General features: G+C 40.5%; 3 protein-coding genes and 1 pseudogene across 8 annotated transcripts; 2 read left to right on the top strand and 2 right to left on the bottom strand.

Annotated features, from left to right (window-relative positions):
- Window positions 1–665, bottom strand: part of LOC104608260 (G-type lectin S-receptor-like serine/threonine-protein kinase At2g19130 pseudogene) — a 2,741-nt pseudogene extending 2,076 nt beyond the window's left edge.
- Window positions 666–21,732: 21,067 nt separating this feature from the next.
- LOC104608209 (non-classical arabinogalactan protein 31-like) lies at window positions 21,733–22,880 on the top strand. The gene is made up of 2 exons (XM_010274127.2): window positions 21,733–22,240; window positions 22,360–22,880. Exons 1-2 carry the CDS (start codon window positions 21,841–21,843, stop codon window positions 22,647–22,649), a joined length of 690 nt encoding a protein of 229 aa, XP_010272429.1. The 5' UTR covers window positions 21,733–21,840; the 3' UTR covers window positions 22,650–22,880.
- Window positions 22,881–31,079: 8,199 nt separating this feature from the next.
- On the bottom strand, window positions 31,080–44,614 carry LOC104608207 (dihydroorotase, mitochondrial-like). Of its 5 annotated transcripts, XM_088894295.1 has the most exons (9): window positions 44,479–44,558; window positions 43,219–43,338; window positions 39,934–40,076; window positions 39,585–39,766; window positions 37,163–37,299; window positions 34,861–35,026; window positions 34,660–34,776; window positions 33,395–33,555; window positions 31,080–31,563 (listed from the first exon to the last, which is right to left on the bottom strand). In XM_088894295.1, the coding sequence occupies exons 2-9, from the start codon at window positions 43,246–43,248 to the stop codon at window positions 31,366–31,368; spliced, it is 1,134 nt and encodes a 377-aa protein (XP_088750421.1). In that variant the 5' UTR covers window positions 43,249–43,338; window positions 44,479–44,558; the 3' UTR covers window positions 31,080–31,365. The 5 variants fall into 5 exon arrangements, with proteins under 5 accessions (XP_088750421.1, XP_010272426.1, XP_010272427.1 ...); XM_010274124.3 differs by lacking the exon at window positions 43,219–43,338 and having other exon boundaries at window positions 44,479–44,614; XM_010274125.3 differs by lacking the exon at window positions 43,219–43,338 and having other exon boundaries at window positions 44,455–44,578.
- Window positions 44,615–44,746: 132 nt separating this feature from the next.
- Window positions 44,747–63,710, top strand: LOC104608208 (RNA-binding S4 domain-containing protein). Of its 2 annotated transcripts, XM_010274126.2 has the most exons (10): window positions 44,747–44,894; window positions 45,009–45,121; window positions 53,334–53,465; window positions 53,556–53,629; window positions 53,711–53,816; window positions 54,506–54,574; window positions 56,890–56,954; window positions 57,077–57,175; window positions 62,806–62,905; window positions 63,275–63,710. In XM_010274126.2, exons 1-10 carry the CDS (start codon window positions 44,747–44,749, stop codon window positions 63,335–63,337), a joined length of 969 nt encoding a protein of 322 aa, XP_010272428.1. In that variant the 3' UTR covers window positions 63,338–63,710. The 2 variants fall into 2 exon arrangements, with proteins under 2 accessions (XP_010272428.1, XP_088750424.1); XM_088894298.1 differs by lacking the exon at window positions 54,506–54,574.
- Window positions 63,711–71,595: the final 7,885 nt, after the last annotated feature.

Raw genomic sequence — 71,595 nt, 5'->3', positions numbered from 1 at the left:
TGTATGGTTGAATTTGTGGGCCAAATTTGATTTTTGGAGTGGTCGAGAAGGACTAGATTACCATCTTCGGAGATTTTCAATTGAGAGGACAATGGGTAGGAGAGGGGTTGATCTCTGTTTGCAACCCAAACAACGGTTCGATATGTAATAGAAATATTTTTATACCAGATGCCTATGTAGTAGTTGTTAGACTTACCGCGTGTAAAGAAACCAAGCTCGAAGATACCATCACGAGAGACTATGGTTTGGGTTCCCGAGCCGAGAGAGACTGGCCTGCAGAGATGGTATCAACTCCATTGGACAGATGCATTTCAAAAGTGAATAAGAAGAGAGCAAGAGCGTGAAGAAAGAAAAGTGCCTTTTCTCTAGCACCCATCTCCGTAGAAGCTTTCACCGTAATTCTGATTTGTTCAATAAGAAACTGAAGAGTGTATTGCAGTGTTGTAGTAGGGCAGTTCTCCGACTCTGAGAATCCAATTCTGAGTTCTGACCTAAAAAAGTGAACTTACTAGAGAATCAGACTTCATTATCGAGTCAACCCAGGAGTCGTTATCTTGACCGGAACAAATCGGGTTAGTCGGATCAAACTGAGACAAACCAGATTTGCCGTATAAAACCAGTCAGTCCAAGTCCAAATGTGTTATTTATGCTCTCATTCTCACTCTCAGCCTCTCAGGTGGACGTTGCAAAATCCAAATCTAAGATACGATCGAATATGCAAAATGAGTAACCTAGTCAGCTGGTGATCTAGCGGATCCCATATCCACAATCGTCTTAGGCACTACAACAAAAATACAGATATGGTGGAATCAATATCAGATCCATATTTTGCTCGGTTGGGCGGGTCTATTCATTTTAAACCACGGATCCTCGTGTTAATTCAGACCCGAAAATACGGGTATGGAGTGGGGCAACTCTCGAATCAGACAACCTCTGCTTTATATACCTCTTAGACCCCGTTTGTTTTTGGTAAGTTATTTATCCGGGTAAATGCAATTATTTGAGTAAGTTTCTCTTGAAAAACACTTATCCGGTTTAGCTCTTTTATCTCCTAGGTAAATAAGGTGATAATGACCATTTTAACTATAAAAATCCATTATTAAAGAGGCATTTATGTCTCATTCAAGTGTTAGCAACTTTTCCCCTAAGTGGAAAAGTTATTTAATCACCTAGGATATGGGTATCACTTACCCCCTGGTCCCCACATAAATCTGAAAAATGAACATGGGATTCTTGATCAATAGGAACCAAAATCCCATTAACCAACTTTCCCCCCTCTCAAAATCCAAAAAAAGAACACCCCCTTAGGGGCTCTGGATCTCCTACCCACAAAAACTCTTGTTTAATAGTTTATTACTTTAACCCTACATATATGATGTCATATTACAGTAACTTTGCTGATGTGGCAATTGTTTTTTCAAACAAAATCACATATATTCGATGAATTCCCCTCAAAAAATTTCTAAAATTTAAACAACTCCGCAAATCAACCCCGTGACAAAATTTGCAAACTATGGAGAATCTGAATCCGCTATGACATAGCATTAACATTAGGCTTTAGCTCAGTTTGTTTGCAGTTGGAACTTCATTTGGACTGTATAAATGTATGGGAGTGCAAGTAGGTTGATTGTAAATTTCATTTGCTTTTGCTTTGTTGAGAAGTAGTCTCATATTCTATCCTCCCTCATTAAGTCACATATTTAAAGATATAACTCCCACTCTCACTCATTGAATTCTCTAATTAAGGTATTTTTGCTTTCCATGATTGAGTTCTCCTAATTAAAAAAATCCATGTTTTAAAACTAATCTAGAAACAAGGGCGATCATCTTTTTTCCAGTGGCTGGCAAGCAGTTGAATCATTTGGTTCAAATTGGTAAACTCATGATGCCATAATTAAATAATAGTTATACAAAATTATAGGAAAAATTGAGCGCACCACTCTCTCTAATTAAATTCTCTATTTAAAGTATGAAAACTCATATTTTTAAAACATAACCTAAAAAGTATGAAAACTAACCTAAAAATTTAAAACTAACCTAAAAATAAAACTGCTTTTTTTTTTCCGGTCCAAGTGGCAGGTAAACAGATCAATCATTTGGGTTAAATGGGTGAACCCATGATGCTATAATAAAATAGTAAAATTCATAAATATTTAAAATATAAATGAAAATATCATTCTTGCCCCTAGTAAAACAAGGGCAAGAACTCTTTTCAATCAATTTTCTTCTTTATTTGAAGAAGGAACACATGTTTTTACAAACTAATAACCTGGGGATTCATTGTTATCTCTTATTTTTCATTTTGTTGAAACCATGCATTGTTTCATTTTAAAAGTTCGATATGAAGTGCTAGGGATAATTTATGTATAAAAAAACAAAAGTCCATGCCTTTTGGACATTTTATACTAAGTTTATGTGGTCAAGTTACCATTTCTAGGCAGCAGTATATATAAATGACTCTTGACATAAAGTCGATTAGGTAAATCAGTTGCAAATTAACTATAGGGAGTGCTTTAAAGAAACCTAAATCACAGGGTAGGTTTTACTAAAAGTAAAACAACGAAACTATATGTGGTGTTTTTATAAATAACCCATAAGTAAATACAATAAAAAAGTAGAGTAGATTCAAAAGGTTCCAAATTCAAGGGTATTTAATGCAGGATAATTGATTAGGGTTTTGAATGGGGTAGATTCTGATTAGATCTGTTCATGGGCCGGGTGGCCCGACGGGCCGGGCCCGACCCCCGGACGGGCTTGAACAGGATTTTTGGCCCGTGGGCTTAACCTCGGGCCAAAAAGCCCGGCCCGCATAAAATTCGAGCCGGGCTCGGGCTTTGCCAAAATAGCCCAACCCGAGCCCGGCCCGGCCCGACCTATAGTTAAACTTAAGTAAACCTAGCCCGACCTATAGTTAAACCTAAGTAAAAACCCTATGTGATGTCTATTTGAATAAATTTTTTGATTTGAGGTCATTGATTCACTTGTAGATCTATTGTTCATTTAAATAGGGGAAAAAAACATTTAAATTAAAATAGAAAAATGTCAGAAAATTTTGAATTTCTTTTATTAGGTCGGGCTTCGGGCTTTTTATCAGGGCCGGGCTTGGGCCTAAGTTGTAGGCCCATTGGTCGGGCCGGGCTCGGGCTCGGGCTCGGGCTCGGGCTCGGGCTCGGGCCTAACAGTTTTCTGTTAATAAAGAGTCAAAGCCCGGCCCGGCCCATGAACAGATCTAATTCTGATTGAGAGATACCCGGTTTTGATTATGATACGAGAAACATGGTTTTAAAAAAACGATTAGGAAACGGAATCATTCTGACCACCAGTTTTTGAGTTGACAGTTCAACCGTTTGGTTCGAACAAATGGCCCATTATAACAACAAAAATTAAAAAAAATAATTAAAAATAAAAAACAGCCAAAAACCATTGAATGAGTTGATGATTCGACCACTCAGATAAACGGGTCATTGACTGATTCAATGGTTTTTAGCCACAAACCGGGTTTAGGGTAAAACGGAACCGGTTGCCTAAATGGTTCCCGGGCCAAATAATCCAACCATCTGGGTCAATGGCGGTTTGAAAACTATGACGAGAAATGTTAGATTCCAAAACGAAAAAAATCCCAAATTTTGGCATTCCAATTCTCTAACTGAATGAAAAGTGCAGAAGCAGTGTTAGATCCATAGTTGAATATGTTTCAATAATTGATTATTAACTCATCTCTAGTTCCATATTTATCCCAAAACAAATTGATATATGCGTATAACTATGGCCAAATCTCTTTCAGTTATCAGAACTGAACCACTAAAATCCTAATATAGATTTTACCTGTAAGGAATTTCAAGCGAAACGAACCACCCCAATTGACACTGCAACTTCTGAGATTTATTCTAAAATGAAGCGTATAATTCACCTCGATAGACTTCTGCAAACTAGCTTGCCTTCATTAAGGAATTGGTGCTCCTAGATTTGGAAACAGCTGAATTTTTTCTATGTGCCTGTGACTGAGAGGTTCCAGTAATATGATAAAAGTTTTTCTGCACAGATTCACCAATGATAGTGAAAAACCTAGGGATGGGAGGTGTACCCATCAACTGACCCCTCCAGAACTTGAACAATTTTCCCCATTGATGGCCTCTCCTCATCATCTTGAATTCACCAACAAGCCACTTTGCAAACTCTAGTTAGCTCTTCTTTGTCAGCACGACCCTCCAATTAGGGGTGTCAATTGGATTGGGTTTTGATCCGATTCGATCTAGTTTAATGTGAGTTCATTATAAATGGATTAGGTCCAATTCAAAGAATATTTTGGACCATTTTAGACCAGTCCAATTCAATGTTTAGACTGTCCAATCTGTTCTAATTCGTTTTGATTTAAATTGGTTTCAATTTTCAACTCAAACTTGGTCCATTGACAGTTATATTCTTATCTTATATTAATGGATCAGATTGGCTTAATCCAATCCAATCTAATATAAATTTATTACGGACGGACCAAGTCCAATCCAATCTACTAAATATTTTGGACCGAATTGATCCAAATTAATGTCTTGTTGGTCCATCCAATCCGTCCAAATTGATTTTGGATTGGATGGCGTCCAATCCAAAACCAATCCATTGACACCCTTACCACCAACCTGTTATCCAATAAGTCTATTGCATCTTTTCAGTTGAGAGGACGAGATGGGTTGGTTGATCTCTATTTGCAACTCAAACAACAGTTTGATTTTGAACAGAAATATTTTTATACCAGATAGCTATGTAGTAGTTGTTAGACTTAAACCAAGGAGATGAGTCAACGAAGGAATTCTTATATATCTTGACCAGAATTGTTGAATTGCGCCATCAAAAAAAAAGAAAAAGAAAACTATAATATTTAAGCAACTTCTCAAATCAACTCCATGATTATTCAACAACACACCGCCTCTTTACAAAGCCAAGTCAATAGCAGCTACATTCGACTTCTAGGCTCAGTTTGTTTGCAGTGCGAATTTCACTTGCACTGGTATATATGCAAATGGGTTGATTTATAAATTTTGGTATTATTATATGGGTATGCAAATTTCATTTGTGTTATTTGTTTGTGAGAGGTAAAATGTAGTAGTTTCCACTTTCCACTTTATATGAAAAAGAATAGTTGGAGGAGGGTTATTTGTTTTTTCTTTTTTTTTATATATTTTTTTTGGTAAAAAAGCTGGACAGCAGAAAGCAGAAGCAAAAAAATACCACCAGCTAGCCAAACCAGGGGGGAGGGGAACAGTCCTGTGATAATGCAGAATGCAGCCAGGAAGGAAAGCTGGTCCAGAACCGAAAAGCCCTGATGCGTAAGATGAGCAAGAACATTAACCTGTCTGTGCACAAAAACGAACTTGGTAGAACTAAAAGACAGTGATACTGCAATTGGCTCTGACTGTTTCCTTTTCCCCAATTAGCAGAAATGGTAATGGGCTGGCCCATACCTTTGCAGTATCGGTTTATTTTTGTTTGGTTGCCCGGAGTGGCTCTTAATTGCGTAGTCTTTCCTGTTTTCTCTTCTCAGTTGTTTGTTTTTTTCTGATGTATGTTTGTTATAGACTGTTAGCTTTTCCTACCAAAAAAAAAGTTCAAATCTGAGGACAGTCAAAAGATCTGCTTGAAATAGCTTTAACTTGAGATAGAGAGTCACTTTCAACAATTAAATTAACCACACCAAGCTCTTTCGCATCACCCCCATGAACTTTTATTTGCAACAAAGACCCCCTAAACTTTCACTTTATGACAAATAACCCCCTAGTTAGAGTTATGCAAGAAGAGTCTCACTTAGTTGTTTAATATTTTTAAATCCTCAAACTATCCTTTCTTATTTATTTGAGTGAGTTATGATTTGATTAATTTTTTAAATATAACATTGAAGTTGATGTTGTTCAAATTGATGTGGACGAGCAATAGATAAGGTCTTGCCAACTTGGATGAGCCGAGGTGGAAGGACAAAGTGGTGCACCGAGCAGAACCTACAACCAAACACAGTTAGAGGTCCATAGGAAGAGGTTCCCGAGGAAGGCACTCCGACACTCAAGTTAGTAAGAGGTGAAGAGATTGGCTAGGTTGAGCTGGTCTTAGTTGACCAAGGTTGAGGAAACAAGAAAGCAAAGGAAGGTAAGAGAATCAATGTGCTATATAGACTATGCCTTTAAATAATTGAGTGTCATGGTGCCCTTAGTCATGTCTCTTGTGGTGCTTGAGAGAGGAGGCCACCCACCGAGGTCTTTGGATGATCTCGTGCTCCTTGGAGGGGATGCTTATCGGCGAGGTAGAGACACTCTGTACCCTGCTCTTGTCCGAGGTTTTCACCTGTAGGTACATCTGTTGACTCTAGTGCATGACAGGTTGGGCTGCTGATGTGGCCAAAGACATCGGGGGACCCCAAGAAACGGTAGTAGCCACGTGGTAGCTCGATCAACCAAGGTATGACCCTAACAAAAGTCCTCATGGTTACTCCAATAAATCCTTACAGATATCTGGCTGGATTCAATATTCAAATGAAATGATAGAAGATTCTTTCTAATTAATAAATATAAATTTATTGTTTTCATTTGGTTTTTCTTAAATTATTGGAGAAAGGAGTGAATAATTCTTTTATTTAAGATGAAGAGAGTCATTCATGTGTGGGTGAAGTGAATAAAAAATTAAAAAAAAAAACTTTATTTTCTATGCTAGTGAAATGATTCTTGTTATTCTAGATGGTTTCATTTGGAGAAAATGGAGGTATTTTTTATGCTTTCCTTTGTAATATTAAAAATGGATGTATTTCTTTTTATCATTGATGAAAATGGAACAAAAATTAGGAAAACAGAAAAATAATATTTGACACATGACCCCGCTGGTTAGGTAAAATGGTTTAATGGTTCAATTAGCAAGCTAGTGCAACAATATAGTGATCAAGTAGTCAATTATTTTTGGGAAAATTCCCATAAGTACCCTGTATTTTAGGTCGAGGGCCAATTTATATCTGAACTTTAAAATGCTACAATCTTCATGGATTTAAGACTTTTAAAAATGTCAAAATTACCCTTAAAAATAAAATATACTGTTCATCATCTTCTTTCTCAAGAAAATGAAACAAATTCCAAAGAACTTGTCGCTGGCCACCACCATGGCCAGAACCACTGTTTTTTTTTTTTTTTAATATAAAAGCAAGATGAGACCGTGGATTTAGTATTTCAAGCTCACAAATGTATTACCATGAAAAAAAATGGAACTCGCCAAAATTTTCTTCTCATACATTATCTTCTTCTGAACTGTGCTTATAAGAAAAAACAAAATCTCCTGAACTACATAATATATAAGACCATCTTTCTGTGGGGCTACTAAAACCCCAAATTACTCTTCTGATTCTCCCCGTGCTAAACTAAGCCCAGCACTGCAATTTCCCCCCTGCTTCTACACTCCCAGAATTACATTATCAATCTCGTGAAAACATTGGATGAATCGTCACTGGATTCCCCTGATTCTGGACCATTTACCATCTTCTGAATTGAATCAACATCCCCATCATCGGAGAAAGTATGTATTCGAAGAGTGTCAAGATCTTCATCTGTAACACCAAATATTTCCTTGACAATTAAGGAGCTATCCCTCGAACAAAACTCTGGAAGCTCAGATAGATAAAATATCTTCCCAAAAAGGGCCTGAACAACAAGCTTTCGTTTTAAACCCTTTTCCGAGTATCCTGACATATCCATTACTACTGGACCTTTTTCTCGCACAATCCGTCTTGAGATCTCATTTAAAATTTCAGCAACCTGGGCATCATCCAACATAGGAGCTTTTCTGAGTTGAATTAGGTCAGCAACCAATTCTTCTCCTGAATCCACCAGGTCCATCGCCTTCTCCTGAATCCACGGCAAGTCTTCCTCTACTTCCTCCTCTTCTTCTACTGGCTTCTCTGTTCTAGAGTTTGCTTGTTGCTGAACTGAAGCTTCTTCGCTCCTCTTCTTTGCCATTGTTGAAACTTGGAGAGAGGTTCTGCATCTATGCTCATGATTAGGCACATATAAGGATGAAGGTTTAGGGAAGATGAATAAACCACTCTTTGGAGGCGCACGGAAGCGCAGGTTAGTAGTAGTACTGGCAGACGAAGCTCCGAGCAGCTGTGAACAACAAGCCATTGCTGCTAAGTTTCTGCGTTCTTCCTCTCTAATCTCTCCACCTCCTCCCTTTTCTTGTTAATTTCTCGTACAAAAGCAAACAACCTAGTTTCTTGTCGTTTTAATGGTGGATTGGTGACTAAATTTCGTCATTTTCAAGTCTTTGCTTTTCAAAATAAATCCAAACCGCTTCTTTATTCTTCAGAAACAAAACCAGCTTCCTCAAATCTTTCACCCTAGGCAAAACCACTTCCACTTGGAAGTTGGAACCCATAAAAAATCATCCACCGACCACTCTACACCATGGACCATGGTGGTCGCAAAACCGCTATAAAAGCACCACCCATCTCACGCCTAAAACCGACCACTCTGGAGATTGAGAAGACCCTGAAACCCCATTACAAGCCGTCTGTATCTACAACCCTCTCACGCCTCCGAAATCCTGGACAAAGATGACGTCCTTCAGCGCATCCGCCACCACAAGCGCGTAAACAGGGTCCAAAACGCTCCCCACGCGCTCCTGAGTTCGCCTTTCTCAGGAGGGGCAGATAATGCCCTCATCCGCGAGCAGAGGTGGCTGGGCGACGCTTTCTCCGCTCCGTAGTAGTTGGTTAGTTCCCTGCAGTCCTTCGCGAGGGAAGAGAAGATAACAACTGTAATCGCCGGGGCAACTTCTTTAGTTGCAGTAAGTGGTGGCGGTGATGGAATGTTGGAGTTGAAAAAGGTTATCTTTAAAGTTTGAATTCATTTGATAAAGAAAATTAGATGAAAATTAAAGGCCATTTATGTCTTTTTACATGACACCTAACGGTGAGTTAATGGCAAGCACTATTGTGCGACAAAATGGAAATTGAATACTAAATTATTGTCGCATTTTAAAGTAGTTTTCTCTAACCTACATGATTTTTTTTTTCTTTTTCTTTTTGAAAATCTAACCTACATGATTAAACATAAAAGAAAGAAACAAATTGATGATGCACAATCTGGCCGGTCTTAGCTGTCGATGATCTTGCCTCTGAACTGAGTAACAGGGACCTGAAACGGAAGGAGAAGAGAAGCTCCGGGGAGAACCCGGCGTAAGGGCTCCGAAGCTCAAGTTAGAATCCTTCAAAGGCAAGATAAACCAGATAGCGCGAAAGTTAGCATACCTCGTTCCTAGGGGGTAGAAGCCTTTTATAACCACCTCGCGCACTCACTTCCAGGCTTCCGTCAGGTCGGGCATGATTACTTCTGAACTCCTACCAGTTCGGATGTCATTTCCTCTGGCCGGACAGAACCGCCACTATTCCTTTTGTCGGAGCCGTCTCTGTGGCTAGTGACGACGGTTGTAGGTGGCGGTAGCAGGAAGCCGTTTGAAATGCGGCTGTCAGGCGTCAGATCCCAAATCAGTCAGGTACGTCGCCCTTGGATACGGACGTCTTTGGTGTCGGGTACGTTTGGTTGGCCTGGTGTTTCGGAAGTGAAGTGTTGGAGTGGCGAGCGAGGTGTCTTGAGTTTGGCTTGGAGTGTTCTGAGCTGCCATGGGCCAGCTCGGATCAGCTTTGTGAGGCTTGGGGCCCAGTATAGTTCGTGCTCCTTGCAGGGGGCTCGGGTTCTCAGTAGGGAGCTCTCTCTTAATAGGGAGCTCGGACTCCCAGTAGGGAGCTCGCTCTTAATAGGGAGCTCGGACTCCCAGTAGGGAGCTTGCTCTTAACAGGGAGCTCGGACTTAGGGAGCTCGGGTTCTTACTTAGGGAGCTCGCTCTTAACAAGGAGCTCGGACTAAGTGCGGCGGTCTGGAGTTCGGGCTCGGTAGTGAGCTTGGACTTGCTTCCGATGTTCGCTTTGGGCGCTCTACAGTCCCGAGCTGCTTGCCTTTGCCGCATGTCGGGCGATCGCGAGGTCGGGCCAAACTTCCCTTCATCAATTGCCCCCCACTCCCTGCGACAATGGTCCCGTCTTGGCGCGGGGAGTTTGCAAGGTAGCAGGAGGGTTTTGGTCCGTGCCGAGCGCGCTTGCTCTAATTTGATTTTCAAAAAAGGGCGCGCGTTTGGGAGTCGTGAGGGCAGTTGTTTGGGAGTTACGCTGCAGACGCTTTTATTGCAAGGAGACGTGCGCCGACACCCAGTCAGTTTCGGGAAGACGCGTGCCGACACCTGTCCTCTGACAAGACGTGCGCGACGCTCCGTCAGTTTCGGAAAGACGTGCGCTGATTGGTCTTGGAAGACGTGTAGCTTAGCGCGGCTGTGGGCCGTTGGATTGGCTTCGATCTGGGCCGTCGCTTTCCGGCCGCTGTGGATATAAATAGTGTGCGGGGGGGGGGGCGTCCTTGCTACTATTGTACATCTTGAGCTCGCGCCTAAGTTTCAGCTCGCGTCCCAGGTTTCCTTGCTTGTTCGAGCTCTCGTGGTCTGCTTCAGTCTTCTTCCCGGGTGGGTGCTTTTGGAATCCCGTTCCATTTCCCGATGTCTGGTTTGGAGGGTTCAGACTGTTCAAGCGGGTCTGATGTAGGTTCTACGAACCAGTTTGCATCTCCCGGTAGTTCAAGTGAGCCCGATGTAGGTCCTGAGGAAGGGGTCGGGCCTACAGCCAGAGGTGCTTCGGGTAGGTCGGCGTCCACCTCCCGTCGTGGCCGGGTTGTAGATCAGTTCGGCCCTTCGACTATGACGCCTGAGGAACTTCAAACCCTCGTAGACTACTACGACTTGCCCAGTAAGTACGGTTACTTTATCCCTACGGGCAGCTTCCCTTGGGAACACGGTCCTGATGAGATCGTGATTTTCCGGGAACAGCTCGCCGTGGGCTGCGACTGCCCTTCCACCCTCTTCTTGTCGAGGTCCTAAACCACTTCGGTGTGACGGTCGGCCAGCTTCACCCGAACTCTATTAGGAACTTAGTGGGAACGATCTCTTTATTTTGCGACGAGAACTTTCCTCTGGATCTGGAGATTTTCTCTTCCATTTTAATGCTGAAAAAGCAAGTGGGTCCCCTTCCTGGGCGTAGGCGGGCATACTACCTGTCCCCTCGCCCGGGCTTCAAGCTCTTACACGGACTCCCCAATAAGGTCCCGGCGTGGAAGCGGGACTATTTCGGGGTGCGAAGTGCGCTGGGGTGGCCGTTTCAGACCGGCTGGGGGATGGCCGCTCCTGATTCCGGCATCACACTTGATGAGGAGACGGCGAAGGGCCTCCGACAATGGGCGCGGCTTGGGCTGGATTGTCAATGGTATCTGACGGAGGCCAAGCTTATTGCTGCGGGCCTGAGTTCGGGTAGGTCCTTTCCCTAGTGATCCTGTCTTGCTCTTCTTTTACGTGTCTTACTGATGCCGAACTCCTTTTCGCAGGTACAATGGACTCTCAAGGGACCCGAGGTGGGCACTTGTTCGAGGGCATGAAGAGGAGAAAGCGGGTGGCTAAGCGAGCTCGCGCCGAGCCATCCCGGGGTACGGAGCCCGAGGTGCCGGATTATCCGGTAGAGGAGCCCGAGATGGTTCCTCCTATGCAGGAGCCGGCGGGGGCTCCTTATGCCGAAACCACACACACGGGGGCTCCCACCTATTCCGAGTCTTCTCATATGCGAGTTGGGCCGTCGGGCTCGGAGGCCCCGGGGGACTTCAGGAGCGTGCTGTCGCCTGTTCATGCTCTTCAACGGAGTAAGGAGGCGATGTTTCCCGAGGAAGTTGCAGCGTGGACCAAGCTCCCTCTGCACCAAGTGGCCTGCCGTGCCATTACTCATGCCATGGTGGTAAGTGATCCCTTCTTTAGAGCTCGGCTTTTATTCTTTTATTCGTTTCTTTGATCCCGTTTTCCTTTGATAGGTGAACTCTTCCATTCACGCCTTGGCGAACCAGGTGGAGAAATGCTCGAGGCAGGCGCGAGCTGCCGAGGAGGCTGCTCGGACTGCCGAGGAGAATGCTCGTGCTGCTGATGCTGCTGCTCGCCTTGCGCGGTCTAGGCAGGTGAGGTCTCAAAGGGATGCCGAGGCCATGGGAGTGGTGGTGAAGCGTATGGCGGAAATGAAGCTGGACCTGGAGCACCAGGTCGAGTATCTTCAGGAGGATATTAGGGAGAGGACTCAGATCTTCTCTCAAGGCATCGATGACGCGAAGAAGAAGGCTGTCAGTGATTACATTGCTTCGCCGGATTTCGATGATCTGATGGTAGACTCCTACAGGAGGGGTTTCAAGCTAAGTCGGTGGATGATCCGGAATACGTACCCCGACCTCGATACCAGCGCCATATCCACTTCGCGCATCACTCAAGAGATGGCTAATGCTGCGGATGCCGAACCGGACTCCGAGGGGGAGGCAGGTCCTTCGGGCGTTGTCGAAGTGGCTTCTGATAATGATGAAGTGGCCCCTGGCTTGTGAAATGAAATGTACACTTTTTTTTTGAATGTACACATCTATTCTGAAATGAAATGGCTTTTTGTTCATGTACTGGTTGTCCTGTCATCGAGCTATATTTTTTGCCGAACTGACCATTTCGGTCCTTCATTTCGTTTTCTGACATGAAATGTCTTCGGGGTACTTGGTGGCCTATAGGTAGTACCTTTTCAAGTTGACAACGTTCCATGCTCGGGGTAATTGTTTTCCTTCTAGGGTTCCGAGCTCGTATGCTCCCCCACTGAGTGCTTTCTTTACTCTGTAGGGACCTTCCCAGTTTGGTCCAAGTTTCCCTACACCGGGTTTGGGCACCATGACCTTACGGAGAACCAGGTCGCCGACGCGGAAGTTCCTCTTTTTTACTCGCGCGTTATAATACCGAGCTACCTTTTGTTGGTAGGCCGTAGTTCGGATGTGTGCGAGGTCTCTCACTTCGTCCAGTAGGTCGAGGTTGGTGCGTAACTCACCCTCGTTTGTTTGTTGGTCGTACGCTTCTAGTCGCAACGTAGGTACTTCGATTTCCGCCGGGATTACTGCCTCGGTGCCGTATGTGAGGTTAAAGGGGGTCTCACCTGTGGCGGTTTTTTCCGTGGTTTGGTGTGCCCATAGAACACTTGGTTGTTCGTCTGCCCACAAACCTTTGGCTCGGTCCAATCGCGCTTTCAGTCCGCGGAGGATGGCTCTATTCATTACTTCTGTTTGGCCATTTACCTGTGGGTGTGCGACCGATGTGAAGTTCTGACTAATTCCCATACTTCGGCACCATTCTTGGAACTTGATATCTTCGAACTGTTTGCCGTTGTCGGAGATCAGTACCCGAGGTAGCCCGAAGCGACATACAATGTTCTTCCAAAAGAAGTTTTGTATGTTTCGGGTTGTAACTATTGCCAGGGGTTCGGCTTCTATCCACTTTGTGAAATAATCTACTGCCACCACTAGGAATTTTCTTCCGCCTGTCGCTGGTGGGAATGGCCCCAGGAGGTCGATCCCCCATTGGGCGAAGGGCCATGGGCTGGTGAGGTATTTGAGGTCGGCGGCGGGCTGATGGTGGATGCTGGCGTGCTTCTGACACTTATCGCATTTTCTGACGAGCTCGATTGCCTTTGTCTTCATCGTTGGCTAGTAGTATCCTTGTCGAAGTGCCTTTTGGGCGAGGGCTCTGCCCCCAGGTGTCCGCCGCACAAGCCTTCATGGATGTCGCGGAGTACCAGCTCGGCTTCGGCTGGGCGCAAGCATCGTAGATAGGGGAGCGTGTAGGATCGTCGGTACAACCGTTCGTCTATCATGACGTATTTGGCTGCCTAGCGCTGCACCTTCTTGGCTGCGTTGTGGTCCGCGGGGAGGGTTCCGTCTAACAGGAAGCTCGCGAGTGGGTCGATCCAGCTCGGCTCTACTTCGGTGACGGGAGCGACCTCTTCTGCCCCACCGAGAATGCTAGGCCGAGGTAAGTCCTCTACGTACACGGTTCTCCTGGCGTTGTGGCTCGTGCTAGCCAGTCGGGACAAGGCGTCGGCCTCAGCGTTCTCTGACCTCGGGATTTGCTTGATGAAGTGTGACTGGAAGTTGAGCGGAGCTTCCTTTACTTTTGCCAAGTACGCAATCATAGTGAGCTCGCGTGCTTCGTACTCGCCTGTAACTTGGTTGACCACGAGCTGGGAATCACTGCAGATAACCATGTGCTTTGCTCCGACCTCGTGCGCTAGGTTTAGCCCGGCAATCAGTGCCTCGTACTCCGCCTCGTTGTTGGATGCCGCAAACTCAAAGCGTAGTGCGTATTCCAGTTTTGTTCCGCTCGGGCCGCGTAGCACTATTCCAGCCCCGCTGCCTTGTTGGTTCGAGGAGCCATCTACGTGAAGGATCCAGGGCTCCTCATCCCAGTTCGCGCTTGGTCTAACCAGGAGGGATGCCACACTGGCTACTACTTCACGGGGTTCGGACTCGTTTGGCTTGGGAGCTCCGAGTTCGCCCGAACTGGGGATCTCGGGCTCGACCGGCTCAGGGGCTTCGAGGCTAAACGTGTATTCTGCGATAAAATCTGCCAAGGCTTGGGCCTTGATGGCAATTCTTGGCTTGTACTGGAGATCATACTCGCTGAGTTCGATGGCCCACTTCGTCAGCCGGCCGGAAACCTCGGGTTTGAGTAAAACTTGTCTCAGAGGTTTGTCGGTCAGGACGATGACGGTGTGGGCCTGGAAGTACGGGCAGAGTTTCCGTGTTGCTACCACCAGGGCATATGCTAGCTTTTCTATCTGCGGGTACCTTGTCTCTGCTCCCTGCAAGATTTTACTAACATAATATATGGGTTGTTGGACCCGGTCTGCCTCCTTTACTAGTACCGAACTGACCATCTCGTCGCTAGCCAAGAGGTACAGTTCTAAGTCTTCGCCTTCCTCGGGCCGAGCTAAGGTTGGCACACTGGCGAGGTAGCCTTTTAGCTCGTCAAACGCGAGCTGACAGTCTTGGGTCCATTCGAACCCTTTGCCTTTGATTGCTTTGAAGAAGGGTAGGCAGCGATCTGCCGACTTGGACATGAAGCGGCTTAGAGCGGCTATGCGGCCGTTTAGCCTTTGGACTTCTTTTATTTTCCGAGGTGGTCTCATATCTAGGATGACTTATATTTTGTCTGGGTTGGCCTCGATGCCGCGTCGATTGACAACGTAGCCCAGGAACTTGCCCGAGGTGACGCCAAAGACACATTTGTTGGGGTTCAATTTCATGTTATACTGACACAGGATTTGGAAGACAGAATCTAAGTCTTGTATTAATTCTTGTGAAAATTGTGTTTTGACGACCATGTCGTCTACATAGCACTCTATCTTTGTGCCGATCAGGGGCCGAAACAGCCTATTTACAAGTCTTTGGAAGGTCGCCCCGGCGTTTTTTAACCAGAAGGGCATGACCTTGTAACAGTATAGACCGAACTCGGTTATGAAGCTGGTTTTTTCCTCGTCGGATTGGTCCATCCGGATTTGGTTATAGCCTGAGTAGGCATCCAGGAAGCTTAGCAATTCATGTCCCGAGGTCGCGTCCACTAGGCGGTCGATCCTAGGAAGGGGGAAGCAGTCTTTCGGGCAAGCTCGGTTCAGGCCGGTGTAGTCGACGCACATGCGCCACTTGCCGTTCGCCTTTTTCACCAGCACAGGGTTGGCCACCCAGCTCGGGTAATGGACTTCCCTTATGAAGTCTGCCGCGAGGAGCTTTTCGACTTCCTCGTCGACCGCTTTCCAGCGCTCCGGGGCTAAGTTCTGTTTCTTCTGTCTAACGGGTCTAACTAAAGGGTCAGTGTTAAGTTTGTGAGTTATAAGACTAGGGTCAATACCGGGCATATCGGCCGCGGACCATGCAAAAATATCTAAATTTTGGAGTAAAAAACTTACCAGTTCGGTCCGTAGGGGTTCTTTGACAGAAGCACCAATCTGGAGTGCGCGAGCTGGGTCCGTAGGTGAGGTCGGGATCGCGACTGTTTCTTCTGTTGGCGAGGCTCGTTCTTCACCTTGCTCCGTAGGACGCTCTAGATCAAGGTCGCCGGCCGACTTGGACTTGCCCTTTAGGGCAGCAACGTAGCACTTGCGGGACTCAAGCTGGTCGCCCCGCACTACCCCCACACCGAAGTCCGTAGGGAACTTCATGGCCAAATAGTAGGTGGAGACCACCGCCCGCAGGATATGCGTGATTGGCCGTCCTATTATGGCATTGTATGGGGAGGGGGTCGCGACCACCAGGAAATCGTGGTTAAGTATGACCGCACAAGGCCACGTGCCGACTTCCACGGGCACCGTTATTTTTCCAAGGGGCCTGACTTCCTCCCCGCTGAAGCCCACCAGGGGAGTGCTTGCAGGTTTTAGTTCGCTCCTTGGCAGCTGTAGCCGATCAAACGCCGACTTGAATAGGATGTCTGCCGAGCTGCCTAAATCTACGAGCACGCGCCTAACCTCAAAGTCGCTGATCCTGAGTTTAATGACGAGTGCGTCGTCGTGAGGGTAGCGAACTCCCCGCGCGTCGTCTTCTGTGAAGAGGATCGGCTCCTCGGTCTTCGACCTTTTCGGGGGGTTCCGCTCCTCGAGGACCGCTTCGCGAACTGAGGTCCGGGCTGCCGCTGATGTGCATCCCGCCACCACTGAACCTCCCACAATTACATGGATGGTTCCCCGAACTGGCCTTTCTGCCGGAGGCTGTCGCTGCATCGGTTCGGCAGGCCTGCTGCTAGTCTCCGGGGTGTCTTTTAAGTGTTCGCTCCGCTGATCCGCTTTATTGCTATTATTGTTGTGCTGTACAAAGTTTCTTAAGTATCCGCGACGGATGAACCCCTCTATCTCGTCTCGGAGGTTATTGCACTGCTCGGTACTGTGACCGTGGTCCCTATGGAAACTACAATACAAATTCTTGTTTCTTTCGTTCGGATTTCACTTTAGGCGAGGTGGCCATTTCACGTATGGGGCGTCCTTGATCGTCATTAGGATCTCGGTCCGCCTCGTGTTCAAGGGCGTGTAATCCGTCCGAACTGGCAGGGGAGCTCGGAACGACTGGTTCGGTTTTGGGTCCCGGGCTGGGTTTCTTCGGTTGGCCGAGCTAGAGGGCTCGCCGTCCCTCTTTCTTTTCTCGTTTCCGCCCACGGTTCGCTGGTTGATTTCCTCCTCCGTTCTCATGAACTTGTCTGCGAGCTTGAGGAACTCGGCCACGGTCGCGGGCTGGTTGGCTACCATGTGCCATTTGAACTCCTTGTGCGTCACCCCTCTTTTTGCTGCGGCGAGCTGCACCGCGGGGTCTAACCGCGGTATCTGTAAGCATGCCTCATTGAATCACTTGATGTAGCCCCGTATGGGTTCTCCTTCCCTTTGGACTACCGCGAAGATGCTTTCCTTTGCTCTGGGGCACCGTTTGCTAGTGACAAAGTGTGCAGTGAAGACCTGCACGAACTGAGCCCAACACTTTATCGATCTGGGGGCCAGGTTCCTGTACCAAGTGCGGGCTACCCCCTTGAGGGTGGTGGTGAAGGCCACGCACATGCATGATTCGCTGGCTCTGGCGAGGTGCATTTGGGACTGGAAAGCGTCCACGTGGTCGTTGGGGTTGAAGGACCCGTCATACTTGTCTAGGGGCGGGAGCTTGAAATCTCTGGGCAGGGGGACTGCCAGGAGTTCTGAGGCGAGGGGGGAAGGAACTGAGAGAATTGGGGCGACTCCTACCTCGTCCGAGCTCGTCTCGCCTTTGCCTCTGAGCTCGGATAAGACGCGGGTGGCGGTTCGTCGACTTCGACGGCGCCTTCGCTCTTGAGTGTGCCTTGTACTGGCGCTGCTGGCCTCCGTGTTGCCGAGCTCGATGGGCTCGGAGTGCTGGTAGTCCGCTGCTGCCAGTGCGCCAAATCTGTTTTCCACCAGTGGGGACTCCGGTTTGGAGACCCGAGGTGCCGACCTTGCGGGCGAGGTTCCTGATCCGCCTGCGAGCCGCGAGGCGGGGATGACTTTTCTTTATCTCCGGCCTGGGGACGAGGCCTGGCTGTTTGGGGGATTCTGGGGCCTAGAGGCCTTTCCTTGGTGGAGGCGCCCATCCTGCGGAGAGGCCTTGACTGGCTCCGTGGCAGGGTGGCGAGGTGGAAGTAGTGGTTGGTTCGGTGTCAGTTGGGGGAACTGCTGTTGATAGTGGTATTGGGAGAGGTTGTGCAACACTTGGTGCTGGTGAAGCTGGTGTTGTTGGAACTGCTGCATCTGGGCTTGCATTGCCCGCATGAACTGCATTAAGTCGTCCAACCGATTTTGGCTAGCTGCCAGGGGGACGGCGGTTGGTTCAGTGAAGGTAGTCTCGATGGGAAGAGGGAAGGGGATGTTTGCGGAAGGTAGGCTTACAGGCGCCACTGCTTGTGAAGTAGTCAGATTGGGGATTCCATCCACCGAGAGGGGGATGGTGAACTGCCCAACACACACCACGGGAACTTGGGGCTGTTCCCCGGTGGTGTTTGTCTCTGTGCCGCGTCCGGCGTTGCTGGATGAGGCCATGAGTATTGAGTTTCTCAGAGAAGAAGAAAAGGGTATGAAAGTTTTGAAGGGAGGCCTTTTGAAGCGTTCCCATAGACGGCGCCAATTGATGATGCACAATCTGGCCGGTCTTAGCTGTCGATGATCTTGCCTCTGAACTGAGTAACAGGGAACTGAAACGGAAGGAGAAGAGAAGCTCCGGGGAGAACCCGGCGTAAGGGCTCCGAAGCTCAAGTTAGAATCCTTCAAAGGCAAGATAAACCAGATAGCGCGAAAGTTAGCATACCTCGTTCCTGGGGGGTAGAAGCCTTTTATAACCACCTCGCGCACTCACTTCCAGGCTTCCGTCAGGTCGGGCATGATTACTTCTGAACTCCTGCCAGTTCGGATGTCATTTCCTCTGGCTGGACAGAACTGCCACTGTTCCTTTTGTCGAAGCCGTCTCTACGGCTAGTGACGACGGTTGCAGGTGGCGGTAGCAGGAAGCCGTTTGAAATGCGGCTGTCAGGCGTCAGATCCCAAATCAGTCAGGTACATCGCCCTTGGATACGGACGTCTTTGGTGTCGGGTACGTTTGGTTGGCCTGGTGTTTCGGAAGTGAAGTGTTGGAGTGGCGAGCGAGGTGTCTTGAGTTCGGCTTGGAGTGTTCCGAGCTGCCATGGGCCAGCTTGGGTCAGTTTTGTGAGGCTTGGGGCCCAGTATAGTTCGTGCTCCTTGCAGGGGGCTCGGGTTCTCAGTAGGGAGCTCGCTCTTAATAGGGAGCTCGGAGGGAGCTCGCTCTTAATAGGGAGCTCGGACTCCCTGTAGGGAGCTTGCTCTTAACAGGGAGCTCGGACTTAGGGAGCTCGGGTTCTTAGGGAGCTCGGACTTAGGGAGCTCGGGTTCTTACTTAGGGAGCTCGGACCCTTAACAGGGAGCTCGGACTAAGTGCGGCAGTCTGGAGTTCGGGCTCGGTAGTGAGCTTGGACTTGCTTCCGATGTTCGCTTTGGACGCTCTACAGTCCCGAGCTGCTTGCCTTTGCCACGTATTAGGCGATCGCGAGGTCGAGCCAAACTTCCCTTCATCACAAACCAAATCTATTTATCAAGCCCATCCAAGACTCTAACCTAGCAGAATATCCATAACAACCTAAGAGTCAAGAGTCAAACATCAATCCAAACTCCACCCTGATATATCACGATTAATTGCATATACCGGCCATTACCTAGACAATTTTACCACAAGGAGGAAGACATTACATAATGTGCTCCTGCCCCCCGTTCTTGTTTAATTAATTAGTGGATCCCCAGCTTCACGCCCCTCAAAATGTTTATAAAATCGGAGAAATCAAATCATTTATTTATGGTTTATGGGTAAATGGTGGTGGGATCCACATCCCACATCCAAGATCCAATGACTCCAATCGAAGCAACAACGTAGGAGATCTACTTGATCGTGAAGTACTGCGCAAGTTAATACTCATATGCATGCCATGCCTGCAATTCCTACTAATTAAAACCCATCAAAATCAAAATATAGGTTATCAATCCAAGGTAGCTAGCTAGAATTAGAAAGAATACTCACCTACCAAATTAGTCATCAAATCAAACCGGAATCAAGGAATAAGTACTGAATTTGAGTCTAATAATTTAAATTGTAAGCTTAGAAGAGGAGCCAACCTGTGTTTTACTTGTACATTAATGGTAATGGAGAGAAGTTTATTATATATATATATATATATATATTGATAATTGGGGTATCTGCCACAACCTAGGAAATAGGTAATGAAGTATAAAATAGACTCATCTATCAATAAGTCAGCCCTTCATAAATTATTTTTATTATTTAATAACAGTACTTGCATCATATATCTATGCTTATAACACATATGTTAAGTAAATATTATAATGTGAATACTTTACACGCTTTCTCGTGAGGCTTAACCATAGCATAGTTGGCCAATGGCCATAGGATAATTAGTCAAAAAAAGCAGTGCACAATGTAAACAGGCTTTGAGGTATAGAAAGAAGAGCTTTGCTAATTTACTAGTAGTGTGAGAGATGAAAACATGAAAAAGAAGAATAATATCTATATCTCCTCGCGTCTCTCCTTAATTTCTCCTCTTTCTTTCTTTCTATTCAGATGCCAGGCTGAAGGTGGGCTGTTGTTATTATTCACTTGGTATTTATCGATTGCACCTCTCTCTGCCATGTCCGTCAGGTTACGTAGCCAATTATAAGTGAACGTGCTAGTAGGGATTCTAACATATTCCATGCTATTTATTATAGACCCCATTCGATCGGATCTGAATTCGAATTTGATTGAGAAGTCAGATTTTCGGATCTGATTTTTTTTTCTTTAAATCTTAATAAATTATTAAAATAAATAAATATATCAATTTTAATAAAAAACAAAAAATATAAGTATTTTTAAATTATTTTCATCATATATATACCTGCTTTTTATAAATAAAAAAATAATAAATAATATAACAAATTTATAAAAATATAATATAAATAAATATATATAACATGCATATCGGATTGAATGGGATGATTCGAATTCGATCAAATGAGATTAGATATCGGATCGGATCGGATCCATTTGCACCCTACATGTCAGTGTTTCATATACATACGGTCCACATGCTGTGTTATTGGTGTGATCACAAGATCCGAAATCCGGCCTCGTAATTAATTGATAATATGAATTTGAATCAGCTTAATTGTAAAATTTAAGAATAGGATCCAAACAGAGAAGATTGGTTATTTTCATAGAAATCGATCTCTAACTACTCCGGGGTGTTTTTTTTTTTAAAAAATCAATTGACTTTTTCTTTTTAATTTCTACTCCTTCCTTTTGCAGTTTGTATAGATTTTCTAAAATTTCTCTGATTACTCCATGGTTATGTTCGATATTTTGGGTTTCATAGCAAGTTAAGAGCATCTTGATGTTAATAATCAATAAAATCTAATACTGCAATAGACAAGTTTTTTTTTTTAACTTTATAAAAAAATTAAAATCGGTAATTATTTTAGAACCTATTACCTAGCTAGTGCATTGTGACTTGTGAGCCATGCACTACTTTCCATCTCTACGGCCTACGGGTGAATAAGCAATTAGCCCTTAAAAAAAAAAAACCCTAATCCCAAAGCTTCTTCAATGCATCAATCTCCGGGCTTCTTATCAATACCCAGATTTGCACTGCCCAACCAAAGATCGCCATTTTAATTAATACCACTTGGATCAATGAAAACCGCCGACAATCCCGTCTTTAAGCCACTATAAATCCATACTTCATTGACGACCCACTTCAACGTCTTTCATTTTGTGTTCCTTCTTCTTATCTGAAGCTACCTTACTAGTAGCTAGCTAGCTCTGATAAGAAACCAAGGAAAACGAAATGGGTTTTCTTGGGGTCAAGCTTTCCCTAGCTTTTCAGCTTTCACTGCTTTTGTTGGGTTCTCTGACTGTTTCGGGTGAAGAAGCTGCAGAGTCTAAGAGGTCACCTGTTTATTACATTCACGCTCCGGCTCCAGCTCCGGCTCACCATCATCATCAAGCTCATGCTCCAGCTCCCCTTAAGCCATACCCACACCCACCTCCTGCTCCGAAAGCGTACGTTCCGGCACCAGCTCCGGCCCCAAAGAGTCGGATTCCTCCTCCCAAACCAGCTCCAGCTCCACCAAAAGTTCTCCCTCCCTTGCCCGCAAGAACACTGGTGGCTGTACAAGGAGTCGTTTACTGCAAGTCATGCAAGTACCCAGGAGTTGATACTCTTTTGGGTGCTACGCCAATTTCTGGTTCGTCATCTGTTCCATGACGACATATATATAGTTTGTTTCTGTTTGTCTGTGCTGATGAAATGCATGTTAACATAACATAGCAAGTTAATTTGCTTTGTATTTTGGTTGGTACGTAGGTGCAACCGTGAAGCTGCAGTGCAATAACACCAAATACCCCACAAGTCATGAGGCGACCACAGCCAAGAACGGTTACTTCTTCCTGCAACCACCAAAGACGATCACCACTTACGGAGTACACAAGTGCAAGGTGTTCTTGGTCAAATCATTACCCTCAGCTTCGTGCCAGTTGAAAACCAACCTTAACCAGGGGATAAGTGGGGCTGTCTTGAGGTACGAGAAGCCCAAAAGCCCGCTGTCATTCGCTCTCTACAGCGTTGGCCCTTTTGCCTTCGCTCCCAAATGCTGATCACTAAACCCGGCCCTTTGCTAGTATTTTTTTTTTTTTTTTTTCTTTTTCCCTTCTAGCTAGGGTTTAGGATATGAATATTCCCTACATTGCAGTGAGCGAGCTAGGGCTCTGTTTAGTGTTTAGTGGGTGTCTTTTGTTTTTATATATAAGAAACTAGAATAAGCTGGCTGTCAGGTTGTGTGACAATAAATGATATATTAATAATAGAAGAATATTAAGAATTACATATATTGTGCCATGCCACTATGAATTTGGTGGTTATTCACTGTTTCTTTTCTAAGCTTTGAGATTAATATATAAGCATAGCGATGCACAGACTGAGTGTGCTTAGAAGGGTGTGCCTATTCGACCCTGACTGTCATCATCTCATTGGTGGGTATCAGGAGATTTTTTCTTTTCTTTTGGGTGAAGCAAGGAGACTCTCATCTCATGTGAAAGATATATAACTTCACAGTTTCGGCCATGTTGGGATAACTCACAGCAATGTGATGGCTAATGTGGAAAATAGTGGGTTCCATGGCTTGATACACAGCCATTGCATTCAGCTGATCACCATTCAGCTCTGTTAAAAATCTCACAATCCACTTAATGACATTCACTACTGAAAGACAATACAATAAATCATAGTTCAATTCACCTGCTCCATAATTTTCTTTTTTTTTTGTTCATATTTTTCGATTTTGAATTGATGGATTCCCTTCAATCGTCCAACGTATCAAAAAAATATTTTAAGAGATGCATTGAGATGTGTTTTGGATATGCATGACAGTCAAACATGATAAAAAAATATATAATATTAGGAAAATGTATATATATTTGTTTGTGGATCAAAGCAAGTTAAGAGCATCCTGATGTCAATAAAATCTAGGGTAAAATAAAAAAACCTCCCCTGAAGTTTCTAACAATCATAAAAACCTCCCCTATAGTTTCATTTTAGCAAAAACCTCCCCTTTATTTTTGACAAAATTAACAAATACCTTCCTTCCGTCAATGAGGAAGATGAAAAACATTAAAGAGATGATAAAATACCTATTTTACCCTTTCTCGAACACTGTTCATCTTCTTCTTCACGACGCAAAATGACAGAATGGCGGTGACTTTCCCTCTTCTTTAATTTCCCTCTAATTCTCTCTCTCTCTCTCTCTCCCCCCAACAATGGTGATTATTTCATGGCAGTGTTGCACCTTGATTTGTAGTCTGATTTGCATGGCGGTGTGACCTTGGCTGACAGGGGTAGTCTGATTTGCATAAGGGCACTATGGTGGCTGACAGGGGCTGACAGGGGTGGTTATTTCATGGCGGTGACCTTCCCTCTTCTTCGTCTTGTGAGTATTTCGATATTGAAATCAATGGTAGAAGTGTGTCCTCATGGTAGTCTGATTTGCTTGCACAAGATGAAGAAGACCTTCTCTGGGCTGCAATCGAGAAGTTGCCGTTTTGGAAAATAATGAACTTCGCAATCTTGAAGAATGCTTCTTCGGATACTGATGGAGGAGAAGCGAAGGCAGAGACTATCGATGTCAAGAAACTTGATTGTTTCGGTCATGAGCTCGTCGTCAAGAATGCTTTCACGACAGATGAGCAAGATAACTATAAGCTCTTGTTTGCAGTTAAAGAACGTCTTGAAAGGTACTATCATCCAGAGAGAACATCTCTGTTAATTTTCTCGTGAATCTCATACTCTTTTATAGTTTTATCAATCATCTCTACTAATAGTGGAGATAGTCCGAGGAGATGATATGGGACTATCAAAGCGCCCAAATCCTCCGCTGCTTAGAGTGCCATTGTCTCCATCTCTGATATGTTTCTCATCTCTACATCCGATAGGAGCTGCTTCACCATTGCAATGTCGTTTGTTTTCCTAGTTTTCGGCTTTTCACACAGAAGAAACAAAATGAGAAGAATCAATAAGAATACAAACACCGACCCGGTCGCAATTCCTGCAATAGCTCCTCCATACAACTTCTTCTTCTTCTTCCTACCATTGTCATTATTGTTGGCACCACCGTTGATCTCTATGTTTGTCGACGGTGTTGGTTTGTCGGGACAAGGGCTAAGTGATGAACCCCACAATGAAGTGCTCAGAAAGGAACTAGTCGTAAACTTCTTGTGTTCCTTTGGAATTGAACCGTTCAATTGATTGAACAAAACATTGATCTGTACAAGATTCGTAAGGTTCTGCTCGTATCGGGGTTTCTAGAGTACAAGAGTGCGACAGGGTTTCTCGAGCTCCGACCGGGCCTCGTGGAATCAGTGTGATTACAAGACCCTGGTTCGCCATTAATTGTCGACGAGCACTGGTTTACGGATGAACATTGGTAGCATGACGTTGTCACATATTGGTGGGTTGCACCATCTTTTATGATGGGGAGGAACAGAGTGGCTGGTGTGGAAGCCCCAAACAGAGAAAAGAAGAAGAAAGAGAGAGAAAGAGGAGATGAAGAGATGCCATTGGTGAAGATTGAAGACTGAGAGAGAGGGGGGAATGATGAATAGTGTTATTTCGTGTTAGTGGGGAGAGAGAGAAAGAGTGAACCAGAGGGAAATTAAAGAAGGAAGGTTGGAGGGGGGAGTGCACTGTCATTCTGTCGTTTTGCGTCATGAGGAAGAAGATGAATAGTATTCGAGAAAGGGTAAAATAGGTATTTTGAAAAAATATCATCTTTTTAACATTTTCCGTCTTGATCATTGACAAAAGGGAGGTATTTGTTGACTTTGTCAAAAATAGAAAGGAAGTTTTTGTTAAAATAAAACTATAGGAGAGGTTTTTATGATTGTCAGAAACTTCAGGAAATATTTTTGTATTTTACCCTAAAATCTAAATTTACAATAGGCTAGGCTTTTTTATATTTATGAAAACTTTTAAAAAGGTGGTGTGTAATTAATTTCCATCTATACGGGTGAATCAGCAATTAGCGCTTAAAAAATTCTCCACAAACCCTAATTCTAAGCTTTTCTAATGCATCAATATATCTCCAGGCTTCTTACCAATAACCATTGACCAACCAAAGATATCACCATTTTAGTACCATTTGGATCAATTAATTAAAACAGCCGAGAATCTCGTCCCTAAGCCACTTTAACGTCTATCGTGCTCTGTTCCTTCTTCTTATGTGAAGCTACCTAGCTCTAATAAGAAACCAAGGAAAAGCAAATGGGTTTTTATTGGGGTCAAGCTTTCCTTAGCTTTTCAGCTCATGCTCCTGCAGCTCCAGCTCCCCTTAAGCCATACCCACACCCACCTCCTGCTCCGAAGGCTTACGTTCCGACTCCAGCTCCGGCCCCAAAGGGTCAAATTCCTCATCCCAAACCGGTGCTCCAAAAGCTTCCTCTCCATTGCCTGCTCCACACCCTTCCTTGCCCCCCAGAAATCTGATGGGTGTGAAAGGAGTCGTTTACTGCATGCAAGTACCCAGGTGTTGATACTCTTTTGGGTGCTACGCCAATTTCCGGTTCGTTGTCTGTCGTATCGCATATTAGTTTCTCTGTGAGAGAGAGAGATGGAATAATCTATTCTCCATGTTGATGAATGTTTCATCATGTAACACAAGCAAGTTAATTTGTCTTGTTTTGATTGGTAGGCTCAGTTTCATTTCAGTTCCATTCCTTCACCTATTACTAAATGGCTCCCTATCTTCTTCTTCTGGTTCTAAGAATAAGTTCTATAAATACTAATTTTGATGGTGTTTGGAAGTATAGGCGTTTTGTGGAACCGATTTTCAAGAAAAAATGTCCATGCTTCCAAGACCCATTTTTCACAAAAAAACACTTGGATTTTGTTTGGAAGTGTTTTTGCCACGTAGGCAGTGAGCAATACTATGTTGTTTGGTAAGGTGATTTTTATCACTGTTTTTCATGCATGTGCTGACAGGTAAGCACCACATAGGATACAAATCAGTCAATCATTGAGGGCAACGATTCACCAATGCATAAAACACCAAATTTGACGTTTCATGCATGGGTGGGGTCCCAATTTACGAGGCATGCCCATGATTCAAGTGTTTTTTTGAAAAACATATAAACCAAACAATTATATATATGGGCGTTTGTTGAAACGCCTATGTGGATCCAATGTGGCACCATGTTTCAAAAAAAATGGCACCATGCTGAAACGCCTATGTAGATCCAATATGATGAAAAAACTAAAATATGCATAAATATTATAGAAAAACTTTATCAAGTCCTAAAAGATACAACAATAATACTAAATTCAAGGTTTTTATAGGTAAACTCTATGGTTTGAATCACTGAAAATAATGTACAAAATACAAAGAAAACATATTTTAATAAGGGTTTGTATCTAAAACATCCCCATCTGTTATCTCACATCATCTAAAGGCCCTCCCCTCATTTGCAATGTGCCATTAGAAAATGAACGGAAGTTATAAAATTATCATAATGCCCCCACTTGTATGCAATTAAAGTATGAATATCTTAGTTTACTTCAGACTTCTCGGCAACCAAAGTACTCTCTCTCTTTCTATGAACATAGCCCCAATTTAAATCAGCCTATTTCTCACAGCCTCGGGCTCAAGCATAAATTCTAGGCCCATGGGAATAAGCCCTGTTCGAGCCCGAACCTGGCCCAATAACATATATTAGTAAATAATAAACAGTAATATATAATAATATTTTATATCTTAATAAAAGGATAATTACTCATATATATATATATCTTGTATGTAGAGTTGTAAATCAGGTCATGCAGCCTGTGGTCCAGTACGATGATATGCGGGTTGTGCAGCCTGTGGCCCGGTACGACGACACGTGGGTTGTGCCAGTCATAGTAAGAATGTGTGGGTTGTGGACCTGCATGACATGGCTCGCAGGCCTGCAGTGGGCCAAACGCGGCCTGCCCGAGGAACTAGCTGTTGGAGACCTCCCCTCCCAATAGTTAGTTTCAGTTTTTTGGGTTTTTTTATTACAGAAACACCCCCCACCCCAAATAGCTATAAACAACTATATAGGGGTATTTATGTGTTTTGGCTTTGGGGGAGAAAAAATGACAAAAATGCCCCCAATAGCTATATATCAGCTAGTTTGGGTGGCATTTTGGATAAACTAATAAATGATTTTACAATGACCAAAAGACTCCTCCCAACAACTAAAAATAACTAGTTTTTAGGGTATTTTGGGCAATTGAATTATTTTAATTTCTATAAATAGCCCAATTTTTCACCATTCTCACCACACCAATTTAACAATTCTCTTCTCATACTCTCTCAGGCTCTCATACACTCTTATACTCTCAAAACTCTTTCTCTAATCTTCAACTCTTAAGTCTTGTTTTTTTTCAAGTTTCAACAAGAAGGTTTGCTCAAGTATCTCAAGTTAGCAATTTGGGAGGCTTGAAAGCTTCGACCATTGAAATCAAGTTGAGATTCTAAACTGACAATTTAGGAGAGTGAAATGAAATTGATTTTATTTTTTTAGAATTAAAAAAATGGCCAACTCTTCCCGAAACCAATTCCCTAGCATGTTCAATGCTGACAATATTTAGTTGCAACATGATAGCGTTGGCATTGATATGGATGCTATTGAAATTGCCGGAGTTCCCACCCGTAGTAGTACTACTCCTGGGGTAGGAAAAAGAAGGGAACTAAATTGACTAACCCAATTTGGAAATTGTTTAAAATAGAGGAGGTTGAGGGGAACGAAAAAAATGGTCATTTGCTAAAAATGTAGGATGACTTTAGCTATTGTTACTGGTCACTTAGGAAGATATTTGCTCACCCATGAGAAACAAGAAGAAGGAAAATAAAAAAACCCGAACACAAACTGGGAGGGGGGTTTGGTACTTTTAAATATCCACAAGAAAAAAAATGAGACAAGAATTGACAAAATATATTGTACATGCTGACAACCATTTTTATTAGATGAGGATAGTAAATTTGAAAAATTTTTACGTAATTCCATAAATCCTCAATTTAAAAAGTTTCTATGAATACTATTATGCATATGCTTTGAAAATTTTTTATTCATATAAACAAAATTAAATCTTAATTCTAGACTTACAATTACTTTTGATATTTGGACCTCTAAATTTAATATAAGTTATATTTGTGTTACTAGTTATTTTATTGATGAAAACTGGCTTTTACAAAAAAGAATTTTAAGTTATACTAGGCTTGAATGGCCACATACTAGCCTAGCTATTGTTGCAAGTATTTTAAATGCTTTACTTTTTTATGAAATTGACAATAAACTTTTTTCTATTAGTTTTGATAATGCAATCAATAATGATTCAGTAATAAATATTTTAAAATCTCAATTAAAACCTCATTTTAATGGTAAGTTACTTCATATTAGATGTGCATGTCACATTTTAAACTTATGTATTCAAGATGCTTTAAATATTATTTCTAATCATATTTCTAAAATTAGAATTTGTATTATATATATATTAAAAGTTCTAGAAAAAGAAAACAATAATTTAAATATTTATGTCATAATTATGTTTTAAAATCTAAACATTTTATGTTAGATGTTCAACATAGATGGAATTTTACCTATTCTATGTTAGAAAGTTGTATTCCCTATAAATAAATTCTTTCTGATATTTATAACTCAAAAATTTCACATGATATTATACTTGATGAAGATTGGGAAATGGCTATTTTCTGGAATGAAGCACCAATCATCTTTTATGGAGTACCACTGCAAAGTAGTCTCACTAATCACATAAGCCAGCTAGCTCTCTCCATCTTCGGCAACCCATGTTCCATTATGAAGTGCTGATTTGGGTCGTGTACTTATCCAAGTTGGGGGAGAACGACAAGGGGTTGTCAACAGGGCTCTCCCTGCATGCACCTTATTTCATATGTCAATGTAACAATGCATCTAGCACCTATACTGTTACAAGGAGTCTGAATGAATTACGTTTCTTGCAAGTAAAGTCCTATTGACAACCCAGGCTATTGAATTTAGGCCCCATTTGGTTTACGGGAATAGGGGTCTGCAATCGAAATTGGAATGGGTTATTCCAATTCTAACTATTTGGTTGGGCGGGATCAGAGTTCCATTCCAATTCTTGGTGGAATGGCATTCTTCCATTTGAGGGAATGAGGGATGGACATTCTCTCCCCCTTTCTTGAGAATGAAATCCCAATCCTGCTGATTCCAATTCTCATTTCCATTCTTGTCTGAACCAAACAGATTATGGGAATAGACCATTTTGAGTTCGATTCTGATTCTAACTGTAAACCAAATGGACCCTTATAAAGCCATTTTTTTCCCGCCAGAAATTGCCAGGCTCTGCTCAGAGTGCTGCCACCAGAAATGAAACTAGTTGCATGTCTTCTAATTCTTCTTCCTGCTCAGCTTGGCAGAGTGATCATTGTCACCATTAGTCATTAGAAAACTGAAGGAAGGATTGCTGGGTTTAAAGTTTTGTGGCTAAAGTAATATAATGATGTGGGTCTCGGTGAACCATTTTTATCGGGTCACTAATGGTGACTTGACGGAAGGAACATATGCTACATATAAGAACTGTTTGACAAAGATGTCTCCGTAGGTGTCTAAAAGTGAGAATAAATTTAAGAGGGTCTCATACAAGTGAGGAGTTTCAGATAGTAACCCTTTTAATAATTTGTGTGAAGGGTCATCTAGTCAAAATGTAAACTGGTAGAAATAACAATGAAAGCCATTGTTTTCCTCCCTTTTGATAGTTTTCTAGTTGATATAGTGGTTAGATCCCTTGCCATTTTTTATAGGCCGCCTGGCGCCTGGGGAAGTTAGCATTACGTAAGGGCATGATTTGAATTTAAATGTCTTAATTAGGGAGTTAATTAAAGTTAATTAGGGAGGCTATTAAACATAAATAGCAATTAATTGAGTCCGGATCTCCTGCCCACGTTTGCCCACATAACATCACAGTCACACATGGAGAATATCTCATCCTCCTGCATAGTATTATACAGGGGGCAATGTTCCCAATTCATGGGGGTAGTGTGTTGTGAGCAGACGTGGGCAGGAGATCCCACGTCCAATTAATGGCCTTACACAAGGAATTAAGCTAGACTTATCTGTGTGCAGGGAAAATAACAGTGAGGATACAATACACAGATACCATGGATATAGATGGAATAAACCAAGTTTCAGCCATTACATTTGTAACATGTATCCATAACCTAAAAACTGTTGATATATACTTTAAAACTTGATTCCTCTATGTTTTATAAATTGTCTGCATCCATTGCCACTAAAAACAACCTAAAACCATCACTTGAAGCTAAAGCAACAATTAACCTCAGTTCATCAAATTTTTGGAAAGAAACAACAATTCTAGGTATTCTAGTTCTTTTTTTTTGTTTTTAACTTAAAAGTCTTTATTTTATGTTTCAAACATAAAGGTGAAATGTATCTTTTTAAATGGAAGTGAATAAACTGAAAAATTAAAAGAAAAATGAAAGTATAATGAGCATTAAACTAAAAGAAAAAATAAAATAAAGTATTTAGCTAACCATTACCATAGTGTCCATTGTTGAATGACAAGATTGAACTAACAAATTTAGGAGAACTAAATGTGTGAAACAAACAATTATTTCTTGACAATAATATCATGTAATTTTTAAAACCATTTGCAGCTAGAGCACAGGTATAGGCAATCACATATCTAAATTATTATTTTAGAAACAAAAAGATGGCTGCTAGTCTTTTCCCCCAATTGTCGAATGATTACAAAAGAGAAGAGATTCTCAATGGCATGAGATGATCAACTAGAAGTATATGGCAACCATTCAAGAGTTTTGCCTGCAAACATGGGAATAATGACTCCGAATGCAAATGTATAGGATTCTGGCACCTTCCATGGGTTCTTGATCAATTTGATTTTTGATGTGTTCCTAGGAAGACCATAGAAGTCTGGGCCATTAAAGCTGGTAAAAGCCTCTAGTTTGTCAAGTGCATTTGCCTAAAAACAATAATGAACCCAGTTATCATACATACACACACACAAACAATAAAAAAGAAATGAAATGAAATGAAAAAGAACAAACAAACAAAGAACAATACTAGTTGAGTAAAGGGTAATTAATCTCTTCATTATCCCTGATTTTTAAAAGGCATATGGAGCTTATGCCTTCTTACACATTGAGGGTCACCTTGAGGTGAGGCTCAAGGAAAAAACTTCAAGGCTTCCTAACTTTAAGGCATGTGCGTACATGTGTATGCATATATGAACATGTATATGTATATGTGATAGCATTCAAGAGGAAGAACTGATAACAATGAGCTGGTTCGAGGGAGCTCACCCTCCTGAACAAGAGAAAGAGAAGATAAGAGGGAGAAGAAGGAAGGGAAAATAGGGTTTATCTTCGCTAATGCCCCAAGGACCTGATTACATGATATTTATACTCTTATCACCCACTCGCACATGATGGAGATTGCGATGAGTAACTAACTGGTGTGACATGGATGCCAGGTATAAAGAAACTTGAGAGGAGGCTTCTCTCGAGTGATCTTGGGTGTCTCTCCTGGATGGGCTGCCTGGGGGCTGTTTCTGGTTGGGCATTCTGAGCTGGGCTCCTGTGACTGGTCAGATTTCTAACAATATGCATACATATATGTAGATATTTGTGATATAATCAATTTCACCAATCAAAAAACATATTTAAATATATTTTGAGTGTTATTTTGCATTTAAAGATTTTTAGTAGTTTATTAAATGGTGTCCTAATACACTGAGTTTCTCTAAAACTCCTTATGTTTGTGTAGTCTTTGTTTATGTGATCTGATCATTTATATGCTCTTCCTCTATAAAAATATATTCCTTTTGTGCAAATTTGTATGTCTTTCTCATTTCCATTATATTTTCTTTTCTTAATAAAGCAGATAGATATGAAACTTAAGACTCACATCTCAAGGCTTCCACTGGTAAGATGAAAAAATGGGTCATCATCAGTAAAGTACACACACTTACAGACACCATCAGCAACAAAATTCTTCAGTATCCAGTCTTAGTTGATGAGAGCTAGAGTACAACAGTAAAATCTTGGGCTGGAAGCATAAGAATGATGTAGACTGAGAACAGACACTTCATGTAAAAAACTGCCAGAGGTTAGGTCCATATTCAGTCCACCCTTTCCAAGAGCTGGGACCAGCATTGGGTAATGGTATTTTTTAGGGAATATATGATTTTGAAATCATAAATATGAGACTAGATGTTCATGCTGCATATGAGTTTCAAAGTTTTTACATCTATCTAATTGCATAGGAAGGCAGAGCCCCTTTCATACTTTCATCAATAATAAAATATACTTGTTACCTGTGAAAAAAATAATTACAATGAATAAGAAGCAGTTGTATGTGTTGTTGCATTTAGTGATTTACAATGGCAGGGGAAATTCAAACATCTTTAATGTGTCTTACTGAAAGAGAGACTCTTTCTGGAGAGACAGTCTTCAAGTGGAACTTTGACCACTTCTATTTGTTAAACTTATATAGGAGTCAAGTTACAATTTTATCAATGAAATTTTAATATTTCTCATTTATGATACAATAATTTATAGAAAGTCAAATATGAGCTAAGCTCCAAGAATCACATTTGTACAAGCCTGCTTGATATATTTACCTCAGACAGACAGTAAGATAGATTTCATGTTTTCCAAATGCCAAACTTTCATATATTAGTTAAATGGAAGAACCCAGGCATGAAAATTACAATTTTCAAGTTGTATAGTTCAAAAGAAACAAAACATAAGATGTGTGTGTGTGTGTGTGAGAGAGAGAGAGAGAGAGAGTACCTCTTCAAATATTTTGGTATAAAGTGAGAGGGCTACAGGGGCATTATATATCCCTGCACATCCACAAGGACATTCTTTTCGTCGTCTTTCATGAGGAGCACTATCAGTTCCAAGAAAAAACCGTTTACTTCCGCTTGTAACTGCTGATACAATAGCCTGTCCTGGCATGAGAAGCAAATAGATGATTTCAAGGAAGATACCTTGAGAATACTATTTCAACAATAGCTGATTAAAAAGCTAAATGCAACTTCCCAAGAAAGAAAAATGATTCAGAGAAGAGTGTAGGACAGAAAGTCATGAATATCAAAGACCATCTAGTACAGTGCTTGGCAAGAAAACTCTGGAAGCTAATAATTTGTTATGACCACCAAAAAGTTTTGAGGAAAAAAAAGCAGTGGAGCACTTAGAGCTCAATGAGTAATTGAACAGAAAGAATACTAATATGTTAAGTTATCATTGGTGAAAATAATAACAAAGAGTCCTCAGATCATGACTTCAAACAGAGAATTCAAAACTAAAATGGACAATATATTTGAAAATTCAGGTAATTTCACCTTAGTATCTCTTTACAAATTCATAATAGAAGTATCATGAACATCAAGAAGTTGGAAACTTCCAATAATCTGCAGGCATGGACATTGCACAAAAATCATATGTGCAAATAATATCAATTTGCAATGTCACACTTGTAAAGCTACTGTCCAGCATCAACTCAATAGCTGCACTGTTCTGGTTCTATGATTCTATTACATATTTACATCAGATTGAGCCTTTACCCATAGAACATGCTCTTTCTGGTTCTAGTTTTTGTGCTATAATTGTGGCTATATACTATACTAAACATAGACAAGAAGAAACATAAGATTTTTTTTTTTTTTTATAGGTGAAGAAATATAACATACAAGGTTTGTTAGGTTTTTCCAGTATTTAGTAGCATGAAGCCCCCTATCAACATTAGTGAGATAATACTTATAGTGACTTTGCTCCCTTATGTAACATGGGGGTCTCAGGCCAAAAAAAAGAGAGATAAAGAACAAATCATTGAGTGAACTTCTGAATTAACTGTAACAAAAACCACAGTATCATATTTATCTCTCTCCAAATAAGCATAATCCTATGTTGCCATGAAAGTGCCAGGTTTTTCACAGCTACATCGTTCTATTCTGAAAGAAGAATTCTCCATGAGTAAAATATATTGAATCACCATGGTAGCACGTGAAACTTTTAGAGTACACCATGGTGAGCAGAAAGATAGTGAAACATACTGTGTATCTCTCTCTTTAATACTGGAAGGCAATAATTATGTGGCTGTAGTCCTCCTTGAAATAGAGCATTCCTATTGAGAAGGAGATGCTGTGGTGTCACAGTTGCAGCAACAGATCCTAATGAAAGAGGGTACACAATTAGGAGGTGAAAAATAATGAAATAAATGCTTCTTATTAAGACAGGGTACTTGACAGATGTACCTTCACTACAAGATTCAATAAATCTAACAGCATCTAGAGTAGTTATATGCTCCATTACAATTTTCAACTGTGGAAGCCTCTGAATTAATGGTCTTAAAATGGTATCAATGAAGACTTTTTCACGATCAAATATGTCAACTTCTGGATCCGTTACTTCCCCATGGACCTGCAGAATTATATCAAGGGAGATTAACATTGGATATATTTATAGAATATTTGATCTAGATGAGAGAACCTTAGGAACAAATGCATCAGGAGGTCAAAGGATTCATAATATGTTCCATCTTCCAGATACAGGGTAAACAGAACTAATACAAAGCATATTACAACTTCATCCTGCTACTACAAATTCTAAATATGGTTTAGCTCCACTCCCACCTTATATATAGTCAATTTGTAGGTATTCATGATGCCTCTAAAGCTAACCCCATACATGAGTTGCCCAATTTACCAGAAAAGGAAAAAAAACTTATGTAACATTTCTCTTTTCCCTTGACATGGTAAACCTTGTGAGAGGTGATAAATTGGCACTCTAAAAAAGTATAGAACTTAACCAATGACATTGAAGTCTCTGCACCTGTAAGGCCATACCCAATTGTCAACCCTAAGCCAAGTCTTTGCACCTAAGGATTATGCAAGTTTGATGGATCTGACTTCTAGATGCATACATAGCACCTGATATCATACCCAAGTCCATATAATGTAGTCCGTCCTATGTTTTGAACATCCTCACCTCCAGGTTCTATGTCAATAATTCTTCCTACCAAACATCATTTACAAAACTCCAACTCCCCCATTTGTCAGTGTTACTTGTTCGGTTGCTAAATCAGTTTGGGAGTGGGTCTTTTCCCTTTTTGGGTGTGTTTCAAAGCTTGTTCTCTCCCTCCTTTTTCAGATGGCCGAAGAAGAGAGGGAAGACTATGTGGAGAAGCATCAGGGCTGCAGTGTGTTGGACTCTATGGGAAGAAAGAAACTCACGAATATTTTCAGATAAGGAAAGAACCATTGGAAACTTATTAGATCTAATTCTGTTAAGGGTGGCACATTAGTTGAAAACTATGGAACTATTCTCAGATTATTCTGTGGCTGATTTGGTGAGAAATTGGAAGGAGATAGCTTCCTCTGCCCTCTGTAAGAGGAGCTGTAGTCCTTTGTGGTCCCCTCCTCCTTCTGGGTTCATAAAACTGAATTTTGATGGCAGCTGTTTAAGGAACCCAGGGCCTTCTAGTATTGGGGGAGTATTCAGGAATGAGGTGGGGGCTATTATTGCTATGTTTTCAGGCCCAATTGGGGAAGGAGGCTCTCTTAGGGCTGAGATCCTCGCAGCCCTGGAAGGCATCCAAAGAGCAAGGGAGCTGAACATCAGATGTTTGGTCCTTGAAGGTGACTCAGAGGTGGTGATTAGGTGGCTAAAAGGGGGAGACAGCGGCTTATGGAGTTATAACAATGAGAAGAATAAATTTAAATGGCTGAGTAGGGATATGGTGGTTCACTACAACTGGGTGAAGAGGACTGCTAATTCCTTTGCAGATGGGTTAGCAAAGCAAGGGGTGAATAGGGATTCGTTTTTTTGGGCTAATTTTTTATTTTTTCCTTGTACTCTTTGATGGGGAGTTAAGTCTTTTTACCTCCCCTTTGTACCTAAGCTTCATATAGTTTCATATCTTTAATAAAGTTTCTTGTTATTGATCAAAAAAAAAAAAAAGAAGTTTCTATGAAACAAGATAGCCATATCAATATCTTCATTCACCAGTTTAAATTGATAAGAATTCAGTTCAAACCTAGGAAGCTACTTGAACCACACCACTGAATAGACAAGCAAAAGACGAGGCTTGCATATCCATTTAGAGCTTCTCACCTAGGCATTTCCACAGATATACCTTTCAAAAAAAGTTCAAAAGTTGACCCATAAGTTCAAAAAAAAAAAAAAAAGAAAAAGAATATGCCTTTCTAGGAAGGCCAGTAAATTGGCATTTCTAGGTAGGTATTACATCTGATGCATTAGTTTAGAATCCTCACTCTGAGTCAACTTGAACAAGAACTGAAATCCCACCAATTTTAAAAGAGTGTGTTACAAATTCAAGTATAAAAAACACCACATCTTCCCTTTTCAGCCTTAACAACTAGGTAAAGCACCATTACTGCTAGTATTTTCTATTGTTCTCCTATATAAGATTCAAACTTACTGACATACAACTAAAAATGTTCAACTGGCAATTAAAGGTCCATGAATTAAAAGAACTGCTAAACAATTTTCAATCAGGAATTATTAAATTGTAGTCAGGTCCAAAAGGAAGATTACCAGCAATGGCATATTCTGCTGGACCATCTCCTCGAGAACAGGTAGGCACTTCCCAAAAAGATCAGTAACACCATCTTGAGAATTTGTAGTAGCACCAGCAGGATACAACTTCACAGCAAAAACTATCCCACTTTTTCCTGTCAAATCAGTCAGTATTCATTAAACCACAGAGATAAGAAAATTTTTGAGAACACATTCACTTTATTATGTGCAATTTGGAGACTCTTGGAATATCTGGCCAAAAGACGTTTTATAAATAGAATGAATAAATCAATGTACAAATGACTTCATGGCAAAAAATTGGAGTTACATTTCAAGTGCAAAGAAGTGAAGTTATAATATTTATATAGACCAGTAAGTCATTCTTTCCCACTGATGTGGTTTCAAAATAAATTGTAAATGTCTCTCTGTTATACGAAATTGATATTTTGGGGGGGGGGGGGGGTAACTCCACCAGTGCGAGCTTGTCTTACACTACTGGTCCCAAGCCTGGATAAAGGAGGATTGCATCAGGTTGTTAGCTGGAACTTAAAAACTTTTTCCCAAACTCTTATGGTCATGATGATAATTTTTTTTTGGGGGGGGGATGTCTAATTCCTTTGTTTCTTTCTTCTTATGATAACTACACTTCTCAACTACATATCTGCTTCTTCCTTTCTCCCTTTATTTATTTTTTTAAATAAGTTAACTTTATTCAAAGAGGGAGTAGATACATGAGGAGATGTACACAGAGACTAATCACTCAAAGAGTTATACAGGCAGAAAAGTATCACTAAAAAAGTAATCCCTATGAACACCAGACTTTGCTAGACCGCCAGCTACAGAGTTTAGCTCCCTCGATACCCAGCCCTAGTGAGCATTCAAAGTGGAAAGGATGTCTCTTGCTTCAGCCAAGTAGTGAGCTAATGCCCAAGGCCCACCATCAGGATTAGCTAGCCAATCAATGGTATTGGCAGCATCTCCTTAACCTAGGTCTCTTGCAATCCTGATGCCAATTAAGGCTGCCATGACTTCAGCCTTTGTTGAAGATGCTATCCCAATCGGTCCACTAAGGCCCAACTTATAGTGCATTAGTGCCATCTCTTCTTCTAAGGACACCTCCAATTCCTGCTGCACCTGGATTACCAAAGGCACTTCCATCAAAATACAAAGTTGTCTCCCCTTTCTCAGCAGCTCTGAAACTGCGGGTGGTGGTGGGGTATATATGTTTAGAATGAAAGAAATTTACAGCATTTCTTCAAAGGTCAGCAAAGGAGACACCTCTAAAATACTCTGAGCTGGAAGTCCACAGGAAGCATCTATAGCAGATTACAGAAAGGAGCTCCTCATAGTTTCTAGTTCTGTTGTTGAACACACAGTTGTTTCTTTCTTCCCAAATGCTCCAAAAAAATAGCATCTGCAGAAGATTGCCACAATATCTTCCCTCTTTTGCTTAATCCTATTCCTGTCCATTGTCCTAGACAGTCAACCACGTGTTCTGGGAAGACCCAACTATACTCAAATAGGGCGAGGAAAAAATTCCAAAGTTTTCTGGTTTCCTCACAGTGAAGCAGGATGTGGTTGGCGGATTCCCCAACTTTAAGGAAGAAGAAGCAGACATGAGGGGAGAAATAAGATCTTCCAAGGTTCTTTTTGTGAAGAAGATCGTAAGCATTTATTCTCTTCAAGCTGGCTTCCCACACAAAAAAGCAGACCCTGGAAGGGATATGGGAGCACCAAACCTGAGCTTGATGATGATGATGACTTTTTAGAAAGATAGGTAGATGGATAAATGGTTCCATTATCCAAGGTAATGGGATTAATAGCCCTTAATGTAAAACAAGTATGTTTAAACTAATATAAAATAAATCAAAAAATTAATTTACTCTATTTTACTTTATTTTGTTTTATTTTTTGAGATACTAAATTTATCATTCAAAAGAAGTTTTTCCCTCCATGTTGTATGCTATAATTGGCAAGTAGTTGTCTAGAACCAGAATACTTGTTGCCTAATTACTTATAATATGTAATTCAGTTCTAATATTATTTAGTGTCAGTTTTCTTTTCATTTTAGACAGCTTCCTTTATGTAGATTTATTCCACCAAAAGGAGCTGTTGAACAGAGAAAGGAATTTAAACCTGACAAGTCTGACTTACCTTCTTCCTACTTTCAACCTTTACATGGTATTTGAACAATAAAGGCATATGAACTCACATTTTTGTACACTATAGATTCAGATATAACACCCCAAGCCAAGATGGATATAATATGTATTAAATTACAACTTCTTAGCTTCATTCAAATTGGTTTAAGTGGTATATGCAAATCCATAAAGAGTATATCAAAACTAAAAGAAGCCATTAGAAGAAAAATTGCTTATCTAGTTATTTGGAATGTAAAATTTCCGAATTAGACTTGTTTGTACTAAAGACAAAGACTCACTGGCAAGCTTGATCTCATCAGGACTGGTCTTATCTGTTAAATAGAGTGTCATAAGAGGAGTGAAATGACTGTTTTCTGGTAGTGCTTTCAGTATGGATTCTCGATAAGCCACAGCTGCAGCTGTGGTGGTGATAGGAGGTTTCAGATTTGGCATCACAATTGCCCTCCTGAAATGAAGTGCACTATATGTACACAGAATAGATTAGGTAAGATACAATAGAAACAGACAACAAACCCAAATTCAAAAGATAAAAAAAAGTTGCCAACATTATGCAAACCATCAACATGATAGCCTTATCGGAACTACTCAGTGAATATTATAAAAAATCAACATGTTAAAGAAAAAGACCTGTGGGTGACAACTGCTTCAAGAAGGTCACCATCACGAAGATGAAGGTGCCAGTCATCAGGCTGTACTATTGACAGCTCCATCCTTACTCTTTTTTTTACAATGTAAGGCTCTTTAACCTTTCCAAGATGACACTTTGATGCCTAGAATCCAACAAACATCCACTATTAAGTCCAGAAAAACCAAAACAATTAGCAACTCTTAAGTTAAATTTAACAAGGATGGTAAGTTAATTAAAAATAACACCTTGAAGATCAATACCAAATCCTGCCAAATGTGCATATATATACTTCCAGAAAGTCAGAAACAATGTGTGCAACTACAATGGGTAATGGACTTAAAAAACATGTCACTATCAAAATCATCTAGAATGAAATAAAATATAGTTATATATAGTGTGAATTTTTAAGATGTTTTAAATTAGAAAAAGTTCTCCATTTTTTCATAAAAAGGATATTCCTTTTCTTCATTCTTTCCTGGAGGCTAAAATGAGACCAAGAAAAGGTTGAACCTGATCAGGAATGTAGAAATAGAACTATGAGCTATTATGCGTGTCAAAGGAAGATTTGCATTATGAAATACAGAATATGTACCCATGAGAAAGAAGATGAGAACAGAAAAGGCAACTCAACAAATTAACTTGTGTTGTGAGGTCTTCCTTTTTCTCTACAAGTATACCATGGGGTCTTCCTTAAGCCAGATGAAAGTACTTTCTAAGCTTCTAGTGGACCCATAGGGGACAGAGACTCAACACTAAACAGAAGAGGTCATGCAATATCTGGGACATGGATTCTCAAGGAGTTTTTAATGAAATTTGTGAGATATTAGCTAATATTAGAGTTCATAATACATGGATTCTCAAGGAGTTGAATTCCATTGTAGATGGTCATGCAATATCTGGGACATGGAAGGCTTTTAGTATATACATAGCTCTATTCCCATATAGTTTTTTGCCAAGGATAGATAAAGTTTATCCATATTTTGATGCATCATTCTACATCCTCTCACGTACTCTCCTGCAATGCTTTAAAACACAGAGGCATGATGCGAGGTGTTCCATTACCTAGAGGCATGAGGCATGAGGCATGATTCACAATGTAAGAGGCATAAGCCTCCCGAACTGCCGAACACAAGGAGGCGTAAGCCTACTTAAGAGGAGGGGGGATAAGGAGGAGGGAGAAGAGGAAGGAGGATCTCATTTTTCTTTATTTTAATAAAAATATTTTATATTAAGAAGAATGAAGATGCATAGCACTAGTTAAAAGGGGGGTCTTGTCGAAGCGAAAGGGGTCTAGGGGCTTAGCCGAAGGGGTCCAGGGGCTTAGCCCCCAACCCACTTTCTTTCCCCTTATCTTTTCTTTCCTTCCCTTTCCTTTTATTTTCTTTCTTTTTCTCTTCTTTCCCTTCCCTTTCTTTTTTGATTTTTTTCAATCTTTTTACATAAGGTGCGCATGAGGCACATGAGGCATACACCTTAGAGGTGTCAGTGCCTCCGGCATACGCCTCAGGGCATTTTGGGGGCGCCTTGCCTAGAGGTGCACCTCCAGGTGTACACCTCTCACACCTTTTTAAAACACTGCTCTCCTGTTTTTTTTTTTTTTGAAAGGTAAGGTAAATTTATTAAAATTAACTCAAAAAAAGTACAGAACAGAACCTGCCCACAAACAGGCAGGACTGAAACACTCCCACTACAGACACCAGATTGATTGAGTTCTCAATAGATGAGTTACATTTGATTTTCTGAATTCAGGAGTGACTGAGATCCAAGAAATCAGTTTACCAACAGCCAGCTGAACTATATCCTCTGCCCCTCTCACCTTTTGATTAAAAATTCTGTTGTTTCTCTCAGACCAAATGGCCCAAATCACAGCTGCCAGAATAGTGGTTCATACCACTTTCCCTCTTTTCTTCAAATTGCTGATTTTCCAACAGCAAAGTAACTCCTTAGTTGATTTAGGCACGACCCAACAAATCCCCACCATCTTCAAGAAATGATGCCACACCTGAGCAACAAACGGGCAATGGATGCATAAATGGTCTGTAGTTTCCAGATGGTCATCACAAAGGACACAAGACTTATCCTGAATCTGCAGCCCTCTTCTTTCAAGATTGGTGCAGGACAGACATTTGTCCAATAAAATTATAAATTACACCTCTTACCTGTTCCCAAAAAAAACAAAAAAAAAAAAACATATGCTGTATCTCTATAGGCATGAAATATAAATGGTACCACCCAGTAACTCAGATAAGATGCATCTTCAAAATTTTCTGATGTTCCTCTGTCAAGTATACTGCTTCAACCATAACAGGTGCTAATATGTAACCTACCATTCTTTTTTATTTTGTTAAGGAAATTTTCATTAAAAAACAGCAAATGCTCAATAACACGCAAACAAGAACAGCACACTACACCATACCACTACAACCAACAGGACACAACTCCAAGGAAACTAACTCAAGCAATCAACTCAGAGGAGAAAAACAAAAACATCTTTCAGCTGAAAGACCGTTAGACGAAAGCCACTGAACTGAACTACAGGACCTATTGACATGCCTAAACTAGACCAGCAACTCCTTACTAATATGACAAAAATCCTGCAACAAGAACAATGAGTCTTTTGGACATCCATCACAAGGACTCAAGATACTATCATGATATATACTTCAAGGTTCATCATCAAGTGGTTGCGTGCTATGATACTTGAGAATGTTGGTTCCTTTATAGAGTCAGTGACTCAACTTGCAAGAGAGTAATTGCTATTTCAGTAGGTCCAAAAGAAAAAAAAAGAAAGAAATAGTCTATTGAATCTGATCAATGAAGGAAATTGAAATCAAGTTTATCTAGAGGTAAGGTGGTTTGAAATTGCAACAAAGTGAACAAAGTGTACAGTGGTACACTGTTCCATGCTGCAAGGCTTCAGCCAGCCATGATCAAAATACATGAACATTAACTGAATATATAGTTAGTAGGTAAATCAAATAGAATAGTATCAAACCAACATAACCAAAAACAGGAGACCTTGTTTACATTTTCATGAATATAACTCCTGAGTGTTGCATATCGTCCTATTCCGATGCTTCAGTAAAGAGTATATAAAATAAAAAAAGAAGCTGAAAAGAGGAAAAAATCGTATATGTTATGTTCTTGACAAAGAATGAGATCTAGAAAAGTTCCTTTTTTTTCAAGCACAGCTGTCAAAAGTGACTTAAGCCCAACAAAAATAATTCAAAAATGATTTGAACCAAAACAACAATAAGAAAGGAGATTTTATGATGATAACATACCTTGCAAGGAAAGACCAGGGTCATTATCATTCTAGATGTCTTTTATTAATCCAAAGTCTATCTTGAATGCAATTCAGGATTTTGAGTCATGAAAGTTCTTCTCCAACTTAACCTTTTCCCCTAGAACCATGCCAACATGTCCTTATACGACATTCTAACATGAAAATATTTCTCGTAATTAACAATAATTGGACTTTTGATGAGCATACTGACCATAGATGCTAGATTCTCTTCCTATATAAATGGCATGCTGAAAAATAAATGAATCCAAAGAAAATTTTAAATGATAGATAGCTATTGGTACACTTCAAGACATGAGTTCGGATTTATCCAGACCTTATCTTGTTTGTCACCATAAAAGTGTTTTTATCTATCAAAGGGTAATAAGATTACCAGTTCACCTATAAAAAGAATTGCTGAAGAAAACCAATGTCTTCTGTTTTTTCTTTTTTTCCTTTTTTTTTGATAGGTGAAGAAAACCAATGTGATAGATGGATATGATGGCAGCTACCTACAAGATCAAGTAAATGCTCCAACCCAACCAAAAACAAGAAAATAATAAATTTTATCCTAAAATAGGGATAAATACTTAAACCTTCCCTGAGGTTTCAAAAAATTGCTAAGACCTTCCCTCACTTTTAAGTTTTATCCTAATCCTTAAGCATTCCATATCAAGCATACGGCCATTAAACCTTGCTAGAATAGGGAGAAATATTAAGAATGCCCTTATGGGTTTTTAGATGTTTGAATTCAATACTAAAAATGACCTTAAGATTGAGATTCATTCCTAACAAAATATGTCGAAGTTGGAGAAGACAATGCTTGGATTGGTCAGGACTCTCATTTTCCTTTGGCTTGAGAAGAGTGCATATAATTGGATGAAGAAAAATTAAATCTGATAAAACCTTGTACTGAAGGTAAACTAAATCTGGTGTTCAATAACAAGCCTAACAGCATTCCCAAATTCAAGGCTTTTATAACCCAACGAAAACATTGTCTACAAGAAGAAACTTATTAAGAAAAAAAAAAATGTCTAGAAAACTTCCTTGCCCAGAAAAAAGGGAAAAAGAAAAGCCCTATATAACTAAATGAGTTAGAAATCAGACAAACGAATGAGTGAAGATGGATCTAACATCCCATCTATTGATCCTGTTTGTTTTTAAACCATTCACAACGAAGCTGACAAAGAAACTATTAACTGAAAGGATCTCAATTAACGGATTAAATGAAAATTACATAAACGATTCGCGTCCAGTGTACCTCAGAAGGTTTGAGCTTGAATGGAACAAAGAAATCAGCTTCGCGTGGCAGAGACGTCGGGCCTCGTCTTCACTCTGCACTCTGCAGTAACCATCCTTTTACTTCTAACTCTCAAGGGTAAATTTGTAATAATATAATAGTTTCAGGGACTTTATTGTCCTCTAATTCGTAATTTCGACGATTTCCTTGTTTCCCGCAAACGCACACAGCGAACGCAACTCTAACTTCCCTGTGTACAACCACCACCAAGTGCGCATGCTATCGGCGAATGGCCGCTACAAACTTCGCAGCTCCGGCGATTCTTAGGAGAGCAGTTGAGACGACTTGGTTCCCTCGTCCCCTCTACAGTGAGAAGCTTCGTTTTCCTGGAATCCTTCGTTCTGTTCCTTTTATAGGAACTCCTCAGATTTCTTCAGGTACGTAGGGAAAACTAAAAACTCTTTAACAAACCCTTCAAGGAAAAAAAGAGCTTTAGAGATAAAGAGAAAGTGAGAGAGAGACTTTGATCTGATGCTCAATTGGTGAAACAGTTAAGGGAATATGTGATGCGGCACATGCTGTAAAGGGAGATGCTGATGCTCTACTGAAAGGGGTTGTGGGTGACAAGAATTCTATCGAGGCTGTGAAGCAAATTCTTGAAATGGTACTATCCTTAACTCAGTGCCAAATGTTCCTTATTCTTTCTTTTTTTTTTCTTCTTATTTACCGCTATAAATAAATAGTTTATTATTAATTTATTAGCTTCACTTGAATTGATCAATGTTATGAAAAACCCAAGAGAAGCATGCACCCAAAAAGAAAGTAAAACAGAGATAAAGAAAAGAAATACAGAGTTGTGCACTTACAACCTCACTCACATAAAACCCTAAACCCCAAAAAATACACTCAATGCCTCAGTCTTATAACAAAGGCTAAGTGTACAAGAGAGAAAACCCCCAAAATACATAACTCTTCATATTCGGTTCGGACCTATAAACTGAATATGGATCGGGTTCATACTGCAGCGGGGTGAATTCATGAAGTAGGTCGCCACAAATAATTTGGTGCACAAAAAATTATTTCGGAGCGGATTCATGAAGTGGGTCACCACAAAGAATTCAAGGCACAAACATAACAAATCTCCACCTTGGCTTGAATTCTCTCAAGCATCACAAGATAGCATCTCCCTCCACCTTCTCCAACAAAAGCCCCAATGGACAAACTTAAATGTTGCAAATACCAATTAAGTTCAAGCAATGCTTGAACTTAGCCACAGGAAGAGGCTTTGTTAACATATCTGTAGTACCAATGTTCCTCACAATGATATCTCCTTGTTCTACAACATCACGGATAAAATGGTACCTCACATCAATGTGTTTTGTCCTCTCATGGTACATTTGATCCTTGGTCAAATGAATAGCACTCTGACTATCACAGTAGACGACAATCACCTTTGCTGGATCTGCTTGAGAATAGAGTAGAAGTTGAGGCATTAAATATCCAAGCTAAACTTGGAAATTTCACAGTATCAAGATGGTGTCCGGGATCAAACTCCAAAGATTTCTTTGTTGAAGATGGAGTGCTGGTGCGTCTCTTAGGACTTCCCTTTCACTTGTGGAAGCAAGAAACTGCTGAAGCCATTGCTTTGATGTGTGGAGGATCACTAGGAGGTACCTTTTGGGAAGACCTTCGTTCAACTTCCATTTTATTGAATGGAGTAAAACCTAAGGAGTTCCTCAGAAGATAGAGGTGCTAGTTGAAGGACAATGTTACTCAGTGTGGCTGGCTTCATCCATTGAATCGGTGCTCTGGAAAGAGGCTCGTAGGGAGGGAGATGAGAAGGTTGAAGAAGAAGAACTGCGTGGCAAGAAAGGATTGGATGATTCAAACAAGAAAAGCACTTTCACTAAAATGGAAAAACAGATGTCGGAGAAACAAAAGGGTAGCATTCAGGGGGTGGGATTTTCGCGTGTGGAAGCAGTGAACAGTCTGGAGGGTGGCAGGTCTTTTGCACAGGTTGTAACCGGCGCCAATTTGACTTTTTTGAACAAAATAAGGGGTTGGTCCAGGGAAGAACTGAACTTAGACCCGATAAAACCAAACCGAGCCCATGGTTGGACGTGCGTGACCCTTTTAAAAGTCACGTGAGGTCGCGGTTGTTTAAGAATGGGCCAAAGCCAAAGCCCATGCGGAATGTTATTGGTGTTAATAAAGGCCCAAATGGGTCAGCGGGCCCGACCCAGTCTGTTAAAAAGGCGCGTGAGCCTTTAAAGAATCACGTGACTGGGGTTACGACTAAGATAGACGAGGTTAACGGTCTATCATCGTCCCCAGTCGCGAGACAGGGGGGAATGCGCGCAGTGCCGGAAACTGGAGAAGAAGCTGGATTTGCAATGGGTTTCCCGATGAAGTCTGAAGGAGCTTAGCCCCTTGCGACACTCCTCAAAGAGGCCGAAGCCAAGATACGCTAGGGGAAGAACTGAAGAGAGGGAAGAGAAGAATGAAGGCTAGGTGCAGTGCAGTGAAGGCGATGAAGAATCAGAGGACCTTCCTGTTGATTGTACTAGCGTGGGCAGTGTAAACGACGAAAGTAGTTGTGATGGAGGTTACATGGATGGGTGGAATATTGCAAGCTTATTTCAGGGTGAAGATTGCAACCGGTTCAACTCATTCCCAAGACCACAGAGTGTGCAAGGATTATCAGAAGGGGCAAACCGGGAGAACCGGAAGCAGAGCAGGGACACACCATCTAGGGGTGAACCAGGGGTAGAGTGGAAAGATCACCAGGTTGACCAAAGGACAGAAGTACTTCCCAACCAACTCAGGGAGATAGATGTTTACCAACCTCTGAAACAAGAGAGGGAGGCCGGGAGCAGTCCTTTTCTAGCTTGTCTATCAGTCCCAGGTAATCAAGTGATTTCGTTTTGTGCTACTAATGTGTCTCCTGTGTCTTTGGTTCCAGATTCCGTTTCTGTTCCATGTTCTGTAGCCCATGAATATGCAGCTGAGCTAGCAGGCGGGATCTCCGAGGAGGGGGAGAGGGGGAGAGGGGAAGGAAGGAATGTGGGAAGGTGCGGGAAGGAAGGTATAGGAGTGAAAAAGTGTGGGAAATCATTGAAAGAGTGTCTAAGGAAGTGGAAGGAAAACTGATCTAGAGAAGGGAAGGGGAGGAAGGAAGAGGGGAGGGGTTAGTGGAGAGGAGGGAAAGGAATGAGGGTAGAGATGGAGAGGATTATGGGGAGAGAGCAGGGAAGGAGGGAGGTAACAGGAAAGGGAGGAAGGATGGAGAGGAAAGAACAAAGGTGGGACCAGAGGAGAGGAAGAAAGGGTAGGTGGACAGAGATGGAGGGGATTCTGTAGGAAGGGTAGGGGTGGAGGACTCGGTGAGAGAAGACATGATAGCAGAATTTGTAGGGAAGTTGGGTTGTAGGCTGGAAGATTTGAATGTGTTGAAAGAAAGCTTATAGAAGAGGAAGAAGAAGATCAAAACAAAGAAGAGGAGATTGAGTGAAGTAGAGAGATTGAAGAGAGATGTAGAAGGAGACAAGAAGCTCGGGGTAAAAGGAGATAGAAGGAAAGGGGGAAAGTAGTGGGTAGGTGGCAAGGGGTTGTAAAAAGAAGCAGAATGAAGGTTCTTAGTTGGAATGTGAGGGGAATTGGGAGTGCAAGGAAGAAAGCGACAATAAAAGAGGTAATAAGACGGTATGACCTAGACATTGTGCTATTGCAAGAGTCTAAGAGAATGGAGTTTAATGACAAATGGGCAAGGAGTGTATGGAAAGCTAGGGGGATTAGCTGGGTGGCTACTCCCTCGTGGGGTGCTTTCGGGGGGATTGTAACAATGTGGAAGAGGGATGTGGTTGAAGGTCTGGAGGAGTTGATCGGAAAGTACTTAGTTTCCATGAAGTTTAAGCAGCAAGAGGATGATTATATGTGGATGCTCACAAATGTTTATGGACCGAATGACTATAGAGAGAGAAAGGAGTTGTGGGAGGAGTTGGTTGATGTTAGAGGGTTGTGGGATGGGCCTTGGTGCATGGGTGGGGATTCAATGTGATCAGATTCTCAGAGGAGTCCAATAAGGTTAATCAGAGGGTGACAAAAAGCATGAGGAAGTTTAACAGTTTTGTGGATGCCTTTGAGCTTAAAGAGATTCCCCTAGCCCATAAGACATTTACATGGTCAAATCTCCAATCTAGACCCATTTGCTCTAAGCTGGATAGATTCTTGTTCTCTTTGGATTGGGAAGAACATTGGGGAACCTTGGCTTCTAGAGTTCTCCCAAGGGTGACCTTGGATCACTGGCCCATAGTGTTATGTAAGGAGGAGAGAAGGTGTGGAGGTCTTACCCCCTTTAGATTTGAAAATATGTGGTTACTTCATCCAGGGTTTACTAACAAAGTGAGGGAGTGGTGGCATGAGTGTAACCCACTGGTGGAATGGGAGGAGATGAGATTCCATAAGAAACTACAATTCTTGAAAGCAAGAGAATCAAGGAGTGTAATTTGATGGAGTTCGGGAGGATAGAAGAAAGAAAGGGAGATCTGATGGATAAGATTTAAAGCCTTGACTCTAAAGAAGAAAGGGGAGAATTTGGAGAGGAAGACAATGATCTCAGGAAAGATTTGAGAAGACAGTTAGAGGACTGCCTGCACAAGGAGGAAATTAGATGGAGGCAAAAATCTCGGTGTAAATGGTTGCAAGAGGAAGACAGAAACACTAGGTATTTCCACTCTCTAGCAGATGGCAGGAGAAGGAAGAACTTTATCTCCAAATTGGTAGTAGATGGAGTTGAGTTAGTACAACAAGAGGAGATTGCCAGGGCCTGTGTGGAGCACTTCAAATCTATTCTAAGAAGGCTTGTGAGTAGAAGGGTGTGGGTAGAAGGTTTGGATTGGCCAGATGTAGGGGTGGAGAACAGGAGAAGGTTGGAAAGGAGTTTTAATCTAGAAGAGATCAAGGAGGCTGTGTTTTCTATGGATAGAACAAAAGTTCTAGGGCCGAATGGGTTCACAATGGCTTTTTATCAAGACTGTTGGGATATCTTGAATGATGATCTCTTGCGGGTGTTTGACGAGTTTTTTAAGAGAGGAATTGTCAATCCGGGTGTGAACTCTACATTTATAGCCTTAATTCCAAAAAAGAAAGGTGCATCCCACCCGAAGGATTTTAGTCCAATTAGTTTGGTTAATAGCTTGTATAAGATCATTGCAAAAGTGTTGTCTTTGAGGCTGAAGAAGGTACTGCCAGATATCATCGCACACTATCAAGGAGCTTTTGTGAGTGGAAGACAAATTACTGATCAGATTTTAATTGCTAACGAGAGTGTGGAAGACTTTAAGAGGGACAAGAAGAAGGGAGTGGTCTGTAAGTTGGACTTGGAAAAGGCTTATGACTTGGTGGACTGGGATTTCTTGAGGAATGTTTTGACTAAATTTTGGTTTGGGGCTAGATGGTGTAAGTGGATCATGGGCTGTGTCCGGAATTGTCATTACTCAGTGCTAGTGAATGGGACAGCGGTAGATTTCTTTCCAGCCAATAGGGGTATAAGACAAGGAGACCCCCTTTCTCCTTTCTTGTTCATTCTAATTGCGGAGGTTTTGGGGAAACTGATTCACAGAGTAGATTCTAGGGGGCTCATTAGAGGCTGGAGAGTTGGGAGGGTGGAAACCCCCCTCACTCACTTACAGTTTGCTGATGACACGATTCTGTTTTGTGAAGGCGGTAATGTGAGCTTTACCAGGAACTTGAAATTGGTGATACAACTGTTTGAGCAAATGTCCAACTTGAAGGTTAACCTTGGGAAAATCTATGTAGTGGGGGTGAATTTGGAGGAGGGAGAGATCAGGGAGAGTGCTGAAGTGCTTGGGTGTGAAGTTTCGGGGTGGCCTTTGAACTACTTAGGGTTGCCATAGGTGATAATCCCATGAGAGAGAGCTTTTGGAACCCGGTGGTGGAAAGGTTTGAAAAAAGACCGGCATCCTGGAAAAAGAACTACCTCTCTCTTGGTGGGAGAATTACACTAATTAAGGCCACGCTTGCTAACTTACCCATCTTTTTCCTGTCGGTGTTTAAAATCCCAGTGAAGATTGCTAACAGATTAGAGAAGCTAATGAGAGATTTCCTATGGGAGCCGGGAGAGGAGAAGAGGGATCATAGAGTTAGCTGGGAGATAGTGTGTAGGAGTAAGTCTTGTGGTGGTTTTGGGCTTGGGAGTATTAGGAGAAGGAATATGACTCTGTTGGGGAAGTGGTTGTGGAGGTTCCCTATGGAGAAGGAGAAGCTATGGGCTAGAATAGTGGCAAGTATACATGGGCTGGAGCACAATAGATGAGACGCTGGAATCAGAGCTAGGACTACAAGCAATTCTCTTTGGAAAGCCATTCATGACCTGCTACCAGTTTTCTCCTCTAATATCAGGTATGACTTGAATTCCGGTAACTCCATAAAATTTTGGGAACAAACCTGGGTGGGGAGCGCCTCTTTAAAGGATCAATTTCCGTCTTTGTATGCTCTTTTTGATTTGAAAAATGAGCCGATCTCGTCTTTCACCACCCCATCCTCTTCCACTTCTGGGATTGGGTGGAACTTGGGTCTAAGAAGGGATTTGAGGGACTCAGACTTCGACAGTATTTCGAGCCTTATAGCACTTCTTGATAATGTTGTCTTAGACCCCACTAGGGCGGATTCTAGAATTTGGACACCTACCCCCAATGGATTTTTCGCTTGTGCTTCGTTCTTCAAAGTCTTAAGTCAGTCCACCAGTCCTACCTTCCCCCCATTCCCTGTTGGTGAGGTTTGGTGCAGAGCAATACCTCCTAGGGTTGATAGTTTTTGTTGGGAAGCCTATTTGGAAAGAATCAACACTGGTGATCTACTCCAAAAGAAGAGACCCAATACTTGCTTGTCACCTCAGTGGTGTGTTCTGTGTAAAGCGGATGGGGAGATTGGTTTTCACCTACTAGTGTCTTGCTACTTTGCGAGGTCAATTTGGGATTGGGCTTTCTCCTTATTTGGATGCAGTTGGAATCCCCCATCAGACTTGCAGGGCCTTTTCTCCACTTCCTTTTTCAGGCGGTGGATAAAAAGGGGAAGGACAATGTGGAGAGGACTAAGAGCTGCAGTATGTTGGACATTGTGGGAAGAAAGAAACTCCAGGATATTCTCAGAAACTCAGAGAGGAGTAGCAGATCTGAGGGCTATCATACATATTAGGGTGGTATAGTGGCTGAAATCTTTGGAACTATTCACAGATTGCACTGTGGATGAGATGTTGAGGAAGTGGGGTGAAATTGCAAATTGCACACAGACCAAGTCAGTAATGAGTGTGGCTTGGACCCCCCCACCTAGTGGATTCTTGAAATTAAATTTTGATGAGTGTAGTAGGGGAAATCCGGGACAATCGGGGATTGGGGGTGTTTTTAGGGATGAAAATGGGGTCATATCTGCCATGTTCTCAGGCCCAATTGGAGTGGGTGACTCCCTTAGAGATGAGATATTTGCAGTTATGGAAGGAGTCCGGAAAGCTAAGGAGTTGAACATCAAGAAACTCATAATTGAAGGGGATTCAGAGGTGGTGATAGGGTGGCTAACTAAAGATCAAAATGGTTTATGGAAGTACAATAATGAGAGGAGGAAATTCAAGTGGCTGGTGCGGGAGATGGAAGTTAAGACATGTTGGATTAAAAGATCGGCTAATTCCCTAGCTGACGGTTTAGCTAAACAAGGGGCAGAAAGGGATTCACTGTTTTGAGCTAAGCTGTAACTTTAGTGTCTTTTTATCTTTTTTCCTTTCTTGAGGTTCTTTGTGGCTCTTGGAAGATAAGTGTGTTTGTCTTCCACTTGTAAATTTTCTACTGATGATTTAATGAAAGTGTTATTGATCAAAAAAAAAAAACAAACAAACCTCTCAACTAAATAGCTTCTTTAACTGGCTCAATCACTGCCATATAATCAACCACCAATAGAAAATACATAACCTGAGTGATCTTCTCTTGTCAAGATCACTTGCATAATCTGAATCAACATAACCCATCAAACTGTCACTGCTCCTTCCAAACTCCAAACAAGTATCTGATATTCCTTTTCAAGTATCCAAGAATCCAATTCACTACCTGCCAATGTGTATTATGTATGCCATGGTTTGTACATGACCTGACATTTCACACGCACTTAGTGTAGTGAGCAGATATAGGCCCAAGCCCAATCCATTTTCAGCTTATAGGTCCAAACCAAATACGAAGAGTAATGCATTTTCTATTGGTGGTTGTGCTGTTAGTTGGAAAGTTACTTTACAGTCTATAGTTGCTTTGTCTACTACTGAGGCTGAGTATATGGCAGTGACTAAGGTAGTTAAAGAAGCCATTTGGTTGAGAGGTTTGTTTGGTGAACTCAGTTTTGATCCAAAGGTGATTGTTATCTATTGTGATAGTCAGAGTGTTATTCATCTGACCAAAGATCAAATGTAACAATCAACCATTCAACCAACTGACAATTATGGAGTTAAAATAAGACAGATTTTATACCAAAATAAATTGCTAGAAGCAAAATCATGAAAAAAAAGGATGGAACTTAGTGGGAGATAATGAATTAGGTCTCTATGAAAGTAGTACTTGAAGCAGCAAGAAAGGTGATAATGATATGGTGTCAATCATGACCAAAATCATCAAATTGGAATGTTGGAATAGGAAATGGATGTTATCTATTGGGAATGGTTGCACAGCACTGTTCTTGTCCCTTTTGTATTGCTTGGATGGAAAAGGGATTTGCTAGTTTCTTTGATCACCTATTAATAAAACCTTTGTTCTGTTGATGAATAAAAATTCTGCAAAAGTTTGTTCAACTGATTTTCTATTTGTCTTCAACATTTTCACAAGGCAAAACGGGCATCTACAAGAAGAGAAGTTCTCTACACAGATTTCCTTACTCCACCCATACTAAAAGAGTCAATGCTTTTGCTGGAAAAATTAGCAGATATCAAAGGTGTACCTCAAGGAGGATATCCACAGGTTAAATTAACAAGTATTACTTCATTTTATTTCCATTACTAATAGTTTTTTATCATTGCCCCGTTTTGATGTGTTTTTAGAATTGCCTAGGCTGAACGTTGCCGACTCTCAGTTGGACATTTTGAAGTAATGACAAGTCCTCCAGATATAGTTGCTGCACTGAGGTCTACTTAGTTATATTTCCACCTATGTTTTACTCAGTTGGATTCAGTGGTATCCAAATGGCTAAATATTCATCCTCTCAGTATCACAGGAAACTTTGGATTTCAACCTTGTTCTCATGGTGACTTCCTTGGCACAATTCTTGGTACAGGGATTGCAAGGGAGAAGCTTGGGGATATTCTCTTGCAGGTTCCATCTTTAACTGATTAGTAGATATTTTCACATTTTTGGCAATTCATCCATATTAATTTTTCTATTTTTTCAGAGTGAGTTGTGTGGAAATTTCATAGACCGAAAAATAAGCCTGCTGTAGAAATGCTAGGTTTAGCAGGACCTGAAAAGAATATGATTTGTATATCATGCTTAACCTGGCCCTTCCATCAGCAGATTAATTATTTTATGTTCTCTGCTTCCTCGGATCCGATTCCCTTGGTAAATAGGTAACAAAAAAATTGACTGTTGTGGGTCTTCATAGCCATTTAGAACAGAAAATCAGGATTGTATGGCACATGAAGCAGAGCAAGGCAAACCTGATGTACTTGCTCTTATGATGTAGAATAAGCTAGTGAACAGTTCAGGAGCTTCAAGTTGATGAGATGGTTATTTTGCCCAATGGGGTTAACATTTCCCTAGAGCTTTAAGCTTTCTCAATCTGTTTTCTTGATCCATTCGGTGTGATGCATATGCTAATATTCTATTTATGGACCGTATGTCTCTGGCAGATCACTTGGTTTGTTTCTGTTTTATCCCTACATGCATGCAACATTTGTTATCATACCATTTATACAGTGCAGAGATCTACAACACTCAGGTTATAGGGTTTCACCTTAAGAAAGCATGTTCAATTTCTATTTTGATCTTTTATGTCTTCTATTTAGGGTGAAAAAGGGGCTCAGGTTCTTATTGTTCCAGAACTTGTGGACTTTATGGTGTCATCATTGGACAAGGTAGTGGTTTTTTCATATGCATCGCTTACTTCTAAGTTATCCTATGTTTAGGAAGATCACAATGAGTTGTTTTAAATTTTAGTGGTTCCATTGCCTCAATTCAAATTATTATATTCTTCTTTGCATGCTTTGTCAGACATAAAGCAAAATGTAGACTGACCTTGCCCCCTGTCTTTTCTTTTCTTCTTTTTCCTTTTTGGGGGAAGATGGGTTAGGTAAGTCCTTCCCATCATCTGCCTTATCTCACCTTTTTGGCTTTGGCTGCATCAATCCCCACTTTGTATGTGCCATATCTTCTTTTAAATAAATGAACTGTGCAATCTTTTCTTACCACCTGATGGCCTAAGGGTTGTAATATTTTACCGACTCATTTGACCCATCCACTTATAACCCAGCCAAACTGTTACATTCCTGGTAGGACATAACAGTAGTTTCTGACTGCTTCGAGAGAGACGAGAGACCTCTGATAAAAACCTAAACGGTTTAAGGGTAAAATTCTTCAATAATGCCATGAGAGGAACATCAGATTCTCAGACGTAACAGGAGTCTTCCTGCTAGCTTCCAACTTCTCATGATCCACTACTCACACACACACAAACAAGTACGTGGCCCACTGCCCTCTATTAAGTCCATAACAACATAACTCACTCAAACATCCCATTAACATGACTTATTTATTTACATCAAACACTCAACTTATCATCCTGTGTGACACTTAAACCCATGCTGGCTAATATCCCTAACATCTCTTTTCCATAACACATGCCCCCCTAGTGGGCATGTAACACAAACTCATCCATTTCAGGTAGCATGTTGGAAATGGGTTCAGTCACCCATTGGATCAACTTAAATGGTTGGATTGAGTAAAAAGGCCATATCCTGATATTGGTCTCGGCTATCTGGGGTCTTGGACTCTTGGGACAGGTATACTGGACATGGGCTGACCTTTGGCTTTTTTTTTTTTTTTTGCATAAATGATTGGATTGAGTATGGATGCCAATTTGGTGGACATGGATCTTATACATTCTAAAGTCATCTCTTATATCCTTCATCTTCTCTTCCCATTCAGCTTCCATTAAGCCAATGAAATCTCCCAGCCTCGATAATTCATCTCTATCTGAACCCAGGGATTCAATCACCACCTCAGCCTTTACATGAATTCTCTCTCACAGCTTCCATCATTGTACTCTATTTTCGAACTTTTGGTCAAATTACAAGTCCTTAAATAATTTTTTTGCCACTTCAAACTACATTTTTCTTGGTATTCCCCTTGCTCTTTTAAAGCCTTGTGTTTGCACCAATTCATTCCCCACTTGTGTAGTCATTGATGCATATAACCAAACCATCTCAACTAATTGCCCCCCCATCTTGTCAGTAATTGAAGCTACTCCTAAGTCTTCTCTAATTGCTCATTTGTTATTTTGTTACTTAAAATCTTGCTACTTATCCATCTCAACGTCCTTGTCTGAGCTACACATATTTTGATCATGTTTCTTGATCACTCCAACACTCTGTTCCATATAGCAAGCTGGTCTTAGTATACTATCTTATAGAATTTTCTTTTTAGTCTCATTGATATAATGGTATATGCCAATCACGCAGCATATTGGATACACTTCTCCACATTAACCACCTTGCAGAAGAGGGCGACCACTCCTTTTCAGCCATTTCCCTTATCTCCAACCGATGGCAAAGAAACCAAGAGAAAACCCTAGACTGGGTGCGCAGAAAACAGAAATCTGGGCAGATCCGAGTTGCTTAGTTGTGCTCTGATACCATATTATGATTCGGCCTACCCTTGAGTTCTGTTAGTTTGATAACAGCCAAGAAGAGAGAAGAAAGAAGAAAGAAAGAGAGAGAGAAAGGAGGAGAAAAGGAGAGAAGAAAAGTCTGGTTCAAATGAGAGAAAAAATTACCTCTCCCATTTGGCCAGATATGTTTTATATTACTTACATAATGGAAAAGACACATGTGCCCCTACTTAAGTGAGGGACACTAGTTCTAACATAATGTTACACATCAGCAACCTCAACATAAGTATAAAGACAGTAATACCCCTACATACTCGACACTAACACTTTGTTATGGGTGATTGATCCAATGTAACATAAATGGTTTATTTGGGGCATCGCCTGATCATCAAGCTTAATTTCAGTACAAATATTTTTAGTACAATTACAAATACATGTATTCATAGTCCAACTTAATCCAAATGGATCTTAGTTATTGGAGAAGAGAGGGGCCTCGATATTTTGGGCATAATGTTGTAAGGTTAATATCCAAAATATATGATGCCACCAATTTTCTTCTTGTAGGTTGGTAATGTTCCAGTCTCTTGTGAAAAGATACCATTGCTTGCTCTAGACTATGAACCACCAAGGTTAGAACTTGTCATTTTTGTAACTCCTTATTGGTATTTATGTTGTTTCTGTTTTCCAATTGTTTGATACATTTTATATAGAGATCAGATAAAAACTGCAGATGGTTGCTTACTCTTTACAGGACAAAATCATTTAAAACAATTGAAGCATCATTGCGGGTTGATGCACTTGCTAGTGCTGGATTTAAGATTTCACGATCAAAACTAGTTAACTTGATAAGGTATGACCATTTTCATTTAGATACTACTTCTTGCATTAGTTTATAGCTGTATGGCTTTCCCTCCAACTTCTTCCTTTACTTCCATATAAGGTTGCGCTCAATTGTTTCACTTACATTACTTTGGTATTTGAAGATTCATCATTTCGATTTTAAAGAAAACTTTGATCCTTCAAAATAGGAATTTCATTAGTTCTCTCTTTTCTCCCCTCTTAATGGTCTCCCTCCTCCTTCCCCATTGTAAATCACCATTTGCCTTTCCCTAGAAGAGGAAAAAGATGGGTGATTAAAAACAAAAAAAAAAAGAATCATTTCCTTGTAGAGATCTTGGATTGTATTGTATTGGATTTAATCAGATTCTACTTCATACTTTTTAAAATAAAAAAATAATTACCTTTTAACTTATTTATCATTCATTAATATAAATATAAAAATTGAAATTATCATATATAAATTTATATATTAAATTAATATTTTATAAAGTAATATGATTTGAATAATATAAGGCCAGATGTGGAATCAGGTTCGGGGCTTTCAGAATCCATTGAAATCCCTAATACGTGCCCTTCAACTAGTGGTCCACAATTCATGTGAGACCCTCCAACTTTAGTTTGAACCCAAGTAGTTAAAGATGAAAACAACCCTATTGGAGTAGGCATAAAGGAGGCCTATCACACATATTCCAAGTATGAGGACAAAACATCAAATGGGTGTTAGAATGAGCATCGGCTGGGCAAGAAATATCCCTTGAAACATAATTGCAACTCCTGACTTTTATTGAATAAATTGGAAGGTAGGAAATAAAATATGTACCAATACAATATTCAAATGTGATGTAGCATAAATTTGTCAATTCTTTGAGTTTCACTTGTTTCCTCCAAGTAAATTCTCTATACAGTGAGTTCAAGAAATGGAAAAATGGTGAATTAGAAAATAAAACCTAACTGCTTTAAATAAAAAAAAAAAAGACTGAGCAAATAGTAAGAAAAAAGATTGAAAATTAACAAAAAGGAAGGCTAGAAATGTTGCTTGTTCACAAATACATAGAGGGCTTATGACTAAATTTAAGTAACTGTACTAGACTACTAGGTATAGTGTATACGATGTCCATGTTCAACTTTGTGCATCTGCAAAATTGAAAACAAAATCACATCATTAGTTAGATCTAATGGATAAACCAACCAATTTCAACAAAAAGAAAAACAAAGTTAACATTCATAAATAGACATGATTCTCCTAAAGAGTGGGGAGGAAGGTAAAGTATGAAAGTCTTTCCTAGTACAATTCCTGAAGACTTACTGATGATAGAAACATGAAGAGATGTTTCCAATATATATAACACCTGCCTATTATATTCACATGAAAACTTACAGACACAATTTAGTTCAAGCCCTCTCTGGTGTTTACCTCCCCCACTGGCCACTGCCCATATGGTTCTTACAAAATAAGCAAAAATAGTAAAAAAAAACAAAATTGTTATTCTTTCAGAGAATCAGCCCTGTGGTTCTGCGAAATGATGTGCTATACTGCTATCTTCAGTAAACCTACTCAATCAAAAAGGAAAATAAAAATAAATTGTTAAAAGAGCCAATAACGTAAAAGATTGGAAGTAGTGAGTAGATAGATGACTATATAAGTTCTGCAATAAGGAATAAAGTAAATGGAATGAAATGAAGTCCACCTAGTCTACTTCTCTTTTGGTATCTCCCACCAAAGGAGAGAAATATAAAACCTAAATCTAAGTGTTAATAGTTGCCTAATTTTACTGCAATGAGTGAAAGCATCCATTCTCTAAGCCACATCCATCTTGTACTGCTGACAGACTTCTTATCATCTAACAATTTGGTTGCTAGAGTTGATAAATATGTGATTTTTAAATTCTTTGGTAGAGAGTTGTGAATTTGGGATTATGGGTTAAGAATTTGAATCAAGTTATACCGACATGCACCCTCTTTTCCTTTTCCAATTTCAGCATTAGTGTTTTATGCAAAGAAACTCGGAGGAAGAAATAGAAAATTAGGAGCGAACTGTCATCGAATAAAAAAATAACAAAATAAAAGAAATAGATGTACAAGGCAACAGATAACCACCATAACTTATACAAGTAAATATGATGAATGCTAGTAACATGAGAGTGTGCAGCCACATACTAAGAACTGTAAATATTGGTTTAGGGTTGCACTCCAAATGTAATGGAACTTTGAGTTCCATTAGGTTGTGATGGAATTTATTAACCAATAAACATGAGATTGAAATTACAGAATTCAGTTGGTCTTACCAGTTAAACCAGTAAGAGTTGTCTTTACTGAAAAATGATGAAATACTAAGGTTGCAACATTACCAACCATCATCCTTTGGAACAAAGCTTTCCAAGAACAGAGATATTCATTCAACCAAAAAGAGAAGGAAGAACAAATGACTTTTAGTTGTAAGAAAACATAAACAGACAGCAGTTCCAACCATATTTAAAAAAACATAAACAAACAGCAATATTTAAAAAACACAACGAATTCAATATGTTTAGAGTAATAAGAAAAATTGCATGACTAAAGGTTTCAATAAAGGAAAACAGTTTAGGAACAAACTGATTTAGATAAAGCAAAATCAAAACAAAACTCAAAGAAGAAAGGAATGAGGAGCAAGACAATACCAAAACAGTAGCAAAGGGATGGTTATGCTAGAAGGGAGAACCAGGAAGTCTATATATAGAAAGTGATTTGGGGAGGAGAAGGAATTATTATGGCTGTAACCCAATCAATCAAACTGACTGAAATGAAAATCAGCCATCAGAAAAAAAATAGCCAATACCAGAAACAAGTTAGTGGTATAAAAATAAAAAATTTTTAGAAATAGGAAGAGATTAGAAAGAGTGAGAATGACACTTATTACACACTTGATGTGCTTGGTAAACCAAATCGACAGCTAAAAAATATAATTATTTTCGACATTCAAAAAAGTGCAAATAAATAAATATCAAACCGAACAACTGACGGTAGGATTCATGTGCTTGGTAATCATAGCCTCAGCCAAGTGAGGGTAGCTGTTGAGCCATCAGATCTACGAGGAGATGGCCAGCAATACACGTGTCCACCATGAAAAATATAATTAATAGGTATGATTAATTAAAATTCATTATGTTGAAATTAATTAAAACTAAAAGATTAAGGGATTGATTACTTACCCACGTAATCTCCTGAACGATTACCAGATTGATTACTTACCAATGTAATCTCCTAAACGGTTGCTGGTAATCCGACAAAGCAGACAACACTATCAGCTCAGCTGGGATGAACTACAAGAAGTGTAGGAGAAGAAGAGAGAAGGGGGTAGGGTGGTAGAGTTTTGGGGTAACACGGTTGAGCACCGAACGAACACAAATCCATCTTGTAGAAGAAAGAAGGTAGGCTTTGGGACTTTAGGACCAAGAAGAAGAGGGAGGGGGCAAAAGAGGGTCGCAAAGATCGGACAAGAGAAAAGAGCACACTATAGGAGCAGAAATCCATACTGTCCGAGGGGAAAACAGCAGGGTCTCCTTCGCTAAAGGGCAAAATAATAGGGTTTCCTTACCTCTTGTTCTCGGTTAGAATAGAAGGAGATATAGAGTTGAGGGAAAAATGGCAGGGTTTCATTAGGGTCTTGTAGAAGAAGGAAGGTAGGGTTTGGGACTTTGGGACCGAGAAGAAGAGGGAGGGGGCTAAAGAGGGTCACAAAGATCGGACAAGAGAAAAGAGCACACTATAGGAGCAGAAATCCATACTGTCCGAGGGGAAAACAGGAGGATCTCCTTCGCTCCCCTTCGCCAGAGTGCAAAATTATAGGGTTTCCTTACCTCTTGTTCTCGGTTAGAGTAGGAGATATAGAGTTGAGGGCAAAACGGCAGGGTTTCGTTAGGGTTTCCTTAGCTCTCATTCTTGGTCAGAGTAGAGGGAGAGATAGAGTTGAGGGGAAAACGGCAGGGTCTCCTTTGTTCTCCCTCGCAGGAGGGAAAAAACGGCAGGGTAAAATGGCAGCACCGGAGGGGAAAATGGCAAGGTTTCCCTTATCTCTCAGTCAGAGGGAAAGGGAGAGAGAGAGAGAGACTGTAAGAGTTAAAAATGAGTAGAGAGGCGGGAGAGGTAGAAATTTGAGTCACATAATTGGGTTGCTCTCATGTGGGACTCTCAATCTACTCGCATGAGTAGATTCCATTTCCTGCACGGAGAGAGCACCCATTTCGTATTAATCTCCATGGATAAGGACTATGTTGGGACAACTAAAAGAGAAAAAGAAGAAAAGGACATATTCATGAGATATTTTTACAATACATGGACTGGAGTTAAGAAATTAGAAGATGTCTGGTTTTCTGGTGATGCAGAACTTTTTCAGTGAATTTAAACTTTCCTTCTTTTTGCTTGTAACCTAACCAAGTTGTGTAAGACTAGCATTCCTAGAAAAGAGAAAATAACAACAGAACTGAGAAGGAAAGGAAAATCATTCTGTTATCTTGTCAATGTGAAGGTGGTAGCAAACAGATATCATGACATTTGATTAAAAAGGATACCATTCATTCTACATGATAAAATTGTGCTTTTGTTCTGCATAAGATGTACTTTTTCTAATTTAGGATGAGAACGAAAAAAATCCTATTGGGATCTTCTTGATGGAATTAAGAACTTGAATTATGAAAGAAAAATATTCAAAAAGAAGACGATTAGAAAACTATTCCATTAATTATCATCTAAAAATTCAATTACAATGCCTATTTATAGGCTCAACATAAAGGCTTGATTCTCCTTTTGTAGACTCCAAATTAAATCAAAATAACTTCTAATTACTCAAAAACCAAGGCAAGATCGTATATTAACATAGGGACACTCAAATGAGGACTACAATTCCTAAAATAACTCTGAATATTTTCATCAGTAACAAAAAGTGTATTGATATTAGAAATGGACCATACTTCCAGAAACAGAACATAGGGCAAATACAAATACAAACAGCTCAGATTTGACAAATTAGGTCATAAAGATTTAAATATAATTTTGACACAAATCTCTCCCATGACCAAGCAATCCTTTACAAGCTAAGACCTCATCAATAAAATAGTCACAACTTAGTTGAATATCTAATAATACTAAAATCACACAAACAGAAGGGCTTTGATCCCAGAAAAATAGGTTGAAAGAAAAGTGATGTTATTGCATCTTCAACTTTTCAAAATTCTAAAAACTATAAATGAAATCTTTAAATCAATTTGACCCTTTAAGATACCTAACCTTATTCTTGAGACATTAACAAACTAGAAAATAAATTCGAAATTTTTCAAAAAATACAAAAATCCATATCACCAAGAAACTACAAAATTCCCACTAGTTAAGAATATGAAGAAAACTTCTTTTCCCCCAGTCGTGTTCCTTGATTGACACCTGCTTCAGTTTCATTTATAAATCTCAAGATATAACAGATACTTTTGAGGACATCATAGACCTTTTCCTTATGTATGATATTCCATTTTATGCATTAGCTGTATGTTGGTAAACCCTGTGTTACAATACAACTTGATAATGAAAGGTAATGGAAATGATGTTTTATCTGATAGTAATTCAACTATCAGCATTGATCCATAAAATCTTCTCCTCTTTCTGTTCCTTCAGTAATGGAGATGTGCGTGTCAACTGGAGTCCTGTAATAAAGAACGGAACCACACTCAAGACTGGAGACATTGTTTCTGTCAGTGGAAAGGGAAGGTTGAAGGTAGGCTATAAGATCTCAATTGGCCATCAATTACTTTTTGCACCACCTTAATACTAAATGATATTTTAACTGAGTCAATCTATAAATGAACACCCTATCTAAAGGTCATTTTAACAATACCAGGTCAATTTTAAAAATGAAAATGAGAGAAAGGAAAAGCATAGTACATCACCTTCTAAAGTTATTAGGGCAGCCACTTTTAGCACATAGAATAAATTAGTTTAAAGGAAATTTGATATTCTATATCAATATCAGCATCGAGTTAATATGAGAGTGGATAGTTTCTTTCCAAAGCATACTATTATTACTATAGGGAGTCAATATTCACTTTTGAAGCAATCATCAAACTCAACGCTCTTGTTAATGCAGATTGGCGAGATAAACACAACCAAGAAAGGAAAGTTTGCTGTTCAACTCATTCGATATTTATAAATGTGCGTTAAATCTTCAGTCAATTATAGTTACCCCAGGTAGTAATTTTTGTTTCCTGTTCGTTGTAAAAAAAAAAAAAAAAAAAAAAAAAGGATTTCTCTGAATACCTTATTCATGGAATTTGTATTCTATAATGAGCTTGTCGTGGAAAGATTGGTTACAAGGGATTCAAATTTTGTTCTGCTTGAGTCAACATTATGAAGGCAGGCAATTTCTGCAGTGAATTGGATTGTCATGAGCATGCATCAGACAGTTCGAAACAAAAAACAGATGCCCAATCTCTAGAAAATCTGTTGCTTTGAAGTTGCGTCTCCATGGTTTCCATGTATACAAAACTTTAGGTCTTTGTAATAGTATTTCTGGGTATCTAAAATCAAGTCTCAAATGTTGTTAATCTCCGTCAGAATGAAGAGAATCTAACATTACCAATTCCACCATTGGCAGAGAGAAAATTAAAACCCTCTTTTTGTTTATATTCAAGAGCCAATTATAAGATTTTAAAACGTCCTATATGTGTCAGATGCTAATCATATTGAATTTTGAATTTTGTGCCCTCTGGGGCAGATAGTACTTTGGTTACTCTACCACAGGATCCGTTATTGTACATTTTTTTAAATGTAGAAACTGAATTTCCTGGCAACATAAGCCATGGACATGGTTCAAGAAAAGATTGCTTCAGGCTGCTTTTCGTTTGCAGGAAGAGAAGGAATAGAAAATAATATTTTTGAATATTCTTCTCTTGGATTATAACTGAGATTTTAGTTTTCAAATTTTTGGGAAATGGGGTCTAACCATTTTGATATCAAAGAGTGGAAAAAGAGGGGAAGGCTTATATGACATAAACCATCTACATTAAAAGAAAAACACATCTTTCTTATTGGACAAATGTTTCCACTGTTTCCCCTTGTGCAACCAAAGCACATGAAATCTTTGCACCTAGCTTTCCTTTGTCATCCTAACCCATCTCATTCTCTTCCATCCCACCAAAATCTTTCTGCAAACCGGAGGCAGCTTAAACATTTAACAGTAATGTCCGGTAAGACGAGCTATGAACATGATTCAGTGTAAAATAACTTGTTTCATTGCCCATTTGTGCAACCAAGTAAGAAGGATTGATACTTGCTGTAGATCTTAGCCCAATATTGGCGGGCTGGCAGCTTTGATTGAGTGGTTCCATCTTGTCCCAGTTAAAAAAATTGATGCATTGCCAAAAAAAAGTTGTAACCTTTCTTCTACGACTGTTGAATTGATTTTAAAAGCACAAGGGAATGAAAGCACAGAAACAAAGCTCGTTCTTCCCAATCAAGTATAAAACCTACAACCCACTCGGCCACTCCTACCCACTCAGCTGCACTCTGCAACCCTAGACTGTCTGATTTGCCCGGCGAAATGTATGCCAACTTGCCTACATGTGCTTGTTCATAAATGGAGCTTATTTAATAATCCTAATCCCTTATAATTTATTTTGACCAATATCTCATCACTTGGCTATGGACCACTGATATGAGACGGACAGAGTAGGGAGAAATTTCAAAATTTCCCAAGAGAACGAAAATCGAGAGGGGATTTGTATTGTAGTAATCAGTGGCAAACTTACTACATAGTCAAACCTCATAGCCGGTCTTGTGCCCCCAAATGCTCATTTTATAATAGAAATGGGATCAGAGAAGTTGAGACAATTGAACATTTCTGGCATATATAATAACTAAACAAATACAGAACAATGTCAAAGCTTTTAAAAATTAAAAAAAAAAAAAAAAAGAAAATAGAAGTCGTTTGTAGTTTTAGAAGTTATTACTAAAGAACTCAAGGAACTGGGGACAGTATAACAATTTAATTTATTATACTTCAATATGGGCTGTTAGTTCATTAAAAGGTTCAACTTTGAGTGATTAATTATCTTGAAAGAATCAGATATGGATATGTCACAATCTCAAGCAATCTTCTCCATCTCTTTGGCCCAAGATCTGTTTCAACAGCAAGCAACCAACACTGTTTTCTCTGCTACTTCTGAAAACTATGCCAAAGACATGGTTGTACAGACGGTCTAAACAATGAATGTTTTGAACTTACTGAAGAGTTAAAACAGAAGAAGAAAGAACTTGTTGCTATTCAGTACTTTCTTCCACAAATCCAGCCCCACTTCAAAGCCATTTGATAATTGATGCCAATACAAGACCAGAATGCATTAGGTAGATTGAAGACTGAAAAAGTTTCAGGTAGAGAGTGGAAGGAAAAAACAAAACCCAAGTTCCCTTGACATCAAATACTATCAATCCAGAAGAGCGAAAAGGACTTCGGTGAAAGTAATAAAAAATGATTTAAGCATCCTGAATATAGAACTAAAAGAATGGAATGGTGAAATAGAATTCATGTAACCAACCCATATAATTGAGACAAGGCTTAGATGATGATGATGATGACTGACTTTTTATATCAACAGTGTTTTTCTTTTTATATTGATTGAAGAACAAACTTGCTCCTTACATAGCCTTACACCTATGATAAAATGAGAAAAAGATTTTGATAGTAGAAATAGAATTTCCATAACATCCCAAACTACTAAGGAAACTGAACTTAATTGATACATATATCATCACTTATCATCTCCTCCTCCATCTCAAAACTCGGCTACTCCCACCTTCAAAGTTGTTACAGAAAACATCAAGCATACCCACAAGTTCCATACTCACATTTGATGCCCGGCAAGCACTTACGATTGCACTCGCCGCAGTGAGTGTCGTTGTAGACTATGTTGGTGCAGGTCCCATGGCAGCAGAGCTCCCCAAAGCCACACTTGTGCCCACACCTCCCACAGTTGTTCTGGTCTCCAAAAACATCACGGCAACGTGCTTTGCAGCATTGAAGAAGCCCAGTCCCATTGTTCACCGGAACCCCATCACAGTGTGAACCTTTTCTGATCCTGGCAAGAAACAGATTTCTGGAGAGGGCATTAGTTGACGGGCTGTCTACCAGATTGCCTTCACCATCTTCTGTGTCCTGCGAGAAAACTATATGAGAATGTAGGATTAAAACCAATGGAAGGATTACAGAGAGAGTGATGGAAAGTTTGAGAATAGAAGTTGCCTCTCTCTCTGTGTAGTCTGCAAAGGAAGTGGCTATCAGAGTGCACGTTAATGAGTATTTGAACATGTGGGTGTCTCGTAAACTATTGAATAGTTTCTATCTTTCAGTCTTAATTGCACGTTAAATGCTTAATAGTTAATCAGGTTAATTAAATATATTTAATGGGTTTTAATTGAAACGCAAGATTCTAGCTTCTATATATATGAATTAAATTTTTATTTATCATACATTTTAGTCGGGCACCTGTGTGACAAACTGACAATACAATGGGCTTTGTTAAATGAAAATTAACCAAGGAGTCCTATGATGTTCTAAAGACGAAGGTTTTTCATATTTAAACAGAAAATACTAACATGTTTCAAGAAAGAAGAACCCTTAGTTGATAATTTATGATCTTCATAACAGAAATAAGCATGCACAGAGGTATCGCCCCTAAAACTTAATTGCACACATTAAATTCTTAATAATTAATTAGATCAAATAAATATATTTAATGGGTTTCTATTAAAACCCTAGATTCTAACTTTTGTCAACTTTGTATCATACATGTGCCATTTAATCCTGCAAGGTGTAGGTGCAAATGGAGTCTTGGGCCTCTTGGCATATTACGGACCCCATCATGGCTGATATTCGCCTATCAAAAAATCACGGTTGAGATTCTTCAAACATCATTTCCATTAACAAGTAAAAGAAAAAAAAAATTAATAGATTTGAAATTCGAGCAATATCTTATTGAATTCAAGCTTAGATTTGTTTATTGTATTTGAATCGAATTGGGATTGTAAATTTGTAATTGGACATTCGTAAATAAATTAAATTAAAAATAATAAATTATTATTATATTTATAAAATCAATTAAAAATAACTTGATATTGTATTTAATAAATAAAAGAAATTGAGAATTAATTATATGAACCTCCACCCAACTTTACTAATTAAAAATATTTTTCTTTTTTGAAACCCCTAGGCAAATTCCATTCAACTAAGACATCAAATTGAGCACCATAGGCCAACCTTTATATGTTCCCAAAAAACCCAAGAAAACATATTCGAATGCACCCCAACCGAAAGTAGAAGCAAAGATAAAAAGAAACAAGCACAAAGAATACACACAAATTTATGTGGTTTGGCTTATAGCCTATGTCCACAGGCGGAGGAGGAACAAAAATCCACTATGTAATTGGTAATAGAGAAGAAATATAGAGTTGTACACTCATAGAAAAATCCTACCCAAATACACCCAATGTCTCACTCTTCTCTCACAAGATTAAGACTCTGTGTACAAGAGAGAAAACCTCCGAAATGCATAATTCTTCGTATTCAATTCAAACCTATAAGATGAATATGAATCAGGTCCATACCATCTATGCTTCCACCACAAACCACTATGGAATTTTTCCTTCGGATTTTTCTCAAATTAATTCGGAACGGATTCATGAAAAGGGTCACCACAAAGAATTCAAGGCACAAACATAACATTATACAATCAAAAGTATTAGATGAGGTCATTGAGTGTTATGTAAAGAAGCATAATGAGCAAGCCCATGGGCTGCTTTATTACAAAAACGAGATTATGTATGAGTGGGCAACTAAAAGGAGAATTTACATAGTTTTCTACACTTAAAAGGATGATATGGTTTCATGTCCAATCCATGGCCATGGGTTTCACTAGTAATAGGTGTTTCAAAGCAGCTCTTGCCTCAGTTTCTTCTAGACTAGCAGAGGTTACTCGAAAGGCCCAACTCACTATAAAATGACTAACTTTCATTCCTTGTGTGATCAGATCAGACCAACTTATATCCAAAATTACATACTGAAGGAAAGAGAGATCCATCATATGGATAGTTGAACCATGCAAGGTGGCTATGCAAAATTTCAAAAATTTATTTCTCCTTTCCGAGAATCTTATTCCCTATTTTAGAAAAACTGTATTTTTCAAGGTTCATTCTTGAAACAAATCAGACCAAATCTGAAACCTGAAGGGATGAGAGGGAGATACCTGATACGAAGAAATATAATCCTCCAATGAAGGTGTTCACGCCCAAAGAAATCTCCAAAAACTGCTCCCACTAAAGATGACATAGTGTAGGGTGGAGCAGAATCAGCAGTGTTCTTCCCAAGAACCGAATCTTTCAGCAAGAATTCGATGGAGGCTGTGAGCACGACTTCAGATCAGCCTTTCTCCAAAGACTGGCATCAAGAACTATTCTTGATCGCTCCTACAAAACTGGAGATCAAATTGGTAGGTGGCGGCAACTGGAGGAGAACGCGGGGAGAAGATGGCGTAGTCACACTGTTGTTGTCTTTTCTCTGGGTGATCTGAGATTTGATCTCTAGGATGGAGTAAAGAATGGTTCGCCCCCTCCTCCTTTTATAGACTTAAAGAGATCAGCTCCTAATCCCATTAGGAGTTTCCTGATTCAAATCCTTATTTGAATCTAGACTCTCTTTAAGTGATAAGGATAAGTCCTTATCTTATCTGCATATTAGATCATCTCTCTCCTAATCTCATTAGGAGGTTTCTAGATCCAAATCTCCATTTGGATCTAAACTCTCTGAGTGGATAGGGTAAGGCTCTATCCTATCTACTGATCCAAATCCCAAATCCGCCCCTCTTTAATTAGTCTCACTAAATCAATTTGAAATGGGCTTTAGGCCCAATAAGTCTTATGTGCTTAGTGGCCTTCCAAATTGCTGCCTAGTTGGGCTTCTTTGTATGGCGTGGGACTCAAACATTGATCTACACATCAGGCACATGGGTTCAGCTCAGCCTTTGTTACAAGGCCTGGCCGAATACACTGTTATGGACAGTGAACCCCCTGAGCTCATCACCATTGGCTCTTAACGGGCCCAATACTTACACTAAGTGGTCCCTAGGCCAAGCCACCTTATAAAAACCTAGGGACTGTGGGCAGATGCAAGATTAGTCCATCAAGTATTACCCTCAATGGTCTTACACTTAACCTCTCAGCCCATAATGATCAAACACTGCCCGACAAGAGAGGACCTCTCCCTTGGCTGCAAGGAATAGTGTTGCACTCTCTACTCACATGGATCCCGGGAATTAAAACCTTTTGCAAACATTTTGAAACCGTAATATATATATATATATATATATATATATATATATATATATATTTTGCAAAAAAAAAAAATTCAACGATTGAAATCAGTTGCCGGCAGCTTTGGTTTCCATCAGAGAGAGTGCATCCCCGATCATTACCTTTGTCCGACAAAGGGGCTAATCCTGTCACTATGATCACCCACTCAGATGAATTCTTGGACTGTCCCAATATACCCAGGTTTTGACCCCCTCTAAGGATCTCACTGATTGGCATATCAAAGACAACCCAATCTGACACCTAGTGCAGTATCATAATCAAGTCTAGGGGTCAGGTGTAACATTCCAGTCTTGCCCACTAATCACCAAGGTCCAGGGCAATACTGGAATTCTGGTCCAGTTCAGGGTTTCAAGTAAACCTACACTGCATGTACCCCGGGTCTCACCCTGGCAACTGAGACAGGCTACCCCAACACTTAGCGGCACATCAGTGTCAGCCTTGGCAGGACAAATCTCCCCAGACTTATCCAACGGCTGTGAACATTCTAAACTAACACGAGTCTCATATGTGTCTAATTTAAGGGTATTACATAGAAACATACCATAATAACATGAATCAAATATGTACTTTATTCATTTACAATAAATGTCATAAGGTACATCATTTTGATTGGAGCTAAGGGCATACACTGTCTAACAGCTCCCACTTGCACTTAGGTTCAATCTGGTACAAGCCGGAGTCCCAGACTTTCAACGTGTTTCTCAAACACTTTCTGTGTCAGTGGCTTAGTCCATGGGTCTGCCACATTCTCCGCTGATACTACCTTTTTAACATCAATCTCCCATAGATCCAGTGTTGTCACACAACAGTGGAGTGGATGATGTGCAGAATTCCAAATTCCAGAATGAACACCTTCATTCATAAGGCAGCCTCACTTACGGCAATGTGTTCGGCTTGGGTTGTGGGCTGTTATTCTTACTACTCAGGACCCCTTTTTGCTGACCTTCAGCAAATGGCACACGATCCTATCGTGAAGATATAACCAAATGTAGACATTCTATCATCTGGATCTGACTAGAAGTCGGCATCAGTATACCCTTGGATTTGTAGTGAGCTACCATCGAATACCAGACAAAACTCTTTTGTCCTTCGAAGTTACTTAAGTATGTTTTTCACAGCAGTCCAGTGCTCTTGCCCTGGATTGGCCTGGAATCTACTTACCACACTCACTGCCGGAGCAATGTCAGGATGAGTGCACAACATGGCATACATGATGCTTCCTACGACTGAGGCATAGGGAACGTTCTTCATGCCCTCAATCTCCTCGGGAGTCTTGGGAGACATCCCCTTGGAGAGAGTGACTTCGTGCTTGAAAGGAACATTTCCCTTCTTGGAGTTCTCCATGCTGTATCTCTTGACTATTTTGTCAATGTAAGCAAATTGGGATAATCTTATTATCTGCTTCGATCTATCTCTATAGAGTCGAAGACCCAGTACATAGGAGGCTTCTCAACCATTAGAGTTCAGCTGGGTGTGTGTGTTGTACAATCTGAACTACTAGTAGTACATTCTCAAGTTTTCAGTGTTCCAACTCCTTGGTATGGACTTCCCGACGAGGTCTTCCAACCTATAGCTACTAGGTCTGAGGACTCTAGTCACTCTATATGGTCCCTCCCAATTTGGTCCGAGCTTTCCTTCTCCTGGCGCAGGTACTATGACTTTGCGAAGGACAAAGTCACCTGTCTTGAACTCTCTTCTTCAGACTTTGGAGTCGTAGTACTAAGCCATCTGGTGATATTGCACTGCCATTCTGAGGTATGCTCGGGCACGTGCTTCTTCCACTAAGTCGAGCTCTGTGCGAAGGTCCTCATTGTTCTGATCGTCATCGCAAAACTCAGCCCGGAGAGTTGGGGAGCCTATTTCTACAGGGATCATGGCTTCGGCCCCGTATGCTAGGCTAAAGGTCTCTAGCTGGTAGCTGTCAGTGGTGTGGTCCTGTACGCATAGAGAATGATCAACAGTTCTTCAACTCACCTTCCCTTGGCCTTGTCAAGTCTGGTCTTCAGGTTATGTAGTAGGGTTTGATTGATCACTTTAATCTGTCTTTTG

This window comes from Nelumbo nucifera, chromosome 1, assembly GCF_055504915.1.
Source record: "Nelumbo nucifera cultivar China Antique chromosome 1, China Antique-T2T, whole genome shotgun sequence".
NCBI lineage: Eukaryota > Viridiplantae > Streptophyta > Magnoliopsida > Proteales > Nelumbonaceae > Nelumbo > Nelumbo nucifera.
The sequence above is the reverse complement of the archived record's forward strand: the minus strand, read 5'-3'. Positions and strand labels throughout refer to the sequence as shown.

Coding starts and splice junctions, on each gene's coding strand:
- LOC104608209 (XM_010274127.2), top strand. CDS start 21,841: ATGGGTTTTCTTGGGGTCAAGCTTTCCCTAGCTTTTCAGCTTTCACTG. Junction 22,241..22,359: donor GGGTGCTACGCCAATTTCTG/GTTCGTCATCTG, acceptor GTTGGTACGTAG/GTGCAACCGTGAAGCTGCAG.
- LOC104608207 (XM_088894295.1), bottom strand. CDS start 43,248: ATGATAATGACCCTGGTCTTTCCTTGCAAG. Junction 37,300..39,584: donor TGATGAGATCAAGCTTGCCA/GTGAGTCTTTGT, acceptor CTGATTTGACAG/GAAAAAGTGGGATAGTTTTT. Junction 31,564..33,394: donor ATACCAAAATATTTGAAGAG/GTACTCTCTCTC, acceptor TATTGTTTTTAG/GCAAATGCACTTGACAAACT.
- LOC104608208 (XM_010274126.2), top strand. CDS start 44,747: ATGGCCGCTACAAACTTCGCAGCTCCGGCGATTCTTAGGAGAGCAGTT. Junction 53,817..54,505: donor TTGGGGATATTCTCTTGCAG/GTTCCATCTTTA, acceptor TCTTCTATTTAG/GGTGAAAAAGGGGCTCAGGT. Junction 62,906..63,274: donor GTGGAAAGGGAAGGTTGAAG/GTAGGCTATAAG, acceptor TTGTTAATGCAG/ATTGGCGAGATAAACACAAC.